The 72,089-nt window shown below is 41.1% G+C and overlaps 1 protein-coding gene across 1 annotated transcript; it reads left to right on the top strand.

Annotated features, from left to right (window-relative positions):
* The first annotated feature begins 25,282 nt into the window (after positions 1 to 25,282).
* LOC137503311 (hemolymph lipopolysaccharide-binding protein-like) lies at positions 25,283 to 49,172 on the top strand. The gene is made up of 6 exons (XM_068230860.1): positions 25,283 to 25,311; positions 29,346 to 29,471; positions 31,072 to 31,207; positions 33,618 to 33,809; positions 38,050 to 38,274; positions 49,027 to 49,172. Exons 1-6 carry the CDS (start codon positions 25,297 to 25,299, stop codon positions 49,170 to 49,172), a joined length of 840 nt encoding a protein of 279 aa, XP_068086961.1. The 5' UTR covers positions 25,283 to 25,296.
* Positions 49,173 to 72,089: the final 22,917 nt, after the last annotated feature.

Here is a 72,089-nt window from a genome sequence, read left to right as displayed (position 1 = left end):
GAAGTCGAGAGAGTAACTCATTCTCTATGCCCTAATGAAGTTTAAGTTATATACAGCTGTTAGAAATTTCCTTTAGAAGTAGAACTTAACAATTTATGATACATTATTCAATTCCGAAACCTTCCCTTCGAGTTAGCTTTCACTTAATACGGATGGACTGTCATTACCTGTAGATGCTCGACGACTGGCGAGGCCCCGCCTCCCTTGTACACACACACACACACACACACGCGCGCGCTAGACCAGAGCGATTAGGAAGACAAAGTGGCTCGAAAAATGGGTAGCTTATACACTCAAGAAAAAGGTTCCCGATAACACTGGGGTAAAGCCCGACACCCCCCCCACCCCAATTCTTAATGGATAATTTTCATAGGTACATGAAAATCCCTACTGGTTGAAATAAATATATACATTTCCTATTGGTCAATATTGGAAGTCGGCGGTCAGAGACAGAAGTGTAGTAAACCATTGAACAAAACAACACAAAACGTAATCAACTCAGTTTTAGAAACCTAGGAAAAACAAATATCTTCAGATTTTTTGTAGTTCCTTTTTAATAGAGACATCTATTGGGAGAAGTCCAAATTTCTTGCACTAATTGTTGCCATCTACAATTTAAGATGTCGTTCTACAATGCGCATGATTTAAATGAGCGGGGCAGGTGTACCCACCGGAACTCATATTTCATGATTTTTGTATAAAATATTGTAAATTGAACATTATCTCACTTTGTGGACAAGGCGATATTATTCTTAAACTTCAATCATCGGTGAATCACCTAGAATTATACTTCAATGCTACCTTCGGAGCATTAATACACAGAGTGAATGTTGCAGCGAGAGGCCAATATCATTATCAGATCATCGGGGATTCGAAATAGGTTCTGAGGGGATATATGGTTAATTGTCAAACAGTGGCATTCGAAAAGGTCATGAATTCGGAACATGGGAGGTACTTACTTAGCTGCTCTGGTTAACCGTAAATTACAATGAAAACCGTGGACATAAATGGATATTTACAGCGGAAGTCCTTCCTGAAGGTGACCTACCATAGATTACAATCCCATTATGATCGTATTTTTGTAAGTATTTGTTGTTTAATGTCAATTATTTATTATAATATAAGGGACATTTATTTTTTCCAATTACCGCATCATATTATTCGGATTAATGGTTGAGGGTAACATTTGAAAGTTCTTCATACGGAAATGTAGCCTAATTTTAAATATTAATGAGAATGACATCTAAAATAAACACTTCATAACTTTCACAAACAGCTGTAAAAACTGTATTTACCATTCTTGGTGTACTGAAATATATCTACACCAAACAATGCGCAAACACAGCTACACGAGTAGCGTACAGCGCCATCAGATGAACTCTCAGGAGCAAAAGATAAACAGGTTCACTTATCATCAGTCGGAAAATACACATTACACTAGGGTCAACAGCAGTTCAATTGGCACTGGTTGTATATGAGTCTTTTATAATATGCTGCTTCAACAATAATGATCATGATAATAAAGGGATACATAAAAAGCAACACAGGTGAAATTTCACTCCACCTACTAATTTCAGCTTGGTAATGCAATTATAACTAATGCGCATGCCACATTTGAAATAGGCCTATAAATAGGAACCGCTGAAGAAAAGAAACATCCTGCTGGTAAAGTGTGGTGTGGGAAATTAAGAATTGTTGGTACTGAATTTGGTTTAATTTTAATTCCCACATCAAGAGCTTCGTTATGAAAACATTCCGGTGAGAAATGCTTCGAGCATAATGTTGAATGCTTGCCAGGCAAGAAATTCTCCCTTCTTAATGCAATTACCCATATTCTTCCTTGCCTCATTAGCTTGAAAACTGAAATCAATTAAAGCACAATATTCATAATTACAGCACCCGGGAAACTGAAACTGTAACAAACAAACAAAAATTACACGTGATTTTTCGTATTGTACAGACACCTGACAACGACTTTATAAAGCATATAATCCTCTCACACCATCGTAGTTTGTCATTATATACGAAACCACAGATTAATTTAGGTAAATGTTAACCTTTTGGTCCCATCGAACTGAGCCTCATATGATTATAATAAAACTTTATTGAATATAAAAATGTGAATTTTTTCATACAGTGAAATTCAGTGCTCTTACAGCAGTATTTTGACAAAGACCGCCAAAGAATATCCTTAAGCCACTCAGGTTTCTTAAAATCACGTTCTGTTGGGGGCAATAAAACAATTATCTCGGCGAAAGAAAAGCTCACCAGTGCGCACTAGATAGCGTAGAAAGTAGGACAACCCACCCAGACGTGTAGGAAATTTCCGCTGGTTGCGAGACAAGGAACCACGGAGCAACGAAGAGAGAAGTTGGAAATGCCTTCCTGAATCCTTAAAAATGAAGTGAAATCGTCCAGACAGACAATCATCAAAATACCTCAGCCAATGAAAATTCGCCATTCTAAGTATTTCAGTGTTAGCGCTCTGTATTATTAGTCACTATAGGCTATCAATCAGAAGTTACAGATAATTTTGTGGGAATAATACTCCGATTTATAAAGCGTACATAGTGGAGGAAGAAAATTTATTAGATGTGTGGCCGACAGTTAATAGAGTGAAACACGGGACAATCAGTATTGCCGCCATTTCTCAACCACGTCACTCAGTCCGAAATAATCCAACCCAAGCCGACAGAATTATTTCAAATTCGGTGATCAACTTTGCAACTACGATACAATAATGGAACCGCTATATTGGAATGTTCCAAGAAAATAAAAAGTTAATAACCCATGATGTAAAATTATAATTTATTATAATGCAATAATTGGTGACGCTAAGTGTCAGTCATAAACATTTAAATGGTGGTTATTAAACTATTGTAATGCACTTTACATCAATGATGATCGAAATAACAATTAAGGCATTGTCAAATGTAAGATGAATTAGTAATGTGATAGTTAATTAATTAATTAATTTAATAAAAGTTCATAATCATTTAGAATAATAGGAAACTTCTGGAAATCTTCCAAGCTGGTATTAGAACAAGATTTCAACACGTTTCCAGCTTGATAGTCTATGTGTATATTGTATTTTATCAGTCAGTAGAAGTAGGGGAGCTGTGGGCGTCCCAATCCACCTCGTCAGCATTTTATTTGCTGAGTCAACACCCGAGGTCATTGACCCTGAGATCATTGACTCGGAGATCATTGACCCCGGTCACGTGACTATGACGTCATCACCACGTGCTATTGTTCGTAACAAAGCCACGTGCTTTTTTGACAGCCACGTGCTTTTTGACATCTATCTTCAAACAACAACGCATCGCTAACCTCACTGCTGCCACCTTGACAGGCTTAAACTGCAACATTACCAATCAGAAAACCAAACATTCAAAAGAAAAGCACAAACATCAAGAAGAAAACAAGCACAATACTTACCGAAAGGCAGTAGCATAAAATATGAAGCGTGGAAGGCAAAGCGAGAATTAAAAAGGCCAGGATCTTACATAACTTTGACAGGTTGCCAGGTAAATATTGCTAGCTACGAAATGACACACCAGATAAATTTGAAATGAAGAAAATTTACTAAGCAAATGTAATTTGAAAATGGTATAAAATAAGAACAATAATAAAAAATATATATATATATAATTCTTTTTCTAAAATTTAAAAATGCAATCAAACTAGATGAGGAAAACAGTACTTTAAAATAAAGTTGAAATTAAGGAGACATGAAGCTTACATTAACATAGGCTTCCGCCGAAATTAAGGTTTGAAAATTCATTAATAACTCATTACCTTACATACAGGAAATAATATTATTTTAAAATTGGTTGCAACCGATATGCGGGCCCGCGATATAAAATCACTTTAAAACTGAAATTTGCTACACTACAAGATACTAAGTTACAAGACGCACACAAGGACACACGAAAAAGAAGAAAATTTAGTGGCTCCAACCGCGAATAAACATTACACAAAAGAAACGAGCTAGATGAAAACACAATAAAATAATAGTGCACAGCAATCCCAACAAAATGAAGTATATAAGGAAATTTACAATTAACGGTGCACTCATAAAAATAATAAAGAACACTGAAGCACCCAACAAGAGCTACCCGTTACCGACGCGAAGCCAAGATCCCATAATAATCATCAAAGTCACCCAAAATATTAACGTATCATCAGATTAGATAAGAAGGGGTGACATGACGTAATAAAGACAAAAGCAAGGAACCCAAACAATGGGAGAAAAGATAATAAGACAACGAAAGAAAACTCCCATTATTAAACTTAATTTCGACCAGCAAATTTCAATTTTAAGATTGTAAGTTATTAAAATAATAATATTAATAATAATAATTATTACTTATCCAAGAGGTGATAATACCAGTTTACATTAGCCTTACTTAATGAATTCATCAGCGATTTACATACTTTAGAACAGAGGGGGCCGTGGAATGCGCTACGATGCAAATATGAGGTGTCATTAATTAAGGCCGGTAACAATGCGATAATCATTACGTACAGATAACCAGCCATGAAGGCAATAGGACAAAATCAGACAGCAATTAAAACCAACCAGAAAAAACTAAGGGAGAAAACACGCACCGAAATGAATGAATTACAAATAATAATAATAATAATAATAATAATAATAATAATAATAATCGTCATCATAATGAACATCAAGAAACACAGTTGGCAATAATGGACCCCGACAAAAACGTATGACAAATCACTTACACAAAATATCACCTCATAGATGCATAACTAGCGATCCCGAGCTCCCTACATTACATTAAATTTTCTTTTCAAATATATATCAAATTTTGCTTATAAGGTTACACTATACCAAATTTGTCGTTTATAATGTTGCTCATGTCCACGATGAAATTACTCACACAGGTGCCTGAACGAATGGGATCCCTTCAATAAGTTATAATTTTCAGTACTTACTTGGAGTAACGATATCCAAACTTACAAGACACTTGAAACTTTAAATTCCGATAACGGATAACTCACTGCACCAAGTTTACATGTTACATTAGGAAAATATTAAGGTTGGAACACACTGAATAACTTAAAAAAAAATAACAGGGCCTAGCCCTCACATTACACTTTAACCCCCGGAGTCAAACTCCATTATAATAGCTTTCCCTTTTCGCCAAGCCGTCTGCTTGGGAGCTTCATACAACACAGCCATCTTGGAGAGTAACGGGGAGCTGACTGCTGCAGACTACTCAGCTCACACCGAGCTAGCGATAGGTCAGTCCCATAATTCAATGCGTGCACCGCGAAAATGCGCAGAAGTTACAAATGATAATTCGGCGCATTACAGAGTCCAGTCAAATGCCTGACAATAATGGATAGATAACTTGAATTAAATTGGTCTGGTAACTTCCACAGTTAGGAAACAGTTCCAACAATGGCCGATAATACAGATAACGGCTGGATACACAAGTCGACATGACAGATGAATAAATAAATACACTTAGATGCTTTGATGTAATAATTCAGTTATGTCCCGTAAATATTAGTTCCCATTTTCACATTACAGTTCTCCCCTCCCGAAGCCAGAACACAGGGGAGGCGCAAGTCCAAAACAATGGATAGCATGCCAATGGTATAATTTCAATGTCCAAACAAATCTTCATACGTTGGATACAGGAAGAGACACACCAAAAAATTTTTTTCAGGTTCAAATAACAAGGAATGGTCTTACTTGGTTGCCGGAATGTTGACCTTCACACAATACTAGCAGATTACGTGTTGAGTGTGAACAGAATGGGATGCAACGTGGCCAGCGTCTCATCACACACCACACAAGTTGACAGTACATTATTCAGCACATTGATCACACCAGTACCGAGCGCAGTAGGGAACCACAGATATCACACACATTAGATCTCCGATCAGCAGATGCATGGGTGCTCGCGCGCGCAAATAACTGGAACACCACACACAGGAGCAGAAAGAGAGGGTCCAAGTGTACATAGCAGACCATAATAAACGGAAATGATTCAACCACAAATGTTAGGGACCACGAAATTTTTCCAACTAGGCTTCCAGGACACCTTAGCAATATTTCATTAAGTTTCGAGGAGTTACACAAGTTCCACATGTCCAAATTTACCAGCGATAATAGCTCCAATTTTGCACCCGAGTTAAACATATAAGTAACACCGTTAACGTCATTATACCAGACCACATAGTTTGCATCGGCATTTGAAGAATTACCAAAATAACGAGGTTGTTTTACATTCTTTTGTTGACTAGTAAGCAAACATACACAAGTTTTTTGAATTACCAATTTATGAGTTATAGTATTATCCATCCAACCTTTGAATAAGACTTACATATTAAGAAAAGTGAAAAATAACTCAACTGAAATATTCCAAGACTTCAATATACTAGTATCGAGACTAATCACAAGAGATCAGAAATGTAATTTTGAATATTTAAGGTGGTTCATGGAATCCAGTGGCAAGTTACAGCGGTTTTAGTCCCAGCAAGTTAAGTAAAATTTGATAGACTCAACAATTTGATAGGTCGAAGACCATTATAGTTTACACATTCTTTTACATGAAATACTAGCATACTTCCACACATTACATAATTCCACAGGACAGTACAGATACCAGAAAGATCCTTAAGACCAAGAGCAGGAAAGATAAATGACCAGGGTGTACAGGGAGGTAACAGAGCAAAAAGATATTACTAAATGGAGGCAGCAGAGCACATACTGACAAACCATGTACAGAAAACAGGTAGCCCAGAACATGAAGATTATGAAAACAGGAGACGCAGAGGCAGAAACTTTCACAATAAACACAACCATCCGCAACCATAACGTAGCAATCACATGGATAATCGACCAAGAATAAGAAGCAACGATGGCAATAACTGGAGACTTCGCATGCATAATAACAGATGGTGGGGTGTACACAATGTGTGTCCGCAAGAGATCACCATGCAACCATTACCGAGGCCAACAACCACATGACAGCCAACAATTACAGTCAGGACGATAGAGAACAACTGAGAAAAACATGGAAAAGATATTACATCCACCAGAACCAGCTCAATGCAGCGTAACAAGGGCCAAAATTCAGGGAAATTTACCTCTCCATATAAATAATCTTTGAATATACTGAGCACAGGTGTATTATCACAACCATCAAGTGTTCAGAAGAACCTCTGGATAACCCAGGACTAATAATATGGTGGCAAAACAACAGTCCACCCTGTGTGATTAGGCCAATCACCACAGACACCCTACCAGCCAGTCGGAATACACGGGATATAATAAAATATAAACGATGAAGAAGTGATAGGTTACACGATGACAAGGCGCATAAGTTGATGGAGAAGAACCTTCAGTCAATCAGTTGGGTCCCATACCCCAACGACGGACAAGGAATTTTAGCGACAGTTCCGGATTTACCCCAAATGATCCCATACTCACTGGAATAGAACCCAGAACAGTCAGATGACAACCAGGCAACGATATAGTGTTGCAAAAACATGCAGGGTAGAGCCAGAAGCGACAGAGTTACAAGGGGTTACCTTACTAAACCAGATGAGGAACTACGGAAGGCATGAACAAAGGAATACCTTATGTAAATAAGATAAAACGGAAGACGTTACACAGTGACAAGCACCAGGTACAAGGAAAATTTCTCGTACACAAATTTTTCACAATAACAGCAGATCACATACAGCATCAGATCCACGGATACAAATCAGAAGCGACATAAGCTCTCATACCACTAGACATCAAATGAAGACATGATCAGGACAGTGTACATTCACACAATGACAAGATTTACCAATTACACTCCCATAACCCATAGAAAATAAACAGGAAGGAAGATTTACTACAGAAGGTTAATTTCAGAACAGATTCCACCATAATTAGATAAAGAACGCCACCAGTAACAACACAACAATTGCGAAACTCACAACCAAAATCCCAACATGAAGACACAGTAAAAACGAAGGGTCGTTTAGCGATAAGCCAGCTGTACTCCACACCAGAACTCAGAAATGAATCCACACAACTGCCATGAAGTACCAGTAACAACACATGGGAATAACGACAACAGAAAAGGACAACCAAGAATCAACACATGCAGCAACCCACCAGGACTAGCAACAAAAGATCAGGAAGAATGAAAATTCACTCAAGCACATGGCCAAAACTGATATCATTAACCAGCACCAGAAGATCACACACATGCGTGACACTAGTCACACCTAATGAGCAGCAGAGAATGAAACCCAGAGCAAGAGTTTAGTACACAGACACCTGACAGAAAATATGCAAGGGGAAGAAGCTAATACACAATGACTACAATTAACCAGGTCAAATAAACCACAGATTCACAAAGAAATTAAGACCACACCTCATTACAACAAGACCACATGAGTGAAGTACATGCGCACAGCAGAAGAAGGTGAATAACAGGTGATGAGTAGTACCAAAAGGACAAGACATGAATAACATCAGGTACAGAAATTAATCACTCCACAACAGAACTGACAGAGCTACCTGACATGGACACATCAAATTAAAAAGATAATACCATCTCAGATGAACCATACAGACGTAGCCTATCACCGTTCAATCAGGACACTCATTTCAGAGCACATGACAACAAGAAGACTGCCCAAGGTTACACAAATAGCATTAAACACAACAAATTCAAGTGAGATTCCCATCAATACACCATAATCACATGACATAATCATCAACGAGTTCAATACAGACCTACAACAACACCATATCAAGAACGGGAACATGCACAAGACCACATAAGGTAAAATAGGAAGAAATCCCACAGCACATGACCCAGATACAAACCAATATAGGCCTACATAAGCAACAATCACCAACACATGCGAACTCACCACATTAAATAAACTCAGAATAATAACACATGACACATCGTAACCTGGACAAGGCAGAACGGTAAAATTAAAAGTGGAAGGAGAGAGAGTCACCATGGGTCAAGATTGTAAATCAATTTCACATGTTCAGGCCAAACAGCGAGGTGGGTACACAGTCACTGCAAGAGAAAATTTTATTACAATACAATTTCATATCAGACACTCTGGACCATGGATGAAACTGGAATAAAAACATCACCTAGAATTTAAATCAGGGTCACAACAACAGTTCCAAAACCCAACACAAATTAATCCAAGTAAATCCCACCAAGGACAGGCACTGCAATTCCAGCAAGGGCTAGTATACCAAGAAGCTGCAGATAACAAGGTCAAAGAACATCACATCATTAAGGTAAAATGTGGAAGAAACTTTCAATTATTAAATCAGAAAGCAGATTAAGTAAATACTTCAAATTAATTATTAATAAAAGTGAGAATGGTCTTCAACTTACCCCTACATGGCAGGTACAGTATAAGCAGACCCCAAAACCAACAGGATTCCATGACCACGGAACATGGTAAATAAAAGAAGCAGCAAGTGCACAGATACAGAGCCACGCCATACTCCAAGTACAAGAGGGCAGCAACAAGCAAGTCTCGATCAAACATGAAACATACATAGGAAGGAATTACTTTGGTCCATTTCAGTTTTACAATTTTTTAGTTTAAAAGGTTGGTCACTTTTAGCAGCCAGCAATAATGACCCGGGCAACTTATAAGGTTGTTAGAACAACAACAACAACCACAGCGAATTGCTACCACTCACTACTGCAACATTACCAATCAGAAAACCAAACATTCAAAAGAAAAGCACAAACATCAAGAAGAAAACAAGCACAATACTTACCGAAAGGCAGTAGCATAAAATATGAAGCGTGGAAGGCAAAGCGAGAATTAAAAAGGCCAGGATCTTACATAACTTTGACAGGTTGCCAGGTAAATATTGCTAGCTACTAAATGACACACCAGATAAATTTGAAATGAAGAAAATTTACTAAGCAAATGTAATTTGAAAATGGTATAAAATAAGAACAATAATAAAAATATATATATATATATATAATTCTTTTTCTAAAATTTAAAAATGCAATCAAACTAGATGAGGAAAACAGTACTTTAAAATAAAGTTGAAATTAAGGAGAAATGAAGCTCACATTAACATAGGCTTCCGCCGAAATTAAGGTTTGAAAATTCATTAATAACTCATTACCTTACATACAGGAAATAATATTATTTTAAAATTGGTTGCAACCGATATGCGGGCCCGCGATATAAAATCACTTTAAAACTGAAATTTGCTACACTACAAGATACTAAGTTACAAGACGCACACAAGGACACACGAAAAAGAAGAAAATTTAGTGGCTCCAACCGCGAATAAACATTACACAAAAGAAACGAGCTAGATGAAAACACAATAAAATAATAGTGCACAGCAATCCCAACAAAATGAAGTATATAAGGAAATTTACAATTAACGGTGCACTCATAAAAATAATAAAGAACACTGAAGCACCCAACAAGAGCTACCCGTTACCGACGCGAAGCCAAGATCCCGTAATAATCATCAAAGCCACCCAAAATATTAACGTATCATCAGATTAGATAAGAAGGGGTGACATGACGTAATAAAGACAAAAGCAAGGAACCCAAACAATGGGAGAAAAGATAATAAGACAACGAAAGAAAACTCCCATTATTAAACTTAATTTCGACCAGCAAATTTCAATTTTAAGATTGTAAGTTATTAAAATAATAATATTAATAATAATAATTATTACTTATCCAAGAGGTGATAATACCAGTTTACATTAGCCTTACTTAATGAATTCATCAGCGATTTACATACTTTAGAACAGAGGGGGCCGTGGAATGCGCTACGATGCAAATATGAGGTGTCATTAATTAAGGCCGGTAACAATGCGATAATCATTACGTACAGATAACCAGCCACGAAGGCAATAGGACAAAATCAGACAGCAATTAAAACCAACCAGAAAAAAACTAAGGGAGAAAACACGCACCGAAATGAATTACAAATAATAATAATAATAATAATAATAATAATAATAATAATAATAATAATAATAATAATAATAATAATAATAATAATAATAATAATAATCGTCATCATAATGAACATCAAGAAACACAGTTGGCAATAATGGACCCCGACAAAAACGTATGACAAATCACTTACACAAAATATCACCTCATAGATGCATAACTAGCGATCCCGAGCTCCCTACATTACATTAAATTTTCTTTTCAAATATATATCAAATTTTGCTTATAAGGTTACACTATACCAAATTTGTCGTTTATAATGTTGCTCATGTCCACGATGAAATTACTCACACAGGTGCCTGAACGAATGGGATCCCTTCAATAAGTTATAATTTTCAGTACTTACTTGGAGTAACGATATCCAAACTTACAAGACACTTGAAACTTTAAATTCCGATAACGGATAACTCACTGCACCAAGTTTACATGTTACATTAGGAAAATATTAAGGTTGGAACACACTGAATAACTTAAAAAAAAATAACAGGGCCTAGCCCTCACATTACACTTTAACCCCCGGAGTCAAACTCCATTATAATAGCTTTCCCTTTTCGCCAAGCCGTCTGCTTGGGAGCTTCATACAACACAGCCATCTTGGAGAGTAACGGGGAGCTGACTGCTGCAGACTACTCAGCTCACACCGAGCTAGCGATAGGTCAGTCCCATAATTCAATGCGTGCACCGCGAAAATGCGCAGAAGTTACAAATGATAATTCGGCGCATTACAGAGTCCAGTCAAATGCCTGACAATAATGGATAGATAACTTGAATTAAATTGGTCTGGTAACTTCCACAGTTAGGAAACAGTTCCAACAATGGCCGATAATACAGATAACGGCTGGATACACAAGTCGACATGACAGATGAATAAATAAATACACTTAGATGCTTTGATGTAATAATTCAGTTATGTCCCGTAAATATTAGTTCCCATTTTCAACTAAATCTCACTAGCGCGAGATTTGAATCGGTAAACAAAGCCATGTGCTTTTTTGACAGCCACGTGCTTTTTGACAGCTGTCTTCGACAACAACGCATCGCTAACCTCAGTGCTGCCATCTTAACGGGCCTAAACCTCAGTGCTGCCAACGTAACCTTACTAGCGCAAGATTTGAATCGGTAAACAAATCCACGTGCTATTTTGACAGCTGTCATCAACCATCTTGCATCGCTAACCTATGAAATGTTAAACAAAGCCACGTGCTTTCTTCTAACAGCTGTCATCCGCCATCTATAATCAACAGATCACCGTCCTGCTATCTTTATCGTAGTAGCGAGCAATTTCGTCAGCTTCATCGGCCATCTTTCATCAACAGAACACCGTGCTGCCTTCATTACGGCACTGCGGGCAATTTGAAAAGTTCCGTTAGCTGTCATCAGCCATCTTGCATCAAAAACCTCAGTGCTGCACTCTTTAGCTTCTTACTTTTGGAATGTGGTGGCGATAAATTCCACGTGCTTTACAAAGCCACGTGCTTTTTTGACAGCTGTCATCCGCCATCTATAATCAAGAGAGCACAGTGCTGCACTCATTAGCTACTTACCTTTGAAATGCTGTGGCGGCAAATTCCACGTGCTTTACAAACCCACTTGCTTTTTTGACAGCTGTCATCCGCCATCTTGCATCACAAACCACAGTGCTGCACTCTTTAGCTACTAGCTGAATTGGTAAACAAAGCTACGTGACTTTTTTGATAGCTGCTATCAGCCATCTTGCATCGCTAACCTTAGTGCTGCACTGTTTAGCTACTTAACTTTGAAATGTGGTGGCGGACAATTTGAAAAATTCTATTTGACAAGCTGCCATCATTAATCAACAGAGCACCGTGCTGCCCTCTTTAGCTACATACCTTTAACATGTGGTGTCGGACAATTTGAAAAATTCAATTTGACAAGCTGCCATCTTTAATCAAGAGAACACCTTGCTGCTATCTTTAGGTACATACCTTTGAAATGTAGTAGCGGGTAATTTGAAAAATCCGTTAGCTATCAACATTAAACATTAGTGCATACACGAACCTAACCTCTCATCTACCATCTTGAAGGAGACTATCCTTAGTTTACGACAAGATGCCCTTCCCAATGCTAATTAGCGCAAGATAGCGGTGGCTGTTATAGCTACCTCCTCCGCTACCTACTCCGCCCCTTCTACCACCTCTCCTCCTCTCTCAAGGCATGGCTTTATCGAACATGCATAGCGAATGCAAGAGTGTGCTGCGATAACATCATTGTGCATGATTAGACTTGACTGCATACTACTGTTCAAACATACTACAACAAGTGTTGAGAATACAAAATCGCATACTATAGTTCGATGTTGTAGAACACTGCATTGCAAGACCAGAATCAAACCCTGTTCAGAAAAAAGATCCTTTCTCCCTTTCTCATACTACTTACTAAGCTGCTCTTTCTCCTTTTTTGTCAAGGCATACCTTTATCGAACAAGTTTAAACATGCATTACTGTAACGACGTCAATGTAAGAGTGTGCACGTGCTGCAGCGATGACGTCATTGTGCATGTTTAGACTTGTACACATACTGCTGTTCAAAACATATTATAACTAGAATTACATACTATAGATGATGTTCAGAACACTGTATTGTGAGACTAGAATCAAACACTGTGTAGAAAAAATAATTCGCAACATACTTACTAAACTGCCTCTCTGCGAAGATAACATACTTGCGAATCTGCTAAACACATTCTTTCTTGACATACAGCCTCTTCTTCTTTACTTATTTACATCTTGTATGTACAAGTTTTATCTTGAATCATTTGTCGTGGTGATGTTTGTGTACTTCTTCGCTTCTCGATGCAATTCTTATGTGTACAAGATTTAGATTACAATGTTCCTGTACTTTTTATATGTACAAGTTTTAGTTGATGCTGTACCCCCATGGAACACTGGTAAGGGAATCGCTATCCCATACACGTTTGTCATCGCAAGGAAGCAATGAACATTTATTTTGTGCGATCGTATACACATGATGTTTACGTGATTGAATCCTTTTTTGCATACAGAAAGCGGCATTTCTAGAGGTGAGTACATCGCGATAGTTTTGAAGGTGTAAGCAGATAACGACGACTTTGGCTTTCTTAACAGACTGCGAATTTTGAGTGTCATAGGCATACATTTTTGGTGCTAAATCAATAAACTCAGTCATGATATTTATGCCGCATTCATCTTTCATAAGCCCTATGACTTTCTTGTTTTCCGGTCGAATGTTAAACGGATTACTAGGGGAAAAAGAAGAAGTGTCAAAGTATTGCGAATGATTTCGCATCACATCGTAGACGTCTGTCTTCCGAATATGATAAATGAAACTATCTGTATCCGTATACAAAAGTGTAAGATCAGAAAACTGTTGCTTTGCAAATCCATAATGAAAATCATACATTTTTAATTTTGAAAAATCAAGTATAGCCATTCCCAAATAAATTGGCTTGGCATAGACGATCTCTGTTTTTTCATTTCAAGAGAAATAAGGTCACGATCAATAACATGATAGGCTCTGAAATTTGGTTTTGAGAGGTACTTGCGCGCGCCATACCGGCCATCCCACTGATGAATGAAATGAATGTCGCGATGTTTGCGTACATTTTCCATGCTTTTGCCATAGATCGAGTTATTCATCAGTTTGAAAAATGTACTCTCAAATGTTGTTGTAGCACGTTGACGATGTTCAGTATTCAAATCCATGTACGGTTCAAGCCATGCTTCCTGCCTAAACGCAACGATACGATGAATACACTCTAACTGTAAGCCGTATTCGAGACATTGAACAAGACATTGTATGTGAATAACATAGCGCTTTTTCGAAAAAGATTGGCTAGCAGTTTAGTGTGTTTCGACGTATCGTTAGGTGGAATCATTTTTTCAACACAAAAAGGAAGGTCAGAATGTGAATCATGCAGATGAGAAGGGTATGCAAGAGAAGCTTCCAGCATGTACCCGCGATGAGGATCTTTTGCAGCCTCAAAAACATCTAAATGTTGAATTTCAGTTTCTGTTAGCCATACAAAATTTTACACGGTAATGGCTGTGACATGGCCCACCCATACAGATTATTGACATCGAAATACATCAGGTAAGAATCTTCTTTCTCTGGATTATAGTTGTCGAGGTAGGGATTATTCGCGATAGCATGCCTGTTGACAAGCGAAACGAGTCCGCCGCGAATGCCGCGTTCAAAAAACAAAAGCATGTCGACATCCGTTAGAAGATCAAGTTGAACACAGGTAAACTTGAGCTTCGCATCCCACGACCGTCCTGGTGTTTTGTAATAAGAGCAAGGGTCTAATCCGTAAATAGATAAACAACTTTTACGAAACTTCTCAAACACATCACAGAGTAAAAGTGTATCTAACTTCAAATACAAGTCAGCATATTGACCTAAGATCTGTAGCTGAAACGTTGACCACACCTGACAGGCATGCAAATAGTCTTCATCAGAAATAAATCCGTATGGTTATCGTATGACGATGGGCTGAGTGACGGCGTGTTACATTCACTTAACACACTTGTAAATGCAGACTGAGGAGGTAATTTTGTTTCTTCTCATGTTTGAAAGCTCTGAATGTAGTCATAGGGCAGAACCCCTTTCCTCAGGATCTGGAAAATACTCACGAATGTACTTCAAGTCGTCGCTGGAAATCCCATTTACAAGTGTATCAAGTTAAAGTTCATAAATTTGTAGGAATCTCGAAAGCTAATGCTAATATCGCCTACACGATAACTGAATGAAACAAACCGTTCATGATTTTGCGCAATCACAGTGAACTTTGTACAATTTAATTGCCCACATTCACGAACGATATAGTGACTGTTGTAACCTGACAAGTAATGGAAAAGGCATGGAATAAATTTAGGTACACGATATAAAAGATTGCACGAATCATGTGCAGGTCCACGATATTTCCCGGTGAAGTGACAGTGGTCTCTAACCTTAATCTGTGGGGAAATAATGGGCTGTTTACAGATGTGACATTTATCACTTTCATCATGCAAAATCATTTCTTCTAACGTCATTTGAATGGGCACTGGTTGCGAAATAAGCGTATGAACGCGTTCCGCCAACTCCTTTAATTCATTGAAAAACCATGCCGTACAGCTTTCGCCTCGATACACCTTAAAAAAGGATAGAGATGCATTGTACGAACAAACGACTTTGTAAGCTACTGAAAACGGAGTGTGCCTTTGCACATAATCCGTGTAAGGTTCGCTCAAGTCGGGTTGGCAACATTGAAAAGGAACAGCAAAACATTCAAAATCTCCATATACCGTGAAGGGGACAGGTTCCTGTCGATGTTTTACGGCAGATTGTGTTGTACAATTATTGACATGTGTAGCTAACAAACTATCTGTCGTAAAGTACTGCAAACATCGCGCACAAATAAAATTTTTCGCATGGTGTATTGAAAGTTGAGAGTTTAACAGACGGGAAAGCAGTAGTGCCTTGTGGTTTCATTGCAAACGTATAAAAGATGAAGATGATGTTGTTTGGGAGGAGAAGCGGACTAAAGTGGCACTGCAATACGGTCTCCGTCAACACCGTATACAGGAAAGGAAAAATTCGGTTTTTTCAAACGTAGATGTGTTTACTAAATCCATAGGAAAAGAAACACCTTCAAAATTTAATGTCTGTTGTAACTGGATAAACATATCCATATACTGAGAAGTTCTCGAATGATGACGTGTTGCTGGTTTCAAGACCATGGCAATGCGCCATAAGAAGCAATAATCATCGTTAATCTGAATATTGATGGCTGCTCTTTTATTTACAATCGCTGGAGGAAGTTTAATGTGTCGCCTACCAGAATTGAAAGGGTCAAATTTGCACACGTTAACTTGAAGATGTAAAACACTTTCAAGTGCCTTATTCCTCGCTCCTTCTTCAAATGTTTGAAATTTTGCTAGCAGTCTGTCAACGATGTGTTTGCGAAACCAGATCGAAATATCGTCTGAACATAAGAGTTTCGTCATTTTAGAAGAAATGTAAAATGTTTCATGATTTTCATGATTATCTTTGAAAAGAAGGAAAGAACCTGCAAGACTAGCGTTTAGTTTAAGCGCCGTATACATAGACAGCAAAAAACTGACTTTTTCTTCGAAAACATTATAGCAAGAGAGTAAAAATGAATTTGGATCTAGAATATTTAATGAATTTCGTATCATGCCGCTTAGAATACACGATGAAAAACATGTATGTACAGTTTCCGAATTCATGGTCATAATTACGCACCAACAAAACTAATCAGTTAAAATCAGTTAGCACACTGAGTAGAAGTCGTCACAGGCACGGAAAAATCTTTCCTCCAATTTTTAAATCGCTGAAGAATGCTGAGCCGTCTGCTTAATCCGTTTGATTTTTCTACAATAAAAGCGGAATTCTATTTTTTAGATTTTTATAAACCATGTAAACATATGAGATCGTTAAAAAAGATTAAAACATACCTTAAGACGTGCTCTTTTCAACACTGCAACCCAGATGAGGGACGATTAAAGACTGCGAACTGTAAATCGGATGAATGACAACAATAATTCTTGATGTACCTAGAAGAAAACAAAAAAATATTAACGTGTGTCTGAAAGATATCCTAGAAAGGTAAACTTAGCACTTGCGTCGCACATAGCGATCATAAGATAGGAAAGGACACGAGCTCGTTAACAGGTAGCCTGTTGTTACTGCCTGAGAGTAGCACAGCACTTGCATCGCACATAGCGATCATAGGGTAGGAAAGGACACGAGCTCGTTAACAGGTAGCCTGTTGTTACTGCCTGAGAGTAGCACAGCACTTGCATCGCACATAGTAATGGAAGCGCTCGAAAGTTAGTTGGATTGTTAACAGAACTGCCTGGCACCAACCAACAGCTTTGGCTTACCTTAAGTTGAAGACTGCAAACTGAACAATGCTCACTGGAATAATGTTGAGGCAGACGATGAAATTCTAAAAAAAAGAAAAAAAGTTGTAAAAATTCGAAATAATAATAATAATAATAATAATAATAATAATAATAATAATAATAATAATAATAATAATAATAATAATAATAATAATAATAATAATAATAATCAAAGAATTATACTTACCTCTTTTTTAGCAGATATGAATCTCGATAGTCAGCTTCGTTGCAGGTGAGGGTATCCAGTATATTCCCTATATGCACACACGATTACACACACACACGGGTGGACTGTGACTTGTTACTATGCAGCAAACCAAGTTGCATACGTTTGCAGTACAGTTGTAACAAAAGTTTATGCACTGACTTTCTTCCTCAAAGAAGCGGTCAAACAGCAGGTTCGATCCTGGCTCAGAGACCGTAAAGAAAAGGGGTATCATCTACGATATCCCCTGCCTGTAACCTCTTAGGGCCGTTGTAATGGGCCGAGAACAACACGAGACGCCAAGGTGCCGGAATGTAGGTGTTCTGCCAGTAAATCTACCGACACCAAGCTGATGTATTTGAGCACCTTCGGACTGAGCCAGGATCGAACCTGCTGTTTCCGGAAACGCTGAGGTGTCAGGGGAGTCCGGTGCCTTGGGGTCTACCTGAGACTTGTTCTCACTGAAAACTGTCGCTTCGGTGACATCTATCATTACTATGGATTGCGAAAGCACAAGAAGAAACCCACATAAGTGGCAAATGCAGCGCGTCAATGCGGTCTCATTCGGAGAATTTAGGACTTCTTCCAGTAAATCTATCGACACGAGGCTGACGTATTTAAGCACTACAAACTAAGCCAGGGTAGAACCTGCCATGTTAACAACACAAGTCGCCGAGGTGCCGGAATGTAGGAGTTCTGCCAGTAAATCTACCGACACGGAGCTGACGTATTTAAGCACGAATTTTTTCATATCTTCTTTCTTTCCTACATGTGACTTTATAGGTAATAAAGTACCGTATTTCAGCAAAATTAAATATGATCTACTGCGCGAATTACGCAAATAATCACGAAATATACCCCACTTGTTAAGAAAAGTGCTAAATAGTTCCGGAAAAGCTCTCCAATAAATGTTGACGTGCTTCTGACAACTTGAATATTTTAGTTTCCTGTCTGTTGCTTGATAGGCTGTATATTCTCCACACAAAGCGATGAGGACTGTGTATTCAGTTCCGCGGTCTCTAAGGCAATCAATCGAAATCGGTATATATTATCGATTACAGCAAATGGCGTTGCGGTTGTAGATACAGCAGTGCGTATTATACTCTTTGGCAGTGAGAGTTCGCTACTGGAAAATGTCCACCATTTAAGAATAAAAATGCCGAAAACTAAAGTCACAACAGGTTTTTTTCCGAGGCCCGATGAATACAGCACTGAGGCGTTCTATGTGTTTGGTGCTGCAAGAAAGATTCCATTGTGTAAGTACTGTAATGTTCGTATTAAGTGGAAACGGGAAGACAGGTGCGTTAAACAGAGAATCAGAATCACACAAAAGAAGACGAATGAAGCAAATAAGCGACAAATAATATTCGGCGATACTTTACACATCGCAAGGAAGTTGAAAAGTGATATCCAGCAGTTTGTAATAGACCAAACAAAAGCATTCATGCAAGCCAGCATTCCTATAGAGAAACTGGATAATCCTGGCATGAGGACATGGAGGATTATAAAAGGAAAGATAAATAATACTGTCTTTCTCGTAAAATACGACGGTATTAGTAGTAATAATGTTATTGTTTTTGTCCTCGGAGGCGCCGAGATGCCGAAATGTTGTCCCGTACTTGACAGGGCTGACGTATTTGAGCACCTTCAAATACCACCGGACTGAACAGCGCCTTAACCGTCTGAGCTACACATCCCTGGTCGGGCAGCACCAGCCTATCCACGAACATCTTCAAGGGCAGTGAAAGCACATCTGGTACAGACGAAGACAGTATTAGTGAAGTTTAGGAGCTTTGAGAGAAGACCACAGTGAATTTGCATCCAAGTGTTCGTCTCTAATGTGGTCACACAAAGATACTTTCTGACTGTCGCACATCTCTGCATCCTCATAACGTTGACACCATGCTTAGTTCGAACTTTGTAGACAAGTAATGCAAAATGGAAAAATATGTAGGCTATGTAAAATTTCATATCACAGGCTACTACACAGACTAACTTAATTTCGAGGTATCAGTGGTTTATATACCAGTATTTATTTCTATGACATTTTGTATATTTAGCAGTTCTATGATTAAATAACAATTTAATACATTACAAGAGTTCACTTAAAACCCCTAATCACAAAATCAGTCAGTTTTACCGCATACTATAAGGAAGGAATCACAAGGAGCACAGATCACTATGACAATTTATTTCACGAAATACCGACCGAAATAGGTCAGTTTTGACACCGAAATCAACAGGTGTATTTCACCAAAATATACGGCCCTTAGTCATCTATATATAAGCAGGTTGGTCTGGAGCGATCTATATATAAACGTATAAAAAAAAGATAATTGCCGCGAATTTGTGAGGCACTTCCAGAAATCTCAGAAATTAGAAACTTTGTACCGGAGAAGCTGGCGACCCCAGGACCCCTAGAAAAATCGAAAATTCTCAAATTTCCCCGAAGGGAACACGTTGGAGGCCTTCAAATTTTGGACTCAGCGTAAGAACCCAGTCGTATAATTTATCCAAAGCGTCAACTTATATGTTTCGTCGTCTTACAAAAGTTTCTTGAATTTCCTAACTTTCCCCTTCCCCGAATAAATCACAATCTGCCAGACGACCTAGGAAATTTAAATTTGGCTTTTAGCCTGTAACCGATGTAAAAAATTCAAGATGTTAAAAATGTTCACGTTTTACCCCCCGAAATATCGAAATGTGGACGCATTTTTAATGACTGTGCCGACATTCTTTTGAGCTATTTGCTGGCTAAACAATAAGTCGTATCACAAAACGGATGGCACGAACTCTGCTCAATTTGGAGTGATCTACAACTTTGGTCCTATGACTTTTTGTCGTATCTCTCTCCCTTTTACATTAGATTTGGCTGTATTTCTGGATTGTTCGTAAATATGGTTATTTTTGCTGTATATTTCACTGTTTGACACACTTATAAGGAAGATAGAGTCATCAAGTTTGGTGCGCACATTGGCACGATTGTAGACCATATGTGGACCAAATTTCATGAGTCTAGCTTATACATCAGTACACAAAAAATTATGCAAAGCGTAAAAATGTACCCAAATTTCACTCTATTCAAATTTTCGGACTCAATTTAACCCATAAATGTCGGAGTTAGGAGAAAATGTTATAGAACCAAACATATTGTTTCTAAATCACTGAATTCACTGCGGGTTTATACGAAATCGAGACCGTGATTTTGCACTCCCACAAAATATACACAACCATACTTAAATGAAATCTGCCCGCCTTAATGGAAATAAATTTCTAAACATTTTTCCTCATTGGTCGATTGCCAGTCAGGTAAGTCTTGTATACAATGTGGGAGAGTTAAATCACTATTTCGGTTTCCAATATACCCCCAGTCCATTCCGGGATTTTGAAATGCCATGAAACTCGAAACATACCTTGGATAGGTGGATGACGTATCTAGAAAATTAAGGATACGAGTAACACAATGAGCATCGCGTCTAATAACGCTCAGAGTCAGTCAGATTTCGTTCATAACAAGGCTGAAGAGGAAGAATGGACATTCGTGAAGGAGAAGATCAGTAGGTCAGCTTAAAATAATTTAGGAAGGAAGTTAGGATCAAGTAAGAATCAGAGATATTCGACCTGATTGATGAACAAGAACACAAAATTTGAGGAGGGAAGAAAATAATGCAATCGATAAAAGAACGAAGAAGATATAAAGTGCAGGACAGCTAAGGAAGAACGAACTCAGCTCGTAACCATTTCTGGGTAAATAAGACAGGGCAGAAAGATGCGGGAACTGAATAATTGTATCAAGCAGAAGAAGAAGCTGTTGATGCTGGTGAAATGGGAGACGCAGTTTTGAGGTCAGGACTGGACAGAACTCTGCGAGTTCTAAATAGGAACGAGGCACCTGGAACTGATGACATCCTCTGCCATAGGAGAAGGTGGAGATGTATGATACAGGGGAAGTGCCATTCGATTTTATACAGAATATTGTTATACCAGATGCTTACAAATGTTAAAACTACCGCACCCTTAGTTCAGTATCCCACGCCTGCAAAAGGTTAACACGTATTAATTACTGAAGAATGGAAAGACAAGTTGAACCTGAGTTGGCAGAACATCAGTTTGGCTTCAAAAGAGATGTAGGAATATCTGAAGCAATCCAGACTTTACTTATTGTCACAAGTGAACTATGTAGTGCAAGTGGAAAATGTTTTTAAGACTTTATTTGTGAAGTACAATATGATATTTTATTTATTATGACCTAACCTGTACTGTGTAAGAATTTTCACATGTGCATTTGTAAATAGTAGAATTCTGTTCTACATTTCCTGGAAGGATCCAGAAAGTTACATGAATTATGGAACAGGGTGTGCTGTTTTGTGGGTAATGTATTCTAGAAAATATTTCTGACTGTTCTGGAAATACGACATTCGCGATCAGGCGTATTCTAGAACGTTAGTCAAAGTTCGCGACCGAAAGTAAGGTTGTGATTGGTGAGTCTAGGTGGCGATAGGGAACTCGTGCATGCTGATTGGCTGCTCCAAGGCCGGAATTTCCTATATAGAGAGAGCGAGGCAGTGTTCGAAAAAATTCGGTATTCTGAATTCTGTCGGTCTTGGTCTATCTGTCTGTGAGCAGCCTATCTGGTTGACGTCGCCCGGTTCCTGGGATGGCACTCTCCTCGGGTAAACACTCTTGAATTCCGTTCCTGCTTAAATTTCCGTAATGTTCCGATTTGCTTTTCATACAGGAGTTTGCCCTAACCTCGCCTAGATTCGCCAAATTAGTTACTTATGACGCCTTAGTATTTCAGCTGGGCTTACCTGTTCCTTTCCGAGGCATTCCCATTTCTTCCTCCACTAAGATATGTAGGTTGTAGTTTAATATTATTTCCCTTGGGGTTTGCCTCTGGTAGTTCTGTATCACTTGAGGTACGCTAGATTTTGGAGAACCTGTTTCACTTCACTGTATATTGCATTGTACAACTGCATTGGTAACTAGATGTATAGTTGATCTGAAATTTGAATTTACACTGCTACGAAAGTATTATCAAAGAGCCTCTAAGCTATGTGTATCACTGAACTTATAGCTCGTAACTTGGAATTGTATTTGGAATGTATTTGTAAAATTATTTTGTAAATAATATTTTTCAAATCTAAGGATCACGGCGATTTATTTCAGAATCCGCAATCTAAGCCATGTCCATGCCTTTGGTAGATTCCCAGCATTTTTCATCTTCCCGGTTTGTTGTCCACTAGTTGGCCCTACTGATATTTACATACGTACATGTTTTTGTTGGAGATACCAGATGCCAGCTACTGTTTTTCCGAGTGTGTAGTGATTTCTTATTTTGTGTAGTTTGCTCTTTCCTTCCCCTTTAAACTCTGTTTGTGCCTTGTTTTGTGTTACCACTGTAGTAGAGGTAGCACTTATGATCTTAGAGGACGTGCAAGTCATTAGCAGATATAGAAAAAAATCGTTAATGTTGATTGGACCAAGTTATTCAATATTCTGAAGCTGATCGCGTACGGATACCAAGAATGATTCTACGATCTGTACAAAAAGCAGTCTGTACAGATAGGAATCGTAGGCTGTGAAAAAAATAAGCAGCAATCCAGAAAAGAGTCAGGAAAGGCTGCAGTTCGTCCCGTCTCCTTTTCAATGTCTACATAGAGCAGACAATAAAGGAAACAGAAGAGGAATTTGGGAAATAAATCGCTATCCTAGAAGAAGAAGAAGTAATAACTCTGAGGTTAGCCGATGATGTTTTATCTGAATCTGGAGAAATTGGTGAATGGTATGGACAGAGTCTTGGAGGAGTACAAGATGTACAAAGGAATGGAGCGCAGATTAGGAAAGGAATAAGTAAGGAGCATGCCTTTGCTGGCAGGACCTAGTGTTTACAGTGCACTATGTCTTCTGGTATGGGCTAGAGCAATTTTGTTACTTTCATTGATCTGTCTCTGTCTTATCCTTGGCTTTGACAATATGAAAGTGACCGAGGTATGAGCGATGCTAGTAATGCCATTCCATATGCAGCCTGTCCCTGCTGATTGGTGTGAAAACGTTGCTCTTAGGGTCGGTTGGTGCATGCATTTCAGTGGGCTTGGCAGACTGATATGTAATAGCAACTTCTGGCTCAGTGAGGAAAGCAACGGGAAACTACCTCACTCCTCATTTCCCTAGTACGCCTCTTCAGCAATGCCTAGGCCATCTATGACAGCTGATGGCAGAGCTGTTGAGGATCCAACCAGCCTTAGGGCTGAAGACTGAACATACATACAAGTAAGGAGCAGACTAGCGCAAGCAAGGAAGTCCCACTTCTAACAATAATATAGGAATTAAGGAGCATGGTATTGTACGGAAGTGAAACATGGACGATAAAGAAAGAGAATAGAAGCTTTTGAAATGTGGTGCTATAGAAGATGAGTTGGATAGATTGACTCAAGAATGAAGGGATACTGAATCGGATAGCCGAGAGAAGGACGATTTAACAAAATTTGATCAGAAGAAGAAGGAGCAGGATGATCGGACATATCTTAAGACTCGCAGGATTTGTTCAGTTGGTTTTTGAGGTAAATGTAGGTGGTAAAAATGGCAGCGGTAATCGAAGATTTTGCGTGGAATATTCGCTACTAAATTACACTTGCACCTCTTCCTGTCAATGTTTCACAAATCAAACTTTCGGTCGCCCTCGTATCTACATCTTACTTCACAGACGAAGACACTGCTGGTTTAGGGTACAAATATTGTGAGCCGAGCTCGAGAACTCATTAACAAAGCCACAAAGTTGTAAATTCAGGAAAGAATGCCGGCACCGAGGGTTCAGGCGTACACAGTTTAAAGAGCCGCACATATTTTGCTACTGATCGAATCAAACCTAATGTTAAACTAATTATTAACTTAATGTAGACTAAATGTTACTTTTATAGTCACAAAATGAAAGAGTTTTGTTAAAATCTGCTCTTTATTCGTAGTTTTTGTTACAGGCTCGCACAGTGAGTTTTTTACGTGGTAAACCTCCTCTCGGTTATCGGAACATGACGGCAAAGGTTCTCAGAGGTCATCGAGTCGGCCAACAAGCTGGCTGCTTTCAGCATGCGGGACTTTCTTACAACTCAAGTCAATGAAATAAATAGCAAGCCAGAGCTAAAGATACCACTATCAGAACTCGTAAGGATGTCGCTTCTCTTGGTGAGTGTTTGTTTATTTCTCTGTAGCTGATAACAAGGGGTCAAGGGAGAGTTGATGTCAGTCTTGGATTGGAAATTTAATACTACTACTACTAATAATAACAACCCGCCTCTTGGTCTTGATCGTTGAGGCTTTGAGATATAAAGGCTGTGACACCGCGGTTATTCGGTTCGAGTCCTGTTGCTCGATAAGATGTTCACAATACGAATGTTGGCGGCATGCAATTTCTAATCACTAGATTGCGTGTCCAATGCCTGGATTAAATTGTAAACGTCTCCGCAGTGCTCATACGGAGTGAGGCCATATGACGCTGTTGCCTTTGATTCGACCGTCGGGTGGAGATGTTCCGTCATAAGCAGCCACCTTGGTGCTATTCGACACGAGTAGGCTATGTGCCGGCACCGGGTTTCACCCTCTCCTTCCTTACTATCATATCAGGTAATTCATTTCATCTCATTAACTTCTCTGATAAGTTTGACGTCAGAGGATATCAGGTCAAAAGAAAAAAGAACCCGCCACGACAGGTTCATCTCAACTCATACGCGACCTCGTAGTTAAACGGGACAAGTGTTGGACAAATAATAACAATAATAATAATAATAATAATAATAATAATAATAATAACGGCGAATGTCACCCGAGCAGGCCTTGTGCAGGTCTTATGTGCGATCTCCATGTCTCTGGGCATGCGGCTCCTACTTAAGAAGACATGGCAAACACATGGCCCCCGATTAACCAAATAAAGTTTAAATCTCGACACGGCAGCTAATCGAACCCGGTACCCGTTGTACCAAACCATTTCGCCATGGAACTTGGTAATTTAAGGATGGAATATCTCTTTAGAGTAATGGAATTTTCATAGAATTTGAGTGGGACAATTTGTGATTGATGAATGTTCAAACAAGGGAACGTGAGTGTACTGTCAGTGTAGGAGATATGTCTTTCAGCAGGCACCAAGCTATACAGTTATGTGCGGTCTCTCCACACGAGTAATAGAGGGACAATCCGTTATTAAGAGTACATTATTCAATGCATGTTCCGCTTTTATCCTACCGTCTCTTTGGACGCTCAGTCTACCGGAATAATTAGCATCACACTGGACAGAGTCCTAATGCCGTATCCGTCATCGGACGTTGGCGATCTTACTTCCGCCGTTGGCTTAACCGCAGTCGCTGGTTTCCCAGTCAAGACGTGCGAGGTCTCGCAGGACCCCTCTTCTCTCGATGTGCCCTTGTATATTTATTTGGAGGAGGGCGCCTCATGATATGACCTTAGCAATCCAGCACAGTTTTACACCTCCTGGTCAATACAGCAGACCCACATTTCAAATGCTCCTAATCTTTCCTCACAGTCCAGGACTCTACTCCATACACACAGCCCCGCGCTATCCTAAGCGCTCGTTGACGGCGATATTCTCAGTATCGGAGCTCCGTTGACCCACAGGGCCTTGGTCTTCTTTAAGTTCAGGTGTAGACCAAGGTTTTCACATGTCTCCACAACTTTCATCAAGATCTGCTGCACGTCATCAGTCTGTTTCCACAGCATTCTTTCCTCAAAGAATATGAGTACAAAGTGTGCTAAGAGGCCACAGAGCCAGGACTGTGATGGCGCTTAGGTCATGCAGGCATAACACTTCAATCTCTATCCCTGACAATTGCTAGGTATAGAGTTAAGTGTGATGATGTATTACTAATCAAAATAATGTTGAAAATATTTGTCTCCTTACTCTCAAGTCTTCCCAGCCCGAAGTTTCCAACATAACACTACTCTTTGTCGGACGCCACCCAGAGCAATTTGCGCTGTTCCCCTCTGGATATTTTCATGTTGTTCTTGAGTCAAGAAATCTGGTGAGTCTCTCAAACGCTGAATGGGTCTTACCAGTGACTTATACGCCTCTGTTTGACATTCTTACTATAACCCCTAAATACACCCATAACCATATGAAGAGATCTGTAAACCTCACCTAGGTACTTGCAGTTATCCCCATGTGCTGCTTTCACAGAATCGACGCAGTAATTAACATGGCTTGCGGGATCCACTCTTAATCATAGTATAACCCGACAGCGTTCCACCTATTCTAAGACATTGAGTTTGCTTTCTGTAAATGTAGCCACCGATTCAGTCACACCTTGTCCAGTCCAACGGCCTTCTCTTCCTTGTTCTGCTCTCTCAATGGACGTTGCATAGATGAATAGCGATGCAGTCCATTTGGCCTCCTGAGTATCAAATATCTGCCATATCTTGCTTGAACCCTTCCTTAGTGGAATGACTTTTCCTAAACACAAATTTCCTTCTATCAGAGCAGTTTGAAACATTGTGTGCAATGTAACAAGAAGGAATGCTTTCCTTATCTTACGTGCATCACATGTCAAGCTGTCTGGCCTATAACTATCCCCTTTATATGTTTGTTACTTAGTCTTATGTAAACTGGGGATACTATAGAAACTCTGAGCTAATTTCGTACAGCTCCTTCATGCAAACAGTGAAGTACAGTAAATGGGGAGGTGCTCCAAAGTAAATAAGTTGTTATGCCCAATATAGACACATTTAGAGAGGTGTATGGTGGAATCCTACAGGAAAACATGTAGACATTGCCGGCATTTACGTTCACTGTTTCGATATTGCGGCCTCGTGAAGTTGACTATGCTGTTACCTGTGTGAAATGCCTTAAACCGTCAGATATTCTAGTAGTTTGACTTCCGGGACAATATGTCCCTAGCATCGATTTTGGACTGCTCCCTGGTGTTAAAAGCACTTTATCAGCCTGGGAGAGAAGTGGTATTTTGAAGTTGGGTAACCTATCAGCAGTAAGTTATTCTTTTAATCATTCAGAAGTTATCAAAACTGCGATCAATTCAATCAGCCCATCAAATGATATAATATCAAATTGATTATTCACTCAAAATGTATGAAAGTAAATCCTTCAGGAAACATCGGCTGATACTATATTTAAATGTGTCTGGTACTGATTGACTTGTGTGTGTAATAAGGGAGAGGAGACGGGGGAGCAGGTAATTAACAAGGTATGGCAGAAATGTAATTATGTGAAAATTCTGCGTGTGAAACTCGGGAGGATTTAGAAATTTTAGTAAGCTTGTAACAGTTAGTGTGTCCGCATTTCCCTAAAATTAATGAAGGTCCCATCCTCTGCTGTTTGGTTCCACTAATACAGAGAGGATAACCAGGTATAACTAATTATGTGAGTAATACACCCCTTCTGCTTTAAGGGTCTGTGTAACGTACTTTACAGCCCCGACAACGGGCGTATTGTAAAATCATTGTGAACTAAAATTGGAGGTTCAAACCCCGTCTAATGTAAAACTAAAAGCAACTGCTCCTACCGATTCTGAGTACCTTTTTTAAACCTAAATGTAAAGTGAACTTCTCGATTCGAGACCCGACCTAGGTAATGTGCTTTGGAAGCTACGGCTTCTTTTTGTGAATTATGTCTTTCCAATTTGTAAAGGCAAGCCTGCGGGTCATCAGACTGTGATAGACGCAGATATGTTGTAAAGTATCAGAGATTTCGAGCTCCTCATTTTACATTTCAACTTGCTGGTTCACGTTCCGCCATTGTCCCTAACTACAGTGAGTCTCTGCACAAGGCACTCGTTACTTGGACTAGTCGGGGCTGTAGTTTTCAAGGCTCCGTTATAGGAATATTGGCCACGACAGAGGAAAATGTATCAAGGGCCGTGAAATGGTCAGATCATTTAGCATGTACTTAGAACCAAGTTCATGAAGCTCTCGTCACAATAATTAACAAATACTTAGGAACATGTTAATAAATCCTGTCAGAATACTTAAAATTGTAAGGGGAAGCGGACGATTAATTTACACGGTAAAATATTGCGGGCTGTTTTCTTAACTGACCATCAAAGTTTTCAAGTGGGGCTGACGATCTAAGGTAATGTGTTTGTTTGACTGAGGATGGATAGCGAATGAAGCTGTAATCAGTATTCTGCGTTGAAGTACCATATTTTCTGTCTGTAATTTTACTCATAGTTAACTGTTGAACTCTGTACTTGTTCCAGGTTCTCTTGCCCCTGACGCTAGCAGTTTCACTGGCGAGCACAGACCACTGTGCATCGTCTGTGGGCTCGAAGTTGGACCTGTCTGTGCATGGCCACAAGAACGCCAGTGGACATTGGATAATAACGGTACCGTGTATTATCAAATTCAGAGTTGTGTTTCCGTGTTGGATAGATAATATTGTATGTGATTAATACACGTAACTTAGTGCTGTGTATAATAAATATTTGCATGCACCATTCAAATTTCAACCAACTTTCAAACCACAGTACAGTTTGCGGAGGTAATCTTATATGTCCTTGATATCATAGTGCATCAAATACTAACCTGCTTTGCATGTGCTAAGCACTAACGGCTTAAGAAAGTGGAGTAACTCATAGCAGACGTAATTACTCACGACTGTGTTGTTATTGCTGGGAAAAAAGTCCCGTGTTTAAAATAATATCTGCATGTTGCTAATATGCTTGCCCCAAGACAAGCAGCCAGCTAGTTCGAGAGATCGTCACAGGAGGCGCTAGAACTTAGTCGTTAACTGAATTTATACTTCACAGACATTTCACACAGTTTGTCTTTGTGATAAACAGCCTGAACTTGTTAAATAATATAATAACGGTAACACACAGGTTGTGGGTTTATGGAAAATAAATAAAGTAGAAACTAGACCTTTCCTTTAAGAAATCATTCCAGGAACATCGGTCTGGCTGGAAATATATCGTAATGGTCCTCCCCGGATTTACGATGAAGTCTGAAAAGTTTGTCCGGCCCAGATGGAGACCCTGAGGAAAAAGAGAGCTCCGTGGAAGTGGAGACTGCCGCCGTCTTGGGTTTAATGAAGAAGTCCTGCCAATCGATATCTAGTGCAATATTGCCTTGAGCAGTAAGAATAAGCCCAGCCAGGTCATATACTGCTACACTGCCTGGAGCTGTACGAAGTAGTCCAGCCAGGTCATGTCCACTGCTACACTGCCTGGAGCCATAGGAAGTAGTCCAGCCAGGTCATATCTACTGCTACAATGCCTGGAGCCATGGGAAGTAGTCCAGCCAGGCCATGTCTACTGCTACACTGCCTGGAGCCGTAAGAAGTAGTCCAGTCAGATCATATCTACTGCTACACCGCCTGGAAACGCATCTACGTCTACGGTACCGTATTCCCGAACCGATCCCTGAATCTCTCCGTTATATTCACTCTGATATGTGATTGTGATTTCGTCCACTCCACTTCCTTTATCTCGAAACTATAGTCACTGAAGCCGAGCTTGGAGACATCAGAAGTCTCGTTTGAAAAATAAATTTCTTTTTGGACATATTGTCTCTTTTTACAGCACGAGAATGATGTCAAGAAATACCGAAATTCCGTGCTTTAAACATTCAGTTCTAAAACACACGAACAATTGTACCGAATTAAATGAAACTGGGATGTTTTAGTAATATCTAAGAATAACGAACAAACAGCATCTCTGGGAGTACGTTATAGGTTTTCCGCAAGTTACGGCTCCGATTGCCACTATATGGTGCGGCGAAACTCCGAGTAAAGCACCAATTGTGGTTGTATGGTGTGGTAGTTGGGCATAATGGCATCTCATGTGACGTGCGAGGAAGGAAACAGGAAAGTGAGTAGGAAGGGTTGTTTCAAATGGGTGCTTCATACTCACCTTGGAATTATAGTGGATTGTGAATTGAATGTGGGCTATAATTTTCTATGTCTTAAGAGTTCAATATTCTTTACAGGTTGATACGCGGCGATTGACATCGACGGAGAACCAATGGGAATTAGCCGTGAATGTCCACCAACAAAGAAGATCATGTGATAGCAGTGAAGTTGAGCAGCTTGTTTCGGTGACTTCTGTACATCCACCATTACACGGTAAGACCTGATCGTTGTCATAGAACTCTCATTCACACTCGGTGTTCCTTACCCCAAAGAAGTAGGACTGCAGTGTTTGTGGGCGGTATCTCCTCCGTGTCCAGGGGCAATCTGCTAGGGAACGTGCCTGCGTCAGTCTCCTCCCTATTCGGTATTGTCTACGGGACTAGGCGTTCTGAAATGCTTGAGAGGATTGGAATTACAGGGAACGAAGAGTAACACAAACTGCAGTGGTCAGCGAGCGAGGCAGGTGCGTGGTATGCCTCTCCTTCAGTTAAATGTGTGTATAGAGCAGGCAGTATTGGATATGGAGGAACGTCATTGTTGGAGGATGTCAAGGGCAGTTGAATGTAGTAGATAAGGTCAGATGAAGCACGTGATATAAGACTAGGAAATGCACTGATAAAGGAAGTGGAGGAATTTGGGTGGCTAGGAAGTAACATAACGAATGAAAGGAGAAACTATCCGTTCATTACCGAAGAAGAATATTTGCTAAAGGAAGCCATCTTGTAAACGAAACATTCTGCTCACCATAAATATACAATCCAGGCCGTCGTTTGCCGAAGTATTTGTTTGTAACGTTAGAGTCATGCTAAGTAGAGAAATAGAGTAGAGGCCTTTGAAATGTGGTGTTACAGAAGAATCCTTTTGGTAATAATGGGAACTCGTGTCCTTTTCCGAGGTTATGCAGTTCTTTCCAGCAGCACTCCTAATCGAGGTGATCATATTTAACTACCTACCTGCAGTCCTGCCAACATTACATTTCTCAAAGTAGTGGGAAAAAGCGTAGACCACGTGCTTTGCAAGTAATTGTGTTAACCGTTACTCTACGGAGTTTAAGGTGAGATAGGACGATCATAGCCCAAACAAAGAGCAGGTGACGGGAGGGAGATATGGGATAAGTATGAAAAAGTGTTTAGGCTGCTGACGGAGAACAGGAACAATGTACAGGGTGCGGTGGAGGAGAAGATCTGAAAGACAGATATGCTAATAGTTTAAGGGGAAGGAAACTGAGGGCAAAGGGATAAAGTCAAGGGCAGTTATCACTAGGGTATCCGTGAGTAACCGCTGGTAAACACAGAGGGATATAGGAGGAAATGAACTTGTTTCAGGAATGTGGGGGTAAGAGAAAAGGTACAGTAGGAGGAGGGGAAGAGGGGGTGGAACAGGGTCACGAAGAGGAGGAAATGGAGGGGAAGGTATGGTCTACAAACATCAGGGAATACTAATGAGACTAGTAGGGAAGCGGATATAATGAAATAAGTGAGGTGGAGACTCTGGTCATCGAGGACTCCATAGTTAGGCTCGGGGAGAAAGTGCACGGAGGAAAGGGAACCAAGGTAGAGGAATTACGTTAAGACAGAAGATGGGGAAAGGGTGTGGTAGTTTTCTATGTTGGTACGAACAACGTACGACATAGTGTGGGATCTGTTATGAAGTTGAATGGAGAGGAGGTTATTATCAGTGGGATACTTTCTAGGAGAGGGTAATATAAATGAAAGTACGGGGTATTTATGTGGGGGGGACTGGGAGTGCGTGTGTTGTTTAGAAAGGATACATGGCGGACTAGGCAGCGGAATGAAAGTACGTGGACATGGTGGTTATAAGATTCATATTTACCAGATATTGTATAAGGAATTGTTTCATGGTTGAGAAGTGACGTAATGGATGTCTTCCAAAACTGGAGTGTTTTTGTAGAGATGGGATCAAATCGATAGCTGGGGGAGTATTTATACCGGCGGAAGAAGTATTTTTATGGTATAGAAAAGCTAAATATGAGAAACATTAAGTTCTAGGTATAGGGCTCATCTCTTTGCGGTGTACAGGTACGGATGAATTGATGCAGACGCGGAAATATTTCACTAGGTAATCAGCGAGGTGGGAAGCGTGGCATCAATAGGCAATTTAGATCTGGCTGTCAAACTGAGTTTCCTTCTGGAATGAATGCCATGTGTGTAGGAGATCTAAATTATATCAAGTCCGTTGCTGTATGACTCTGCTTTGAAAATACAGTAATAATATAAAGTGTAAACAACTTATCTTTATTTGTTATCAAATCAAAATTAACCTCCTCCTTCTTAAACTCGTGATTGTGTTCAAAAGGACCTAAGTAAGGAATCTAACCTTTCTTCACTTTCATGAATGATACAACAAACCATATACACCTTTCTGGAGCGGCATTATCATGATGAGTAGTGTTTCAACTGGACAAAATAGAATCATTACAAGTAAGAGACACACGCACTATTTTAATAATATTGGTACAGGCGATTTTTTGAACATAACCATAATCTGAAGTAGGCCTTGTCGCAGACCATAAAATGATTCCATACGGATTTTATTTGCACAGTTTGCGATAGATTTTCAGGATTATTATTTATCAGAAATTTCATGCGTATTTTTGTTCCAGTTACTTCGACGTCTCAATATATGAAGCCAGTCACACCTGCAACTACTACACCAGCTAGTACTACTACACCAACTACTACTACTACTACAGCTACTACTACTATAACAACTCCAGCTACGTCTACTACTACTCCAAATACTACAACTACTACAGCTACTATTACTACGAAACCAAGGTCCTGTCCTCATTCAGGTGAGTGATAAACTCTCAAGAAGTTAATCAGATTATCTATGAGTGGTGTACGAGAGACGAACGTGCATGTGTTTCTTGGAGATTTGGATCTAGTTTGTTCAGATAGAAAAGTAAAGCTCTTAATCGTTGTATTCCACGTTCCACAGATAAAGTACTCACCCTGCAGTTACTGTGTAGGTGTTTGCTTGGAGCAGCAGTCTGCAGAGCGAGTGCACGAGTAGAGAGAATATGATAAACTTGTTGTAGGAGGAGAAATGAGAGCGTCTTGGGTCCGAAGTGGTGGCGGGACCCGGTGAGTGTTCCACATATCGCAGCGTACGACACAGCAGCCCCACACGCGAGCCGATGATACTATCACGTAGAGGTTGTGGGTTCGACATCCCTCAAGGTGATTCCGTGGCTTCTCAGTTTTGCATGCGACAAATATCTGGATGTGCACATTTAGTAAGGCACCTTACCGTTTATGGCTCTTTCCTACGGCACGCAGTCATAATATTATTATCTAAGATTGATTCACGATTTTGGGCAGGAAAGCAACTGGAAACTACTTCAATAAAACTACCAGGAATCCATACTTACCTTTTGTTTCCAGGTGAATTGCAATACGTACAAAATTTAGCAACCATCCTTATCAGTTCTTGCTGAACTCCGCAGGACTCTCAGAGAAAGGCTCGTCTCCCTCCTCAATTTATTCGGGGCGCTCTTGAGAACTGCGAACAGTACACATTAGGATTGTAACCGTTCCTCGAATGGAGAATTCCACTTGTAGGGGTTTTTGACTGAAATAGGAAACAAAACCCCTGGGGGATCCACTGGAGAGAAAGGATGTGAGAACCACAGATTTAAAATTATCACTTAGTTTACAAAAAAAGTTTTATCATTGATATTTTTTCACATGAATAATTGAATAGCAAATACGTCGAAAGCCTTACAACACCACCTGGAAGCAAGTCGTCTTATATGTCTGACAACAAACAGAGGATAATATTTTTACATTAAACGTTGCCAGGTTAAGTTTAATTCAATGACTTGCAATTTGTCAAAACCTGCGCTGCATAAACTTTACATTTGATAATTTTAGTTGGAGGCACAGCCTTCGTTATAACGAGAGAGAAAAACTGGTAAAATGCCAATAGCAGTTAATTAAAGAAGAAGTTTAACATTGATAAATACACCAAAGGCAGAGCCTTTAAAATTGAAGGAGGTTGCAAAGTGCCCTTTTGGTAGATTCGCTGACTAAATAATATTAACATTAAGAAAAACTCTGAAGGGCACCGCCTTCATCAAAATGACAGAGTAAGACTATAAAATTGGGCGAGGTGCCATAACAGTTACTTTATTGGTTGCTTTTGTGATTAAACATATGTACTAAATAAACAATATTTCGAGTTAAAGTAAATACGTACTAACCCTGGGAAAGAATTATACTAGTGATATAACTTCAAAATAATAGCCGGTATATATGCGTGTTCGTTTGGCAGAGATTCTAAAACTTTGATCGTGTTTTTCTCAGAACATCATTTTCTGACTTAAGTCGTATGTGAACGATTCGATCAAAACTTGTAATTGCTACAACTTCTCTTTCACCATTATTTTCAGTGAACATAACGTTAACGCGGATAACTGTTTATGTCTCCCTAAAGAGAATTACTCCTTTTGAAGACCCTAAAGTCACATGCACCCTATCACAGAACCCTGAATGGTTACACACCAGTGACGCATATCCCGCCATGTTTCAATTTGAAGGACACAAACATAAAGATGATCAATATTACGTATGAAAAGAATAATTATCAAGAAATTTTTCTGAAATATTAAATCAAGAGACACGTGAATCATGTGAATTTTTTTATATATAAAACTTGCTGAAGTTTGAATTATAGGTCATCCCTCTGTCAGTTATTCCATTCTTCCCTCGCGGTTCCCTGGGCACGTGGAGAACATGTGGGAGCACTTTATAGACCTTGAGGTAGACAGTGGTCAAGCAGAAGTTCTCCATTTATCTCTTGCGCTCGGTAACTCTCATTACTTTACTTGGTACAACTGCAGATGCCTTTCCGATGAGTGGCACAATATGTGCGGGTTCAGGACGTTCTAAGACGACATGACCTGGACTTTGTTTTCTTTCACAATATTATTATAATTCGGTCTGAGAACGACGGTTCTTCCCAAGTGTGGATGCCGTTGATCAGTGCTGATGTTCTCAGTTTTACTGACTGTCATATGTGCTCCTGTTTTGTGTGAGTGCTCGTTTATTCTACACTAATGTATAACAAGGGCCTCGCAGGCCAACACAAAACAGCTGCATTTTGTGACTAATCAAGACGTAATGAGGTAGAAATACTGATAAATGCAGTGTTGCCAACCGCTGAGATTTAACTTTTAAAATATTGTAAAATAATGTCTCGTGTAATTTAACCAAAAGTTGTACAATTGATGAAGTTAGTAATATGTCGTCCACTTTTAAGAAATCCAATGTGAACCACATTCTAGTGGTTCTATTGCTCGCAACTATTGGAAATACTGTACATAGTAGAAACTTTTCAGTTGGAGAAAAGCCCCCTCTAATGAGTGATTAATGTAGATTTAGGCGGCTCCACAGTTATTAATAGTGAGCAAATGGAGGTGGCAACAAAACAGGGGAAATGCAACTAAATTCAAGAGGAAGTCATTAATACATAGTGCGTCTTGCGTTGTGTCTTACTGCGCTTGAAGACAGTGCCGCATGTTTCGTACACATAACCGATCATCTTCTGGTAGCCATTTAGAGCAGTGGGAGAAGGCTGTCCGAGGAAAGGACACACATCCGACTCATAATTTGCTTTTTTGTGTGATACCAATTTTTAGCATTACTTCTTGATAAAAATAAAGTAATTTACGGAGATCGATGAAATTTCTCCCGAGGACAGTTAGGAAACGTAACTCTCCAGAGAAGGGGCAATCCACGCGGACAGATATCTCTATAAAAATCCCGAATCTGAACATAAGTCAACAAGAATAGGAAATAATTATATTCTATACAATGTTAAAGAAATATCAACTGAAAGTTAAGAATGGAATGCATTGCCTCGGATTCTCTTCTTTTAAAACAAAATCTCCCAGTGGTTTTCGGCACCGCTTAATCATCACGACTTACCGCCACTTTGCCTCTCATTTGAGTGAAGGGCCTTAAATGATCGTGCTACTGCTGCCATAGTGCAATGTTTGAGTGGAAGAAGGAGCATGGACGTTGATATTACACGAGCTGAAGGTTACAGAAGGAAGTATGTTTAACTGTGAATCATTACAAGTGAAGGTTTTCTTATTAGGAAGCATTTATCTCAGAAAAATGAAGATCAGTTGGCATATCATGGCCTGGTTTCACGTTCATTCCTTGTCTGTACAGCTGGATCCAGCCCAAGGCAATGCATGCTGGACTGAACTTCACCCCTGTTGATATAATTGAAAACATTCTAATTCATATCATCATACAATTAGAGCAGGCGGGTGTAGGAATCATTGGTTTCAAGTCACATGGTAGCCGGTAGAATAAAACGTTATGGAAATCGTTAGGAATATCCGGCAACATAAAGAATCTAATATGTCCAATTTCCAGTCCAAGTTACTCAGCTGAAAACTGGGCACTTTCAGACGCGCCACACATATTTAAGTATCCATGATCAAGTACAGAAAATACGACAGTGATGTTGTTGATTATTCATTTTTCACATCTCCGGAATACGAAGAGAGCTAAATCATCTTGAAAATACTCCGAACGGACCAGCTCCGGAAATGAGCTGCACAAATCAGTTTATCACGTAGACAGAAGCACTGGTCCGCCTGCTGGGCAAGATGCTTAAGGCGTCCCGTTGGTCGAAACAATTTTCACCATCACATTGTTGGCCAGCCGGGTGGGAGAGGTGCTGGTAGATTGCAAAATCTTGGATTCATTCCGAACCTCACCACATTGCTCATTTAGAGTGAGGGCGAAGTTGAGGCTTGAGCAAATCGCTTGCTGCTTTATGAGCGAAGTAGGCTGCATGTCGGCACCGCGTTTCACCCTCTCCTTTTCCGCTATCGTACCTCACGTCCTTCACTTCGGTTCATTATGTCCTCTTCTGTACGCTAAGGTGTCTCCTGACCATGTCATGCATCGAAGAGTACGACAAGTAAAGAAGGATCGTCATTTTCACTCGTAGGATGATCTAAAATCTGAAAGTGTGAACTAACTATTTAAATGTGATGTTCTATCTGCCCACAGGTTACCGACTGTTTGAAGGTTTGAACTGTTATAAGACGTACAGTGAATCAAGGAGTTGGAGTGACGCCAGGGAGCAGTGCAAGAGAGACGGAGGCGATCTCATGGTGTTGGAAAGTGAACGGGAGAGAAGCGAGGTGTTCCCTACAATGTACAAGAGTGTGATCTGGATCCCCTGGATGGGAGTTTACAAGCCCGAAGGTGAAGATCGTTGGGTGTCTGTGAAAGGTGAGTTCTCTCTAGCTCTCTTCTCCTCATGAATTACCGAATGTCGGACGGAAGACATTTGTCATATTAAACAACAGAAGCCGACATTTAGCTATAGTTAGTGATGTCACTGGCTGACGACCACACCGTATTGCCTATAATCAGGGGAGGAATGAAGAAGTCCTGCCCCCAATAGCCCAAGCTGTAGGCCGCTGGAGTTCTGAGCCCAACTTGGCAGGTTCGATCCTCGCTCAGTTCGGTGGTATGTCAGTCTCATGTCCGTAGATTTACTGAAACATAAAATAAACCCTGATGGATAAATTTCCGGCACGTTGGCGTCTCCCAAACCATACGAATGTAGTTACTGGAACATAAAGTGAATAATATTACTTATGTCTAAATGAAGGGAAAGAGTCGTAAAGTGAGGGTATGAGGACATTCATCTGTAGGAGGAAGACGTTAATCCTTGAGCAGACCTCTCGGTGTTCTTTGACAGGAGTAGGCTATGTGCTGCATCAAGGAGTGCAGGTTTATCACGGACGTCAACTAGAGAGTAGGACACACTGGGGTCGTGGTAGGGACATCATCATTATAGACTGCTGTTCCCTCGTTTGGTTCCACACCTCTTGTCTTTAAATAATTAGAAACTGAGTCCTGATCTCCTCTACTGCTATTACCCTCGATGGCTGACTCCGTTATTCTCGCAGGTAACCCATCATCCTCCATTCACCTCACGCGACCCCAACACCGGAGTACCGCTTCATCAATGGAGCTTATGCATCACTTAGCATTTATCTTCTCATTCTGGGTACCTTCCTGTCATTGTTACCACCCGGTGTTTCTAGACTTCATTCTCGCTATTGCAATGTATATTACAACTAACGTATGGACGAGATATCCTGAAAACAGACCGTTCCATACAAGAGCTCACTGCATTAATTTTGCTGCACTTTGCTTCCTGGCAGAAGTTCCAGTTTTGTATCTCCGACCTGCCATTCAGTTCTCGGAACTTTCTTCCCCACTGACATGACTTTATTCTTGGTAATAAAAAAAAGCAAAGACATCTCCGTACAGGCCACGAAGGCCCTGGGAGTGGTGGAAGGTAAAGGCTTCCACTATTCGTAACCTCGGCACTTGATGGGGTAGAGTTGTTAGCTCTACGCCCGGCCGCCTTTGCCCCCAAGAATTAACCTGGTACTCATTTTTGGTGTAGGATGAGTGAACCTCAGGGCCATAAGCACCTCCGGAAGTGGAAATCTAATTTCCTAAAATTTAAGACTTTCTGACGGGAATTCGAACCCAAGTCCTTCCGGGTGAACCGAGTACGCCTTTATCGCCTCGGCCAGGGAGCCCCTTTATTCTTGGTAATGCCAATATTAATGTTGGACTCACTGCACCTACCTTCCAGTAGATGATCCTTGTAAACTACGAACAACAACATTGAAGATTACAGCCATATCCCACCCCTGTAAGTACCTTGAATCAAGAACTCGTTCTACCTTCAACTTTCAATGCCAACATAAGTGAGTGTTATTGCTCCCAATAATCTAGGATTAATCCTATATCCTCCCAGTGTGGGTGACATCCTTCCCTGAAGTACTCTGTCATATACCTTCTCTAGATCTACGAAACATAAACACAACTTGCTATTCATATCATAGCACTTTTTACTTATGTGACGAATACTGAAGACCTGACCATGAAAACCCCCCTGAGGTCTGAAACCACACTGGTCTCATCCAACAGAGTATAAGACATTTATTGGTTTCTCCCTCCAAAAATACTAGTGAATACCTTGCCCGGTGCACGAAGGAATCCCAATCATCAGTGTCGTTTAAGTACCCTGATGGTTATAGCAGTCCTCTTGCTTACAAATAGGTGCAATTACTGCTTTAGTCAAATCAGAAGGACCTTTACTAACTTTCCAGGCTCATCTTATTACTCTGTCAGCTTGGTTGTTCGCGACGTCAAGATGAATATTTCCTCTTCTATTCCTTCCACCTGTACCGTGCTATGAGTTCACCAGATTAAGTCAGAACAATATTTTTTCCCTTTTTCCCTCTGTACCCCACACACCGCCCATCCCTTTTCAACACTTGTTAAAAGCATTTGATTTTCTCCTATCCCTTCCTCATAATCTCCGCTTACCGAAATATCATTATTTCCTAACTCTTCCTAACTCGCCCATTTCTACTTTACTTGTTATTTTTCCCCATTACTGTGGGTCGATAGATTAATATCGAATACCTTTTCTGTCACCTCTTTGCTTCCAAAGAATCCTGCACTGTCAAAACGAATTGGAAATCCTTCACTTCCGGAGGCTTGCTTAAAATATTCTCAGCTCGGTAATTTTGTGAGACAGGCTGCTAATCTACTTACACATAATCCAAGTGAAAGTCTCTCCTTTGACAGGTTAGCGACCTACGGTTGGTTCTATAGTCCTCGCCTCTTGAGCACAAGGAGGGCCATGACTCAGAATATGTCCCAGGTGCCCAATACTACCCCTGACTCAAGGAGGGCCATGACACAGAATATGTCCGAGGTGCCCAATACTACTCCTGACTCAAGGAGGGCCATGACTCAGAATATGTCCGAGGTGCCCAATACTACTCCCGACTCAAGGAGGGCCATGACTCAGAATATGTCCGAGGCGCCCAATACTACTCCCGACTCAAGGAGGTCCATGACTCAGAATATGTCCGAGGTGCCCAATACTACTCCCGACTCAAGAAGGGCCATGACTCAGAATATGTCCGAAGTGCCCAATACTACTCCCGGCTCAAGGAGGGCCATGACTCAGAATATGTCCGAGGTGCCCAATACTACTCCCGACTCAAGGAGGGCCATGACTCAGAATATGTCCGAGGTGCCCAATACTACACCCGACTAAAGGAGGGCCATGATTCAGAATATGTCCGAGGTGCCCAATACTACACTCGACTTAAGGAGGGCCATGAATCAGAATATGTCCGAGGTGCCCAATACTACTCCTGACTCAAGGAGGGCCATGACTCAGAATATGTCCGAGGTGCCCAATACTACTCCCGACTCAAGGAGGACCATGACTCAGAATATGTCCGAGGTGCTCAATACTACTCCCGACTCAAGGAGGGTCATGAGTCCGAGGTGCCCAATACTACTCCCGACTCTCAGTACCACTTACTCGTCCCCTCAGTCGTTGCCCATAGTCCAAGTACTCGGACGGGACTGCAGTCACTCACACGACAACAGTACCCTGGGCTAATGTTGGACACGAAACAGGTTCAACAACGAAGCAGCCGTCAAAAACGCCTTCGAAATGTTTCTCACCATGAGACGGTCGATCAGGTGGGAAACGGGTGCGAATGCTCCTGCATCGCGTAGGGGAAGTGAATTGCATTTAATGATGCACATCCTAATTAATAAGAAATCCTCGTCATGGAGTTACCGTTGTGAGAATTGTTACTACCAACTAGTAGGTACAGGGTGTTTCTTGATCACCAACACACTCATGTGCGACGATAAGTATTACTTGTAAAGCTCGTAGACAAACAGCCCGAGTGAATAAGAATGTGTCGCTTCCTGTTTAAATGTACTGCCTGTCGTAATATTTCATTATTCTCTTTATAACCTTTCTTTTCACACACACTACCAATCACCAGCAGCTGTCAGCTACTCCGATCTCTATTTATAGCTGACGTCGTGTTTTACCGATTTCTTACTAAACATTTCCTTATTTTCTGCGAATCACTTGAAGTAATTCGTGAGGCAGGGCCCAGAAACATGCTTACAATATCCATATTTCAATTTTCACTACTAAAATGTACTTTTCGCTACTCGTTCAGATGGTCTCGAACACAATATTTTTATATATAACAAACGGTTTTGAAAGATGACGACCGTACGTAAATGCTGTCTCTGTTTCAGGATTTATATCGCCGTGAATTAGCTAGAAGGATACGCGTACCACCGTTATCACCTTGATTGATATTACTGAGCAGAGCCAGAGCGGGAATGTCTTTACTTTGACACGTGAAAATGTTGGAGGATCCCTCACAGACTTTAAGAGTTCTAACAGGCAGCAAGCTACAACTTTTTAGATTGCCAGATTACCAGGTCTCATTTACATCATAGCCAGAACTTTATATTCCTCCAAGATATTGATTTATCTCAGTCTCAAGTGCAGAAACGCAGTCCCGTGTTTTGTCGCAGACTTTCTCATTTCTGATTGGTAGAATGTGTGGCCTTGTTCTTACCGTTTGCACTCATAGAATGATGACCAATTCCGTTGGTGATAAACAGCACTTGTCTGGTCATCACATCCTGCTGAGATACACAGCCGGATGGCCTTCCTGACGTGGGGAGAGGTGTTCTCTATTGTGTGAGCTGAGAACTTTCCTCTTAGGACAAAATGGAAGCTAGATTTTTAGAAGTACCGAATGCATCTCACAGTGGACACAGACCGAGTGAGGAGCGGAGTAAGTACACAGATTATAATTTTACAGGAAGTTAAAAAAACGTTTTACTTCGTAACCAAAGAAGACATGTCAACATTCTAAACAGCAAAATCTGGGTATTGAGGTTATGTTCTCGAATCAGTCATGATTGGAATCATTTCCCAATACATGAAGGCGTCATTCCAATTATAGAATTTCACTTAATACGTTTTGAACCAATTCGCTGAACAAAATACGTTTTGATTCAACCTTTTATTCAGATAATACGATTTGAAACGTTCAGTTGATTCCAGAGATTGTTATTGACTTTATTGTTAGCTACAGCGCATCATGTACAGTAAATTAAGTTATCATCAACACATTGTTAATGCCATATGGATGTTTACAGTCTACCAGTATCTGACGTTGAAACAGAAAATTGTAAACTGTCGAACTCCTTCCAGTTGTCTTCAAATCTGGTTTCCAGCAGGTTCTCGACGTCCAGTTTTTAGCGTGAGGTTTATCGATTACGGGCGGTTCATGTACCTGGCCCGGCCTTATGCCTCGTTTCAGAAGGGTCATCAAACCTGTACGTCGGTTCCATCTTTACGTAACGTGCTACTGACCACTATTCTCGCTTTTCTTCAGAATCACCGTCTTGTTAAAATGCTTGGCGAGGATCTTGTAGTCCCTTCTAACCATTCTTTTCCTCGATGTTTTACATCTCTGGGTATTCCGCGAGAGTAACGATGTCAGAGCACTTACGAAGAAACTTTTCTACAACACGAAAAACCTTGTCTGCGTCTAAAAAGGAATGTTATATGACAGGAAAGATGACAACAATCATGGAAATGTTAGCGGGTGCTTTGGTTTGTAGCCATAAACTAGAGCATGGATAAAATGCGTTCTTGTTTTGGCCTCCACATACGTCTGCGAAGAGCCTGCTACAGGTGATCGATTTATCGAAATGTACCTCATCTAAAAACGAAGTGACAGCTGATGACACCTCGTTTTGCCCTCTTTCAGCCTCAGTCTTATTCCATACACAAAATTTCGGATTCTGAATACTGACATCGCTAACACACCGTGCGCAAAATGATATTTGGAGCGAATAGAACGCTTCGCCAATTGATAATTTAGGAAGCGGTTGAACCTGTTGCACATCAAAGCAGAAGAACGTTGTGTTAGCAGGTCGTTCTCTCGTAAGTTTGTGAAAAGCCTGTGAGCGAATTTTATCTGCTCCCATATCAGCTAGCAAACGATTCTTTTTATCACTATCTTTTTTAATCTGAAACAGCATTGGAGCGCAGTAATTTCGAACTTCCGTGGATGGTGTCCCAAAACCAATGTTGAACTGCGTACGGAAAATATTCAGAAAGAATCACTTTTTCACTTTCAGGTCCGCGGAAACACTCACCTGCGGGTAAGTAGCCCTCCATGGTGATCGAAAGTGAACGGGCATGCAAGCAATACCACACTGTAAAGTACGATATAAAAATAACGGGAACAAGCAACAAAACAGCGGGATAAATACAGGCTGGGAAACATTACCGTGAACATAATACGTTTTAAAACGATGCTCCTCCAGTGTTCGTAAACCTCCGTTGAAAAACTACTTGGTGTGTTTTGTACTTGACATTTTCAAATTATTGATCTAAATAATGTAATCACATCTTCAGACCATCGCAATCAGACCTTGTAAATATATGGATCTTACTGTTCAGCAAATGTCTACAAAGCGGAAAATCTCTGAGGACTGGAGGAAATCGTGAGTAAAGATATATAAAGGAAAGGACAAGGCAACAACTGAATCTCATACTGAGCGATTGCTCTAGATTATAATATCAGAAAGACTAACGAACTTCACTGACCATCAAATATAAGAGTATCAATTCAGATTAAGAAGGAAACGATCACCTTCACAGGCTATAAAATGTCTACAAGAAGACATCTGGGCGGCTTAAGACACCCCAAAGGCAAATACTGTACAGTCTTCACATTCGACATGTTAGACAGGAACAGTATGGACCCCATGACAGAAGACAAGGCAATTGCAAAACTCATAGGAAACTCCTATCACAAAGCAATGTAGCGATATACGACGGGATAAGTATATCAAAAGAAATCCTTCAAACAAATTGAGTAATTCAAGGTGACCCAGTTAGTCCCTCCTGTTTAACATTGCTACATCTGACGCAGAAAATCCATTGAAAATATGAAAACGGTGTCGCTCTATATGTATCCTCATGACATGGTCCTAGGTTCGCAGACCGAAAATGACCTTAAAGAAGCCTTAAACAAACTGAACATTTGAGCTGAAAACAACAAATTCGTCATAAACCAGGAAAAAGTATACATATGGTTTTTCGAAGAGGGGCAGGTTACCGACCGAAGACAAGATGTTACTAGGAACAAATACTTAGGACTAACTCTAGAGACATCAGGAACGTCATACAGGATCCACATCAGGGAAAGAGCGATAAGAGCTATGACTCTGTTCAGCGCTAAAATAGTACCAATTATCACGTACGACTAGGAACTGATCTGGGAATTTCTAGAGACAATAGAAAAAGTAAAAGTCCGCTTCCTAAAATGAGCCCTCGGAATAACAAGAAAGCGCCCTCAAGGCTTGCGTATGAACCTCCTTCAATGAGGACTTGAGATGCCATCAACCAGCAAAGAAAATATTTATTGACCCTCCGACGAGACAAGCGGACGAATGTAGAAGAGAATTTCTACTCTGCAGATGCTATGATTGATAGAGGATGGACAAAAGGAAACCACGACGTGCGTTCTGCACTCACAATCCTGGCGATACGTGGATACGACCACAGAATATGCAAGAATACGAAATACCATGAACCCAACAAGGACTGTTCGTGTAGTTTGTGTGACAAATAATACTCCTCCTGTTGCAAGAATCGCAAGAGAACACTACTATATTATACCAGAGAATAAACACCCACACTTCCCCATGTGCATTTGTATGCTCTTATTAATTAATTAATTAATTAAAAGTGCCCACATGTCTCGTCGTGAAAGTATAACAGATACGTAGTGTTCCTAACTTCGTCGTAATCGCCAAGAACTCAATGGTGTCTCTCTCTACTCGAACGTGAACAGTAATTTACAAATTGAGATGCTAACACTTCAGAGACGTAGAATGAAAGTTGTGTGGCAATATCATCCATATCCCTGGTAACGACTACGGAACCTCCTGAACCTCAGACCAAGTAGTGACATCGTCGATAGTAAGACGACCAAAGCCAACTTCGCTGTTCTAATAGTCTCTGCGATGTGATCCCGGAAATGTTTTCTTCTGAACAGATGACGTCTAGACGTGAACCGCGGTGTCTTCACTTGACCTCAGGTTAACTAATCGATACATATGTACTTGCTCTCTTCACCTTTACATCATCGACTCACGAAGCAGTTTCTACTTTCTGGTGCGCTTGAATTTTCATATTTTTTGTGATATTTGAAGCCGTCTCCTTCCCGTTTCTTCTCAGTTATAATAAAAGAAAGTGTTCGAATTTGTTGTGAACCTCACTGTGCTCTCTTTTCAGCTTCCTTATTGCAGCTACTACAATTTCCGCTTCTCTTTGAGTCTGCGACTTGCACGTTTCGCATCACTGTATTCCCTGCAGCCACCAACAAGTACAGTCTGATACTATCAGTCCACTGGGGGTGATATTTGCACTGTGCCTTTGTGTATTTCGTTCATCGCAATTATGATTCTCATCGCTTAACTTTGGCTGATTTTGGGTGGTTCACTGGTTTGTATTGACTTTAGATATGTTTGTGTATGTTATAAAATGTGCACTACGGGTGACAGATCGGGATGGGCATAGTTTCGTCAGTGGGCGTGCTCAATGAAAGTAGAAAAATTACAGATGGGAAGGAACCTCCTAGAAAACCATCGCCTGAAGAAGTCTTGTTTATCTCTGATGTTACTCAGTGGAACACAGGATGGCACGTTACGATATGCAGGTGCTACCAGCACGCCGAGTGCTAGAGATCGGTGGCTGTGAGGAACCTTGACCAGATCTTTCATGTATTAAATCCTTATTTAGTTTGTCATTCAGGACGATATTGAAATAATGAGAATGTTTCCACAGTTATAGACAGACGCTCATTTCTGCGAAGTGATTGCCTCGTGTGATGATGTACATAGCTACAACGGCACTTCTGTTGCCTTACACAAAGTTACTGAGGAAACGGGAATCATTAGCACCAGTTACACATTACAAGATCTCGAACTGTTAAGTGTTAAATACTATCTCTCAGTGAATGGATCATTTGCACTATGAAAACCACGTTATCTCCATAGTATGTATTAAAGACTATTAACATACATACAAAATCATTATAGACTGTTATGCCTTTCAGCGTTCAGTACTTCCAGGGGTAACGACTATCTGTCTTTTGTTTCATAAATACATTAACATGTGTGGTTCTTATTTCCAATTACTTGTCGTACAGCACTAGTCGTTTATAATGTTGTGAGTTTCTGACAGCACGGCGCGATTCTTACTAAGTGGACATTTTAGGTCAACAGATGTATAAAAAGGCACTGCCACAACTTCTTCAGACGACAGTGCTCCAGGCATAGTGGATTTGATCTTGGTTTGAGGAGCATCAGCATGTACTTCAACTTCTTCTCTGGCCTATTCAATCACTCGAAGCACTGTGGTACGTTATAGCGACAAGACTTCATCGTCTCTGAGGCAGCTCGGTCAATATTTTATGACGTTTGTTACTTATTACTATTTTCAATTTTTGGGTGGTGGTAAGGTGGTATTTGTATTTTATGAGGAACTAAAATTGGGCAGCCATCCACTAATGGAGCAAAAGAATGAAAAGGTCTGACACTTCGAGAGATGAAGGTATCGGCTACAGAAAGGGAAGGGGGAGATGAAAGTCTCTTCAAGTATCGAAAATGTAATATCGCCGTGGTCGGACAAGAACGAGAGTTAACTAAGGACAGATGAAAGTGAGGAGCCTGACAAAATTATGTGGAAGTAATGCCAGGACTCAGCTAACTTCCCCATGGTCACTAAGTCACGCTCCAAAATGAAGAGTTCCTGGGGCGCATTTTGTTATCCTCTTACGATTGGCAGGGAATACCATGGATGTAATCTATGGTCCCTACCCACGGGGTCGTACTTATCGGGAAACTAGAACAACAATGTTGTCGCAACCTCAAAACACACGGATAAGAATTACGAAACTTGAAAATGTTGAAAATATACCGAAAGCGATGACTGTGTCTTATAAGGGACGGACTATTTATTAATAGAATTGTAAGAATAAGTATAACAAATCAGAATAGAAATACCGCGGTGCGTAATGATAGGGAATACAATTCAATACAGAAGAGCGGAACAGAATGTGGGAATGCACGTAATAGAGTACAGGTGCAGGAAGAAGTTGACTGGCAGCACACGGCGTATCGACATTAAGTACCAGCTTCGTAACATCAAAGTTATCGGATTGAAAACTGCAGCACGAGGTAACATCCAAAACTTCTTTATAAATTTCCACAAAGTGCTTCAGCTGCCTGTGAAAAGCGTAGATAAAATTGACATCGCTCCAATTCGTGGATCTGTGAACATATTCCGATCTTATTTACACGGACCTGGTTGACTTCATGGTAGCAATAAGTAATACCAGTTTGACGAACCGCTCACGTGGTAAGTTGTTGCCATCAATAGAAATTATTTTTAGAATAAGATTACTGGTGGCTTAACAGTGCAGTCAAGTTGAACATCAGTGAATATTGCTTTAATAGGAATACCACTGGGAGACCATCCTCTATTAACACCAATGAGAAGCGGTCCGGCACTTCTAAAAATTGAAGGTACCGGAAAGGTAGAGAAGCCCCACGACGGTCGTGATTATGAAAGACTCCCAAGGCCGTTGGTATTGGACTAGAACAAGTGTTGACCCAGAGAGGTCGCAAAAGAAAGATAAGAGAGAGGAGCCTGACAAGAATTTAGTGGGGAAAATGCCAGGCTCAGCTAGAGGAACCGTGGTCGTCAAACCACGGTCTCAAGTGAGATCCAGTGGTTGACCTTTTAGTGTCCTCTTACGACAAACAGGGGATAACGTGGATGTTCTTCTAACTCCCATATCTACTGGGGGTCCTGAAGGCTGAGGTTCGAATCCCGCTCTATACTGGGTTGATATTTTCATCCAGAAATGCGCGTGTTGTCAGCAAGTCCATCTGGCCGTAAATCTGAGGCGAAAACCAAAATGAGCCTGGGGTGTTCCAGTGACCTCGGAAATAACTGGGATAATCTGAAGAAAGATAAAGTGTTATGGATCTACTGTACGACACTTGTGTCCTGTGTTCCAGGTGAGCCTGTTCTCAGCAGTTGGTGGTGGCCTGGTAACCCGTATAACAGTGCTGGTAGGAAGTGCGCCCTTGCTGCCGAGACAGGTCTGCTGGCGAACACCGATTGTGCACAACGCCGGCCCTTCATCTGCGAGATCCCGCTGTGAACATGTACAGTGTTGGTATATAATAAAGATACTTGTTAATAAGTCGTGAAGTTCTTTCCCCTGTTTCAACACTAACTACAGGGAAACTTTACAGAACAGCGAGGTCATCAGTCGTGTATGTTCTACGTTCCCCTAAAAACAATAAGATAATCAGACATCAAATAATCTACCTTTCCTTAAAACATCAAGGTCATCGGACATGTAATGTTCTGCGCTCCTTTAAAAACAACAAGGTCATCAGACATGTAATGTTTTACCTTCCCTCTAAAACAACAAGGTCATCGGACATGTAATGTTCTACATTCCCTCAAATGTAACAAGGTCACCAGGTATGTAATGTTCTACCTTCCCCCAGAAACAGCAACGTCATCAGACATGAAATGTTGTGCCTTTCATTAAAAACTACAAGGTCATCGGACATTTGATATTCTATATTCTGTTAGAAACAACAAGCTCATGGGACATCTAAAGTTCTACCATCCCTTAAATACAACAATGTCATCAGGCATGCAATTATCTACGCCCCTTAAAAACAACAAGGTCATCACACACATAATGTTCTTCCTTCCTTTAAACAACAAGATCATCAGACACGTAATTTTCAGCCTTCCCCTAAAAACGACAAAGTTATGAGACATGTAATGTTCTATCTTCCCTTAAAAACAACAAGGTAATCAGAAATGTAATGTTCTAAAATCCTCTAAAAACAACATGGTCACCAGACACATGATGTTCTACCTTCCCTGAAAATCAGCAAGGTCATCAGACACGTAAAGTTCAGCTTTCCCTTAAAAACAACAAAGTTATGAGACATGTAATGGGTCACCTTCTTTTATAAAATACAAGGCCATCTGGCATATGTAGTGGGCATTGAGGTTTCACGCCATTGTTGATAGAAGTGTGCAACTGTGGTTTTCTCTACTGTCTCTCGACTCGTTCGACACTTTACTCAGGGACCGTCATCGTTCTGGAGCTCAAATGTAGAGCTGATAGTCTACGTACAGCGATGGAACGACTGCGAACAGAGCGGCATTCAGTAAAGATCTCCATGATTTTGAACGTAATACACGAACCGGAAAACGCATGAGGGACATGGAGTCCCCTCAATCCCCTCTGTTCTATGGTGAAAATACCACCAGGTACCGTTCTGAGACTTTCCCAGGTAAAAATAAAACACGGTGACTAAGTGCTACTGTCGAGGAGCAGCCTCCTGAATTGTGATCCACGGCAGACCGTCACACACGTCAAGAAACCTCGCTCATCGAAGGCCCACAAAAGTCTTCCATTATCCATCCCTACAGGCAGCTTTCAGAGGCCATTTCTTGGGCATAATCTTTACCTGGCTTGGGAATTGGAATCCCAGTGCCCTTACGCCATATGCTGTTGATCAGCCACTCAAATGGTTATGGATTTTGTACGGCCCAGGAGACGCTTTGCTGCACTCCTCAAGTCCATCTCCATGAAGGGCGCCTGAGATGGTGTGCCACAACCTCGCGCTTTATGGCCAAAACTGAACATACCTGCCGAAAGTGACGGGAGATGGAGATGAGTAGGTGAATTGTGTACTCAGACGATACGTGGGAGTTCTGCCCACACTTGCGATGATGGAGAATGTGCCGTCACGGAAGACACATACTATACCTGCCATCTCGAATCCTTTAGGCCGTAGGTGTTTAATTACTATATGTTTGGTCATCTGACTAATTGCGAGAGATGCCGGAGGAGGAAACACTTGTTGTTCTGCCGCAGTCGCAATTCCCAGCGTGGTTTTCAACAGACCCGCAATCACTTGGCGTTTGGAAAATTACGGCCAGTTTTCCCATGAGGTAGGCCGTGTTTCGGCACTTCGGACTGTCTTTGTTATCGCCATCCATTTGCTATGGTGATGTTATCTGAGTTTGCGTTACATTGAAGAGCTAGGGAAGGAACGCAACTGGAAAGTACTCCAGTGTAACTACGGGGGATCCAAGAAGTCTTACGTACTTCAGGTTTCAAGTCAAAAGTAGCACAACCTAAATTCAGCAAATTGCCTGCATCACTGAAATCTGCAGGACTCCCAAAGTGAGGGCTGGTGCTGTTCAATGATGAAAGAGATGAAATAATTCTACTTTTCTACTTAAAACGAAGTTAGAACTGTTGGTCTTGTCGTTCCGTTTTCCTGCCACTTACTGACTCAGTTGGTTCCATGGAGCCTTGAGGAACCTGAGGAAGCCTTTCCTTGACCTTCAGGTAGACAGTGGTCAGGCGGGAGAGTTATATTTCCTTTTTGGGTTGATGTGGTTAGGCTTGAGTAAGCCGGTACTGAGATTCACAGTTCCACTGACCGAACTCTCGCAATGTTCTCGTTAGAGGAATTTTGGACCGTCTTTGTGACATTGAATATTGCTAGGTTTAGGATGGTTCTCTATCATTAAGCTAACAGACTTCCACTCTGCAGCTTTCCTACAGCCTCTTGAGCTTCTGCGAGGCAATGCACGTCTGACACTAAAAGGACACTCTTCAATTTTTATTGGCATAGCAATAGTCAAATTGCAGAATTAACGGCCTGGTTGGTTCACACCCATTGTGGCTGGAAGCGATTGATAACAACCAAGTTAATCCTACCTTTCGTAAGAGACGACTAAAGGGAGCCCTAGAGGTTCTTGATTTGGGATCGCTGGTTGACGACCATTGCACACTTAGCTAAGTTCTAGCACTGCTTCAACTTACTATAGGAACTCTCCTCACTTTCGTCTGTCTTACCCGACCTTCCTTGGCCAACACTAGTTCTTTTCTGACCCCTTAGGTATTTGGTATCGGGGCCTGCGGTGTCTTTCATTTTCAAGGCTTCGTGGCCCGTGTCTTTCTTTCGCTGATACCTTCATTTTTCCACATTAACAGTTTAACTTCTGTTTAGTGTTAATAGAGGGTGGTTAAATTAAAACCACCTCCACCACCACCACCACGACAACCACAACCACCACCACCACCACCACAACCACCACCTCCAACACCACAACCTCCACCACCACCACCACCACCACCACCACCACCCCATGAAGCACAGTTTCCACGCTTAGTACAGATGGAGGATTGTTGTGTGTCGTTATTGTAACAAAAGTAAAACCAACGTCTTCTACTTCAGCACTGACTTTCTGTCGGATTGTCACTGAAGAATTAGTGAACCTGAACGTACAGCCAAATGTTACTTTGCTCTTCTCAAAATGGTTCATCTTGAGCAGATGCCGAAGTAGAGCTTTACGGTGGTTTTGCGGGGAACTGTGATCAGAGACACATTTCGGACAGAGGTTTAACCAGCCACAAAACTCGGTTCTGACGGATATTTCACTTTAACATCTGCTTAACGTGTCCGAAGGCAGTGACTTCTATCTGAAGCACATCATTGTTTTCGGAAGCAGTTTCTAATGTATTTACAGTCACGTCGTGCCTTTTCAGTTTCTGGAATGTCCGATTTTGTCCGAGTCTGCAGTTTTCAGCATTCCCAGCAAAGACGACACATCACATGACACAGGTGGTGATATTAGCGCTACGCCCTGAACCATTAAACTCTTGGAAACCGAGGATTTTATTACTCTCAGTGGAACACAGCTGTTTTCTAGCGGGATCGTCTATAATATTGCAGGTCTAGATCCAGCTCCTAGTTGAAGATAAGCAGGTGATCTTGCTTTGCGGAGCAACAGGATCAACTTCCGGCCAAGAGCAAACAGCGACCCCAGAAACTACTGCGATATTCTGAAGAGAGGAAAATTGCATGGATCTACTGTGCGACTCTTGGTGGCGGTCTGGAGAGCCGCTCCTCAGGGCTGCGGTCTCGATCTTTAGAATTCATTTTCGTTTTTCACAAGATAATCTCTGACATCTGGGTTCTTTGTGATGCTGTGATGAATTGTTACATATTTCTATTTAAAGGGAAACAATTAATTTTTATGAATCCAACCTTGTCCGCCGCAGTAACAGAGAATGTATACACAGTAGACAGCTCCTAAATACTTTCAAAGTTGCTTTTTCGCTAAATAGCAAACGGTATTTTCTGCGAGATTCCTCTGCAAGCAACACATCTCCTCAGAACTAATAACAGTTCAGTTTTTAATGAAGTACACATGTCTTGAGCTTTCCGCCTACAAATTGTTTAAAACTGGTGTCACATTTCTATGTAGGAAAATCAAAGTTTCGCTCTGTACGTCTCTCAATCACGGCCGTCCATCATCGGTCTCGTGACTGACTAAGTTCAATGTTCTAGCGGTGAGGCGTTGAACACTTGCTCGTAGGCCTGAGAGGAAGGCTATTGTGCTACCGTATTGAGGTGTGGTGTGTAAGGTGTCCGTGTATTGTGCGACGTGTGGGCAGTAGAGTGGTCCTTAAAACCCATACTTACCAGTATTGACATTGACACCTGCACTGTGGATAAGTAACATTGTCCGACCATCCATTCTAATCTTACATCGCAGACTGCGTGGTTGTATGTAAACATTGTCTGGCGATCCATCTTATCTCCACATCACAGCCTGTACAGATTCTTGGTAACAATGTCTGGCCGTCCATACATATATCACAATACAGTCTGCACGGTATCTTGGTAACATTGCATGACTATCCACCCACTATTCACATCACAGCCTTCATGTTGGCCAGGTAACATCGCCTGGCCGTCCATCCACATCTTACATCACAGCCTGTACAATTACTATGTAAAGTTGGCTGGCATCCACCCATACTTCACATCACAACCTGCACGGTTACTACGTGACATTTTCTGGCCATCCATCCGAACTTCATGTCACTGCCGGCACATTTGCTAGGTGAGAATTTTTGGTCATCCACCATACTCTACATCACAGGCGGTACAGTTTCTTTGTAACACTCTCTGGCCATCCATTCATACTTCACATCACAGCCTGTAGGGTGGCTAGGTAACATTTAGTGACCATCCATCCATACCTTATATCACAGACTGCACTGTTGCCAGGTAACATTTTCAGGCCATCCATCCATACTCCATACCACAGCCTGTACAGTTTCTTGGTAATATTTTCTGGCCATCAACACATATTCCACATCAGAGGCTGTACAATTTCTTGGTAACATTATCTGGACATGCATCCATACTTCACGTCAAATCCTGCATTATTGCTAGGTGACATTGTCTGGCCATCCAGCCATATTCCACATCACAGCCCATGCAGTGTGGCCGTCAACCAATACTTCACATCACAGCTTTCATGTTTAGTATTTAATATTTTCTGGCCATCCATCGATACCTTACACCAGAGCCTGCACGGTTACCAGGTAACCTTGTCCGGTCATCCACCCAAACTTCAGATCAGAGCCTGCACAGTTACGGGCGATCAACCCATACTTCAGATCAGAGCCTCCACAGTTACGGGCGATCAACCCATACTTCATATCACAGATTTAATGCTTGGTAGGTAACATCTTCTGCTCATCAATTCTCAGCCTGCACGTTTGTTAGGCAACGTTGTCCAGCCATCCATCCATACTTCATGACACAGCCTGTATTACACTAGGTAACATTTTCTGGCAGTCTATCCGTAGTTTACCTCACAGCCTGTACTGTTACTATGTAACATTTCCTGACCATCTATCCATAGTTCACATCGCAGCCTGCAAAGGTACTATGTAACATTGTCTGGCAAACCAACCGTAATTCACATTATAGCCTTCGAGTTTGGTAGGTAAGATTTTCTGGCCATCCATCGATACTCCACATCACAGTCTTCACGTTTGGTAGGTAATATTTTCTGGCCATACTTCCATAACTAACATCACAGCCTGCACCGTTAGTAGACAACATTGTCTGGTCATCCATCCACACTTCACATCACTGCCTGTAGAGATTCTTGGTAACCTTTTCTGGCCAACCACCCATACTTCACATCACATCCAGCATGGTGGCCAGGTATTATTGTCTGGCCATCCCCTATACTTCACATCACGGCCTTAATATTTGCTACGTAACATTTTCTGGCCATCCATTCATCGTAATACCACAGCGTGCACGGTTGTTTGGAAACATTGTTCGGTCATCCACCATACTCCACATCACAGCCTGTACAGTTTCTCTGTAACATTGTCTGGCCATGCATTCATACTTCACAACACAGCCTGTATAATTTCTAGGTAACATTGTCTGTCCATGCATTCATACTTCACAACAAAGCCCGTACAATTTCTGGGTAACATTGTCTGTCCATTCATTCATACTTCACAACACAGCCTGCACAGTTTCTCTGTAAAATTTTCTGCCCATTCATTGGCATAGCAGTAGTCAAATAGCAGAATTAACGGCCTGGTTGGGTCACACCCCCTGTGGTGAACTATTTCTAGGTAACATTGTCTGTCCATTCATTCATACTTCACAACACAGCCTGTACAGTTTCTGGGTAACATTGTCTGGTCATGCATTCATACTTCACAACACAGCCTGCACAGTTACTACTGCATATTGTCTGGCCATCCATCCATACCTTGCATCACAGCTTGCAAGTTTGCCATGTAATATTGGATGGTCATCCATCCACACATCACATTACAATCTGCGCTGTTCCTAGGTAAAATTGTCTGAGCATCCATCCATACTTCATATCACAGCTTTCATGTCTTGTAGGTAACAATTTCTGGCCATTCGTCCATCCTTCATACCATAGCTTCCGCGGTTACCACGTTACATTCTCGGGCCATCAACGCATACTTCACATCACAACCTTCAATTTTGTAGGTAATACTTCCTGGCCATGCATCCGTACCTTACATTACAGCAAGAATTGTTACTGGGTAAAATCACCTGGCCATCCAAACATGCTTCACATCACAGCCTGCGCAGTTACTGATAACTATGTCTGGCCATCAACCCATAGTTAAAATCACATCCTTATTGTTTGCCAGGTGACATTTTACGGCCCTCCATCCATACCTTACATCACAGTCTGCACGGTTACTAGGTAACAGTTTATGCCATCAATCCATACCCCACATCACAGCCTGCAAGTTTGCTAGGTAACATTGTCCTGCAATCCATCCGTACTTCACGTTACAGCCTGTACTGTTTCCTGGAAGCATTTCCCGGCCATCCATCAATACTTCACATCACAGCCTGTACAGTTGCTAGAGTTCCGCATTTGTCGACTTATTTCTGATGATCTCTGGCCATAAGACTTTTATGTCCAAAGAAAGTACGAATATAATTTTTAAAGGTAAACAACTCCATCTTGAGATAACACGATATATGTTTATTATTATCATCTTTATTATTAATACTTGGAATTAACTCTCCTGTGGTCGCGCGAAGGAAAGTAACGTCAGTGGTCGCGCGGATCACAATTGCGATCCATACTTTCTTTGTGAAATGAGGCTGTTCTGTGCTACTTATTCAGTGAATATGATTGTGCATTGTGAAAAGAACTCTATTTTCTGTACAGTGTAATATTATTATGTGTGCATTTATAAGAGAAACCTGAAAAATTACTGGTATTGTGATTTGTCCCACTCACTCCCTCCATTACCTTCCTCAATGTCTGGTTCATAGATTTATTTTCTCACTGTCATCCAATTTGCTCCTATATACCAATAAACTCATGACACGGTGCTTAGGAACTGAGATTAGACACCGTAATAAGAAACGAACAAAGTCAAAAGAAGTCACGCTAGTGGTCACACTGATCACAGTTGTGATCCACAAGAATAAATTGTTTTATAACGCAACGGCCATCAGTCAAGGGTTAGCAGACTCCTGCGTGTCAGAGAGGGGTCGAGGCGTGAGGGAGGTACACAGATGCTTAAGGTCAACAGTCATAACAAACTGCTACCCATAACCTTCGAACATTCATCTCAAATGAAATACAGTATGTTATTTGAATGATATAGCAAAATGCCTACATTCACATCGATCCATACCTTACATCAGTGCATGCTCGTTTATCTACTAACTTTGTCTGGCATTCAATACATACTTCACATCACAGCCTGTACAGTTGCTTGAGTTACACAACAGGTTAACGTTATGAGCTCAAAATCAAAGTGAAGTGTAGGCGAACAATCGAACTCCTTGAAAACACTAGTTGGGCTCGTGGCCCGACGATACAGAGGCTAACTACTGAAGTGACTAGCTGGAGAAAATCTTTACGTCACAGAATTTAAAGATTGAAAACGTTACATAATTCTAGTCACCTCAAAATCAACATGAGAGGGAAGTCGAGAGAGTAACACATTCTCTATTCCCTAATGAAGTTTAAGTTATATACAGCTGTTAGAAGTTTCCTTTAGAAGTAGAAGATAACAATTATGTTACATGGTTCAATTCGGAAACCTTCCCCTCGAGTAAGCTTTCACTTAATACGGGTGGACTGTCATTACCTGTAGATGCTCGACGACTGGCGAGGCCCCGCCTCCTTTGTACACACACACACTAGACCAGAGCGATTAGCAAGACAAAATGGCTCGAAAACTGGGTAGCTTATACACTCAAGAGGAAGGTTCCCGATAACACTGGGGTAAAGCCCGACACCCCTCCCCCCCCCCCAATTCTTATTGGATAATTTTCATAGGTACATGAAAATCCTTACTGGTTGAAATTAATATATAAATTTCCTATTGGTCAATATTGGAAGTCGGCGGTCAGAGACAGAAGTGTAGTAAACCATTGAACATAACAACACAAAACGTAATCAACTCAGTTTAGGAAACCTAGGAAAAACAAATATCTTCAGAATTTTAGTAGTTCCTTTTTAATAGGGACATCTATTGGGAGAAGTCCAAATTTCTTGCACTAATTGTTGCCATCTTCAATTTAAGATGTCGTTCTACAATGCGCATGATTTAAATGAGCGGGGCAGGTGTACCCACCGGTACTCATATTTCATGATTTTTGTATAAAATATTGTAAATTGAACATTATTACACTTTGTGGACAAGGCGATATTATTCTTAAACTTCAATCATCGGCGAATCACCTAGAATTATACTTCAATGCTACCTTCAGAGTATTAATACACAGCGTGAGGCCAATATCATTATCAGATCATCGGGGATTCGAAATAGGTTCTGAGGGGATATATGGTTAATTGTCAAACAGTGGCATTCGAAAAGGTCATGAATTCGGAACATGGGAGGTACTTACTTAGCTGCTCTGGTTAACCGTAAATTACAATGAAAACCGTGGACATAATTGGATATTTACAGCGGAAGTCCTTCCTGAAGGTGACCTACCATAGATTACAATCTCATTATGATTGTATTTTTTGTAAGTATTTGTTGTTTAATGTCCATTATTTATTATAATATAAGGGACATTTATTTTTTCCAATTACCGCATCATATTATTCGGATTAATGGTTCAGGGTAACATTTGAAAGTTCTTCATACGGAAATGTAGCCTAATTTTAAATATTAATGAGAATGACATCTAAAATAAACACTTCATAACTTTCACAAACAGCTGTAAAAACTGTATTTACCATTCTTGGTGTACTGAAATATATCTACACCAAGCAATGCGCAAACACAGCTACACGAGTAGCGCACAGCGCCAACAGATGAACTCTCAGGAGCAAAAGATAAACAGGTTCACTTATCATCAGTCGGAAAATACACAATACACTAGTTCAATTGGCACTGGTTGTATATGAGTCTTTTATAATATGCTGCTTCAACAATAATGATCATAATAATAAAGGGATACATAAAAAACAACACAGGTGAAATTTCACTCCACCTACTAATTTCGGCTTGGTAAAGCACATTATAACTAATGCGCCTGCCACATTTGAAATAGGCCCATAAATAGGAACCGCTGAAGGAAAGAAACATCCTGCTGGTAAAATGTGGTGTGGGAAATTAAGAATTGTTGGTACTGAATTTGGCTTCATTTTAATTCCCACATCAAGAGCTTCGTTATGAAAACATTCCGGTGAGAAATAATTCGAGCATAATGTTTAATGCTTGCCAGGCAAGAAATTCTCCCTTCTTAATGCAATTACACATATTCTTCCTTGCCTCATTAGCTTGAAAACTGAAATCAATTAAAGCACAATATTCATAATTACAGCACCCGGGAAACTGAAACTGTAACCAAAAAAATAAATTACACGTGATTTTTCGTATTGTACACACACCTGACAACGACGTTATAAAGCATATAAACCTCTCACACCATCGTAGTTTGTCATTATATACGAAACCACAGATTAATTTAGGTAAAAGTTAACCTTCTGCTCCCATCGAATTGAGCCTCATTTGATCATAATAAAACTTCACTGAATATAAAAATGTGAATTTTTTCATAAAGCGAAATTCAGTGCTCTTACAGCAGTATTTTGACAAAGACCGCCAAAGAATATCCTTAAGCCACTCAAGTTTCTTAAAATCACGTTCTGTTTTGGGCAATAAAACAATTATCTCGGCAAAAAACAGCTCACCAGTGCGCACTAGATAGCGTAGAAAGTAGGACAACCCACCCAGACGTGTGGGAATTTTCCGCTGGTTGCGAGACAAGCAACCACGGAGCAACGAAGAGAGAAGTTGGAAATACCTTCCTGAACCCCTAAAAATGAAGTGAAATCGTCCAGACAGACAATCATCAAAATACCTCAGCCAATTAAAATTCGCCATTCTAAGTATTTCAGTGATAGCGCTCTGTATTATTAGTCACTATAGGCTATCAATCAGAAGTTACAGATAATTTTGTGGGAATAATACTCCGATTTATAAAGCGTAAATAGTGGAGGAAGAAAACTTATCAGATGTGTGGCCGACAGTTAATAAAGTGAAACACGGGACAATCAGTATTGCCGCCATTTCTCAACCACGTCACTCAGTCCGAAATATTCCAACCCAAGCCGTCAGAATTATTTCAAATTAGGTGATCAACTTTGCAACCACGATACAATAATGGAACCGCTATATTGGAATGTTCCAAGAAAATGAAAAGTTAATAACCCATGATGTAAAATTATAATTTATTATAATGCAATAATTGGTGACACTAATTGTCAGTAATAAACATTTAAATGGTGGTTATTAAATTATTGTAATGCACTTTACATCAGTGATGATCGAAATAACAATTAAGGCATTGTCAAATGTAAGATGAATTAGTAATGTGATAGTTAATTAATTAATTAATTTTATAAAAGTTCATAATCATTTAGAATGATAGTAAACTTCTGGAAATCTTCCAAGCTGGCATTAGAACAAGATTTCAACACGTTTCCAGCTTGATAGTCTATGTTCATATTGTATTTTATCAGTCAGTAGAAGTAGGGGAGCTGTGGGCGTCCCAATGCACCTCGTCAGCATTATTTTTGCTGAGTCAGCACCCGAGGTCATTGACCCTGAGATCATTGACTGCGAGATCATTGACTCCGGTCACGTGACTATGACGTCATCACCACGTGCTATTGTTAGTAAACAAAGCCACGTGCTGTTGTTTGTAAACACAGCCAAGTGCTTTTTGATAGCTGTCTTCGACAACAACGCATCGCTAACCTCAGTGCTGCCATCTTAATGGGCCTAAACCTCAGTGCTGCCAACTTAACCTTACTAGCGCAAGATTTGAATCGGTAAACAAATCAACGTGCTTTTTTGACAGCTGTCATCCGCCATCTTGCATCGCTAACCTTTGAAATGTTGAACAGCTAAGTGAGATCAAGCTATATACTTCGTTGCCAGTGTCTTTAACGGAAACGTTCCTCGAGGTCACATACCTGGATGTTCTATGGGGCTGGCTATCCACACTGTTCTCAGCTTGCAGACCGGCTTCAACCACTTAATTCGACGATACTGTGCAAGTATATTGCTCTACTCAACTCCCAATTAGAGAGCGTCATATGGTCTGCAACCCTTAGTAACAAAGGAGGCAGAGAGCTGCTAATTTAATCACAAGGAAGATGGTTCTGGGGCCAACACTAACTCATATTTAACAGTTTTATTACATTGAAACAATTTATTTACATTGGTACAAGCCTTAGCACAGAATACCATTCGCTTTCAGGCAACTACACAACACAGAGTTCTTTGTTACCGGCAGGATCCCTCACTGTTGTAACACTGAATCTCGTGAGAGGAGGAAGGGCTCCTTCTCACCTCCAAGGCGCAGGTAGGGATCGTACTACAGATAGAGGGAGACACGCTAGATTACTCTTGTGTGTTCAAGTAACTTACTTATTCAATGAGCACTGCTCTAGGAAGCGTACCACCTCATGGTGCCTTCCCCCCTCCGTTTGGCAAGGGACAGAGATGTGCAACTATTAGCCTTAGCATTGAGATTAGTGGGGTATAGTGTGGTGAGGTACTTCACTACTTCAAAGTGACCTCCACGTGCAGCCCAGTGTAATGGCGTGTAACCACCACTAGTCTTAACATTGAGACTAGTGTGGTCACGTGTGGTGAGGTACATCATTACTTCAAGGTGACCTTCACATGCAATCACATGTAGTGGAGGGTAATCATCAATAGTCTTAACATTGAGACTAGTAGGTTATAGTGTGGTGAGATACCTCACTATATCGAGGTGACCCCACTGAGCAGCTTGTACACGAGTAATACCCAGCAACTCCCCAGTAATACCTGCCTCCTCCAGCATGTACATTACCACCTCCACGTAGCCCTGTACGGCTGACAAGGAAAGTGCAGGCACTCCTTGTCTGTGGGTAACAATGTTCACATCAATGTCACTCCTTCCAAAGGAGAGACAGTCCTCCCGACCTCGATTTTCTCCTTTCCTACCAGTGCCTCCACAACATGCAGCTGTCCCCTTCTGCAGCATGGTTCAAATCGGTACGCTTCGAGTCCACACAGGGATTTCTTTCAAGAAGGAAATTCACCACATTGATATATCTCTGATCAGCGGACCAATATAGAATTTGCTGAAGGATTTCGTGACCCGGTTCGTACTGGAAGACCAGTTCCCGCCACTGTGGACCTTCCTCTCTTTCCCGCCAATCATCTCTCTCTGGAGAGGAAGTTTCTCTCTCATCTCGCACGCCAGCTCTCTCTTCTCAACAACCTTCTCTCCGTCCTTACATGCACTTTTCTTTTCCTCCTCTCTATTCTTATATACTCTCTCCAACTCCTCTTCTCTCTCCATACGCGCTTTCTCCACATCCTTTGCTTTCTTCTCAAACGCCTCTTCCATCTGTTCGATCACCATCTCCTTTTCAGCACATCTTCCCATGAACTAGCGCTGTTCTCTGTCTCATTAGGGCTTCTCCCCAATTCTTCCACCACTCTAGTATCATCTTTCGGCTGCAACTCCCTCCTCTCCACATGTTCCGCCAGTAACCCATAGAGTGCCGCACACAGTCGCACCGAGTCTGGAACACACAATAACACCACAAATTAACAGATAGTCCTCCTTAGAGCCGGTTTACATGGGATCATATTAATGAAAGTGGCCACCATGAGAATTACCTGAAAGGAAATTGATTAAGTTACGAAGTGCTGCAGACATGGCAACCCTATTACAATGTTCTAGAAACTTACTTCGTCAGCTGAGTGGCGCTGTAGTCAGGTTGCCAACAAAGAAAGAAAGAATAAATTGCACGCTAAAAGGATGATTTAAACATTGAATCTATTTGCAATGTAGAGCCCTCACCTGCCATACATTTTATATTGAACTACCTGTATTTCTCAATGTTTACGGTTGAATATTTACTTCTAGGATTGTTACGACCTATCAAATATCTATGATGTGAATTTTTGGAGGTTTCTTTACTGTGAGAGAAATTGATATTCTAAACTTTTTAATTTTAGGTTTAAAGTTAATATATTTTTAATTAAAAATTATGTTATTCTGTGTTAGGTTTTTTTTGGCAGCTCAGTTTGTCTACGGAATAGTTCATCCTTTCAAAGTAATAGCAACCCTCGATTCCCTATTCAATGAAAGTTAAACAACTATAATTAATGCCAGACGCAGATTGAGGTCCTCTAGCCGCTAATACCACGCTCGGAAGCTAAGAGCTCATAACACCCCTTCTTAGTTGTTTCTTAGAGCAGTATTCCATCACCCTCCTACCTATGTTACATCACTCCACAGAGAGTCGCAAGTTAGGAAGGGCATCCGGTTAGGAGGATAGAACCTCGAATTGGGTGAAATACATGAAAAAAGCCCTAGCACAGCCTCCACCGAGTTAGTGCCATAAGAGCCCTTGTATACGCGTGCTTCTACTTACTTGTGTCAGGCCACTTACTTTCATCTATCCTATCCGACCTTCCTCGGTTAACTCTTGTTCTTTTCCAACCCCCACGCTATTACGTTGACGAGGGCTAAGGAGTCTTTCATTTCCCCGCCTTTCGTAGCTCTTGTCCTTCTTTGTCTGATACATTGCGCGGTCGCTCCACTCCCCAAGACCTAAGGTCGCTTTTCAGCGTTAAGCCTCAATGAATAAAGCACATTGTGTATTAAGACCTACACCATCTCCCTAGTACCATGTCAAGTCCTAGGAGTTTAATGCGTGGCCAACGCGACGTTAGGCCTGCAGGAGCATCGAACGTGAAGGGATTTTATTCTGTATTCGAGAATTCTGATAATACGCGAAATCCTGCAGAGCTAAATTCCGGCACTACATTATTTTTACCTATTATATTGGGTATTCAATATAAAAATAAGTTAGGTCTTCCTGCGTGATTGTACCTAAGTTGTGAACATGTAGAAAAAATGAACTTTGTATTCCATGGGTCAGCAAACACATCCAAACTAGTCAACTTGCACGAGCAATTATTTTTTTGCTGATATGTGCATCCTAGGTTCAACGTTTCTAGAATTTCCAACATGCTTCCCAATATTACGTCCCCTATGAGTAAAACATTTGTATTACACCATATCCCTAGTCCTTTGTGTAGCCATCAGCTCCCACAAATCTCAAGATCAAAGTCGAATCTCAAACTTGAGACTGTAACGCCCTTGTAAAGTTAAGCCTGGCGTCAAACGCATGGGTTAACCTAGCACATTTGACCATAATCACGTCAGCAATTAGGTCTCGAGATGTTAACGCGTGGGTGAGGCGGGGTGATGTACTGGTCATCCTCCTCAGTTGTATTCCCCGACCCCCATAGTCTGTAGCTCCAGGACACTGCCCTTGAGGCGGTAGAGGTATAATCCCTCGGTAAGTCCAATGGAAAAACCGACCCTGGAGGGTAAACAGATAAAGAAGCCGAAGAAGAAGAAGAAGGGTTTAGGGAATTGCCTCTATAAGGCACTGTGTGTGCCTATTTACCCCTGTGTCCTAGCAGAGCGCCCTCCTGAGTTAGTCCTCCCTTTTAGTCACCCTTGCGACTGGCAATATACCATTGATGCAATGCTACCCCTCCATCTCACCTCATAAAAAACGGGGATCTGGGTGGAGTGACGTCATCATAGTAGCAAAAGCTGTAGTGACGTCACCGCGAACAAGCTTTGACCTGTAGCTGAAGACTCCAAGTTCTCTCAAGTCATAACACACTGTCGCATTCCTTTACAACGCCAGATAGGAAAAATACAACTTAGCTCGCAAAGTCATTCTTTTTTTTCTGCTGACATATACACGTCTCCACATTTACTGTAGTCAGTACATCTTCATCGTACACATATTTCAATCAGGGTGAGGATATTTGAAATGCACTTAAGCTCTTTTAGTTTTCGAGTTTATGTCAACTCCACGTTCGAATCCTGAGGAGTGACATTTACTCTGCTCACCTAGGGTTGAAGTGCCCCCTACGAGCGTTAGCCAAGGAGGTTAGATAGACATCAGCTTAACACACAACATGCCTAGACTCAGATACAGATGCCCGCGATTTCGCCAATGCAGACACAACAACAGCACAGGTTGCTCGGCTCCTACCTAAGGCAAGGGTGCCCCTGGATGAGCTTTACTCTTATAGAACCCCACCATATCAGAATGAAGTGTCCTACAAGAGTTGACCCAGGAGGTTAGATAGACAACAGCTTACCACCCAACATGTCTAGACTCAACTAAATACCCCTAGTTCACCAATGCAGACACAACAACGGCACAGGTTGCTCGGCTCTTACTTAAGGCAAGGCTGCCCCTGGAGTAGCTTTACTCTTTTAGAACCCCACAACATCAGAATAAAGTTCCCTACAACAACTTAGAATAGATCATGCCTAGACTCAGCTAAAGCTCCCAGTTCGCTAACCCATGCTCTCTCAAGACAGGCATCTCTTTTAGTAGCCTCTTTCGACAGTATTCCATAAGATAACGGCATCCTATTGTCTGAAGGTGTAAGAGGACGTAACACGTGTCTAGTATCATAATCTCCAGAAATCCCTTCTGCAGCTGTAGTGTTGTATCCAAGGGACGAGCTAAACCTTGGTATAAAAACTCCTACATTCAGCTCGAAATATATCACAGGCTAATGTGCTTCAATGTGGTAGCAAATACTTGTACTGAATTGTGGATTTGTGAAAATTAGGCCTATATTCTACAGAGTCCTTGCGGTTACCCCGCTAAGTCTTAAACTTATTACCATATTATAAGTTCAATATTAATAGTTCATGGTGTAGGTTACTGTAGTCACGTACTTCAACAGATGAGTGGTCCTGAGTTCGGGATACAAGTTGTTACAGAATAGGTGTGGCCACCTCAAGTATATTCTGAGTTGTAGCCCTCCCTGTGAAAAGCCACTGCAGTGAGCTCAGAGTTTGATCAACGGCATTCTGTGAGAAAGAATTCCCAGACCACACTATCTTTTCATCGGTCTGTTTTCACATCAACTTTGCTGCATGGGAGTGAAAGCTGGGTGGATGTGGGGGTACATTGTTTATGAGATATGAGTAACACACCTGAGAGTAGTGAGAATGACTGCTGGTACAATGAGGTGGAAACAATGGCAGGAGGATATTCGGAATGAGGGTAGTTCAATCCCAATTCGTACAGTACAGCTGTTGATTTAATGTGGCTTTGGTGGTGGGGTCATGTTTGGCGAGTGGCGAAGAATAATGTACAGTGCAATAGAGGGCAAGAGAAGTACAGGGAGGACCAATACGACGATGGTTAGACTCAGTTCTTAACGAGATAAAGATTAAAGCTATGAAACAAAATGAACCACAGAGAGTTGCAGACTGAACGCAAAATACGTGGCAGTTGTAAATTAAGAAGTACTTATAAGACACACTTTGTCAGTAATTTGTGTTTGTATCAAGCCTGTCCTTATTCCTCCTTCCAAGATGCGCAGAGATGAAATGACACCAGACGCCGCTAGCTGTAGGAAAAGATGGCCGATACACAGCTTGGTCACGTGTCACAGCTTATCGCTTCCCTCTGAATACCTGATGTATTCAAACATGTGGAAAAAGCAACTTCAGGAGAAAAGAATTAACAAGTAGATTTTGAGATAAAAGAAACAAGTCAGGGAATAGAGAGTGAGTAACTCTCATGTATTCCCTCTCAAGTTGACATTGAGGTGACCATGATTTTGTAACCGTTAAAATACACCTAGCATTTCTGTAACTTAAATGTTTTCTCCATGTAGTCACCTCTCTAACGTCGGGCCATAAGCCCAAATAGGGTTTTAAGAATTTCATGTAAATATCAAGTAGTGAATGTGTTCGCCTCCTTACCATTTCGATTTTCGGCCAGTAACTTTACCTTTTGTTTTTACCAAAGGTCAGGTAGGATAGGTACTTGTTACCCCTGTTACAGTTAACACCATTCACTTCATTTTTAGGCAGTTAGACTGTTGAGCAGTTAGGACAGGGAGTACTGTTTCATTTTGTTAAATGTAGGTTGTGCCTGGATAGGCCAGGAACTTGTAAATTTCGAGAATAGTCTACAAAAAGGTGAATTTGTAGAACAAAAATCTCTTCCCCTGATGTAGAAATTGGAAGATCCGTCTCCTTGACAGTTGATTGAAAGGATCAGTAGCGCTGATTTAAAAATTGTAATTAGGGAGCTTCATGCTTATATTGTTAATTTATTGTTATCTAATTTTTCCAACATTGTACCGAAGATAACAAGCCAGATCTGTACCAGAATTGTTATTTGTTTAGCAAAGTGGAAAATTTAATATTTGAAAAGAAACAGTAGAAGATAAAGAAATATAGCTCCAATGTTAAAGCAGCTGCCATCGTGTTGTGAGGTGATTGCCGTAATATTTCTCTACTTATCTACGACGAAACACTGCGAGGTACTGTCATGCGCCCCGTGTTAACGAGGTGGATATCTGCCAACACTCCTGCGTGACGGTACAAGCTACAGGGATGTATGAACATCTGCCATCCACTCTGAATGTTCATAAGCGAAAAATTTGCATTTATATTTCAGAGAAGGTGCCTCTAGATAACCTTACATTTATACAGTAGGCCCAGTAGGCTTCGAAACACTGTGCCGGCGCAATCAACACATCAAGGCTTCACTGTTTCGAAACATTGAGATCACTTCGTGTGTCGTGTCGCGTGAACAGGAACCATCGATGCTTCGGAACAGCACAGCTTTGAAACAGTGACGGTGCTTTGTTCATCTCCTCGCCTCACTCCGCATGACATTGCCCTGAAGATAAGCCGAGACCCTTTATATTCCGAATCGTGAGTCAAATGATTAAAGTAACAATGCACTCCAGAATGTAAGGTCTTTCACACGTAAACATTACATTATTGTTCTCAAAGCAGGGTCATATTATAAGAGAAAGTCGCAAATGTTTCTAAAATTAGTTTTAAAAACTTCAATTTGAAGTAAAATTTTAAAGTGGAATAGACCAAGTCTGTTACTGTACACATAATACCGATCTTGGGCTCTTCTGAGACTTTATTACTCATTTTATAATTATTCAAGTTGGTCCACTTACTTAGACTACTTTTGCAACTGGATTACGTATACATAGAATAACTATTTTGAAATGTTTTAAAATTTCGTTATTTCCGTGGTTTCCCATTTTCACACCAGGCAAATGCTGGGGCTGTACCTTAATTAAGGCCACGGCCGCTTCCTTCCAACTCCTAGGCCTTTCCTATCCCATCGTCGCCATAAGACCTATCTGTGTCGGTGCGACGTAAAGCCCCTAGCAAAAAAAAAAATTTCGTTAATCATTTTATAATTATTCACATTAGTTACTGTTTTAATGTGCATTTAGCGGAAAAATTGATTGCTTTTAGTACCATTGTAAGCGCGTAATGAGGAAGGAAACGCTGTGTATTACCGGTCATATATACTGGTACTACAATACTGTGCATCATATATTTATCATACTGTACGTTGTACATTTGCACATTAAATACTTCATGATCCTCATATTTTATCTGTATTAGAACGTCGAACATTTTAGTCCGTGAATTAGACTTAGCTATGAAACGTGGTTCATGTTCCACCACGCCATCGCGAAGCACTGTTTCTCTTGGATTCCGAGACGGAAGTGCGCCGTGTGTCGCTGTGCCGTATGAAACATTCAGCAGTGACAGTTAGGCCATGTCTATTATTAAAACAGTATTTAAGCCACACGAGGCGGAATAATTCAGGCTTATTCCATTCTACGTTGTACAGATATATTCACAATATAAATCTAGCAATGATTCATCTTCTTGTTCTTCTTCTACAATATCCTTATCATATCAGCTGTCATCGGGGCGATCTGACCCTTGTCCTCAGCCAAGATCTTATCCTTCTTCTACTACATCTCTTTCCTTAAAGTATATCTTTGAGATAAATTAAAGGAGGTCATTTATTTATTTATTTGTGTCAGTCGCATAATACAGTAAAAATTACAAGAGAGATTATACATAGTACAGTGGTGCTGCCTAGTGCCAGATATGAGCACTAGTATCAGGTGGATGTTATTCTTTACGTTGTCGCAATTCGCGCTCTCTTTGAAGACTTCCACGTCGTCCAGGGCTCTCCGTAGTTACGGAGCAACTTCAATTCAAGTTTCGCAAGTTTCAGGCGATCTGGATGAGGAGCCCAGCCTGATCATGTCAAAGCATCGTGAGAGAGAAGTTTTGCTTCGGAGTTGGCGCAGTGATACTTGCAAAGTGTGGCCAGAGGTACATAGGTGTATCACTGTGTTCCAGTACCTCTGCCATCCACCTGATCTGCAAGTTTCAGGATGCTTCTTCATTCCTCACGTGAAAAGCATGGATCTGGTTTTAACTTATTATTCTCTAAACGTGTAAACCACTGCACTACCTCATAATTTCGAATGATACTGATTCTGATATTGTACGTGACCTCCAGCTCGGAGTACTGTAGCCCCACATCTCAAAGGATGGTGTTCAGGCCTCAACAACATTAAGTAAGGCAGGAGATACACAGCACCGAAGTAAACATGGACGGAGAAAATGAAGTCCCTGTTACAGAGGATTTAAATAAATCTCTTGAAGGCAGTCCTTTGGACCCAGTTTCAACAGGACTGCTCAAGCTGTGATCAAGTACGCAGGTGAGAGACCTAATGTACTGGACTTGCTTTAGTGATGTGCCAGCTACTCTCAACTTTATAGGTTGAATGACATGTTTTCTTACGATCATTAAGTTAGTATTTTTCGTGTTTAAACGCACAACTCTGTTTGACCACACAGTTCGCTAATATCTGTGGATCATCAGCACTTATTGCAAACCGAAGGGTATCATCCGCATATGGCAGATTATTTTTCACGATTCCTTTAACAATACTGATATCAGAAAAGCACCCTTTCATAGAAGTTATTGAAGAGGAGTGGAGTTATAACAGAGCCTTGCCTCATCCCTTGCTTTATTTGAATAGCAAAGGCGTTGGTGTTATCAACCTTAAGAGATGCGAACTGATGTTAATACAGGTTGGCAACGTTTCGTATATCTTTTCCATCCAGACCAATATCATATAGTATAGTCAATTTACCATGTAACCAAAGAAGTCTCTGGACAACTGGGAATAAAGCAACACGAAGATGAATTAGTCTCTTCTGCAAGGAAACTTCATGTCTTTCATGAACATATATACCTTGATCATGACCAAGGGTTTCTAGTGTAATGTGGAATCCGAACCAGAGGATGTCTTCATTTTACGAGGCACGTCCAGAAAGTAAGTTCCGTTTCCATTTATCTCCGCTGCAGCGCTGCGATCGCAGGTCCGCACATGCACGGTGGACGCTCTGTATCAAGGAGAAGAAGCGTGTGCCATTTTGAGATCGCTGTCAGCCACGTACGCTTTGTTGTGCTTATTTACAATGTCGGTGTTGATTGAACATCCCGCCGCTTGTGAAATCAGATCTGTGATTCGTTTTCTGAATGCTAGGAAAGTGAAACCAATTGAAATTTATCGGCAAATTTGCGACGTTTACGGACAAAATGCGATGAGTGATTCAAGGGTGAGAAGGTGGGTCCGACAGTTCAATGAAGGACGTAGTGACGTGCGCGATGAAGAACGAAGTGTGCGTCCATCTCTGGTTACAGAAGAACTGGTTCACGCGATTGATGACAAGATCCGGGAAAAGCGCAGGTTTAAAATTAGTGCTGAAAGAAAATGTTTCCAACTGGTTGAAGACACAGGCGCCAAACTTCTATGAAGAAGGTATACAAAAACGTGTGCCCCGCTATGACAAATGCCTGCAGTTATGGGGAAAAGTAGTTTAAGAGTTGTGGAATTTTGTGCAATAAATAAATTTTCTGTATCTGAACACAATTTAGTTTTATTACCAAACGGAACTTACTTTCTGGACGTACTTCGTATAACTCCCGAATTCCGTGGCCAGAACTCCAACGGCAGCCAGCTCAGCGACAATGATAATAGGCTATCAAGCCCCCTGATCTTTATCGTCAAATTAAGTCAGCAATACCCTTATGATAGGAACATCGGTCCTGGTTGAAATGGGCATCTACTTTGTGTCAAAATTGGAAGTCTTCATTTAAGGCACCATTTCGATGGATTCCGTTCCCGGACCACGCCTGGCTGAGGGTCGGTTGCTAAAACTGAACGCGACATTGCGTTTGAAGGGTGGGAGCGTCGCGGTTCGTGCGGCCACGGCCGCCGCTGCGTCTCCTCACCCCGGTAGAGCTGGACCGGTCGACACCACCACTGAGAGTGTTTGAGACGGGAGGGTTGGTCCGCGCAGCGTCTTTGTGTCTCCTGGCGCCGGTTCGCCGCCCTTGCCCCGCGACCAAGCTCGAAAGTGTGTGCTGTGTGTGCAGCGACCGAACATTTTGTGCGACACGCACAAACCAAACACGACCTCAGAGCAGGCGAGACTACCCGCTGAATTTAAGCATATTATTAAGCGGAGGAAAAGAAACTAACAAGGATTCCCTTAGTAGCGGAGAGCGAACAGGGAAGAGCCCAGCACCGAATCTCGCAGGTTCACCCTGCCGGGAAATGAGCTGTTTGGGAGGGTCCACTTAACCGGGATCCTGCGGCGAGTTCAAGTCCTTCTTCAATGGGGCCACGCTCCGCAGAGGGTTCCAGGCCCGTAGAGACCGCTGCGGCTTCCGGGAGGATCTCTACTTAGCGTGGGGTTGCTTGAGAATGCAGCCGTAAGTGGGTGGTAAACTCCATCTAAGGCTAAATATGACCACGAGACCGATAGTGAACAAGTACCGTGAGGGAAAGCTGAAAAGAACTTTGAAGAGAGGGTTCATGAGTACGTGAAACCGTTCGGGGGTAAACGTGAGAAACCCGAAAATACCTCAACCGGGGAGATTCAGGCCTTATCCGCGCCTCTTCCCCTGCTTTGGCCAGATGGGTCTGTCCCCCTGCACGGAGCAATCCGGCGGCAGCGTGGTAACGGGTTTCTACTCGGCCGGGTAGGGGTGGGGAGGTCAGTAGTATATATGGACATTTCTGCGGCCTCCTCCTCCTCCCGCGGGAAATTTGAATTTTGGCGCGAGATTTGAATTTGTAAACAAAACCACGTGCTTTTTGACAGCTCTCATCGACAACAACGCATCGCTAACCTCACTGCTGCCATCTTGACGGGCCTAAACCTCAGTGGTACCAACTTAAACTAACTAG

Source organism: Anabrus simplex, chromosome X (genome assembly GCF_040414725.1).
Source record: "Anabrus simplex isolate iqAnaSimp1 chromosome X, ASM4041472v1, whole genome shotgun sequence".
Lineage (NCBI taxonomy): Eukaryota > Metazoa > Arthropoda > Insecta > Orthoptera > Tettigoniidae > Anabrus > Anabrus simplex.
The sequence above is the reverse complement of the archived record's forward strand: the minus strand, read 5'-3'. Positions and strand labels throughout refer to the sequence as shown.

Excerpts from the sequence above, each read along its gene's own strand:
- LOC137503311 (XM_068230860.1), top strand. Across the intron at positions 33,810-38,049 it reads AAGGTCCTGTCCTCATTCAG|GTTACCGACTGTTTGAAGGT; the intron begins GTGAGTGATAAA and ends ATCTGCCCACAG. Across the intron at positions 38,275-49,026 it reads TCGTTGGGTGTCTGTGAAAG|GTGAGCCTGTTCTCAGCAGT; the intron begins GTGAGTTCTCTC and ends CCTGTGTTCCAG.